This window comes from Dromaius novaehollandiae, chromosome 13, assembly GCF_036370855.1.
Source record: "Dromaius novaehollandiae isolate bDroNov1 chromosome 13, bDroNov1.hap1, whole genome shotgun sequence".
Lineage (NCBI taxonomy): Eukaryota > Metazoa > Chordata > Aves > Casuariiformes > Dromaiidae > Dromaius > Dromaius novaehollandiae.
In genome coordinates this window covers 4867160-4938011 of record NC_088110.1, presented here as the reverse complement: position 1 = coordinate 4938011, position 70852 = coordinate 4867160, and the positions used below count along the sequence as shown (strand labels likewise).

General features: G+C 38.4%; 2 protein-coding genes and 2 long non-coding RNA genes across 4 annotated transcripts in view; 2 read left to right on the top strand and 2 right to left on the bottom strand.

Annotated features, from left to right (window-relative positions):
• Positions 1–14379, bottom strand: part of LOC112984302 (uncharacterized) — a 16930-nt gene extending 2551 nt beyond the window's left edge. Inside the window, exon 1 of the long non-coding RNA XR_010391369.1 lies at positions 14304–14379. This is a non-coding gene — a long non-coding RNA (uncharacterized LOC112984302). The remainder of the gene's footprint in view (positions 1–14303) is intronic.
• Positions 14380–20908: 6529 nt separating this feature from the next.
• On the bottom strand, positions 20909–30386 carry LOC135323488 (leukotriene B4 receptor 1-like). Its single transcript, XM_064519491.1, has one exon. It carries the CDS (start codon positions 30222–30224, stop codon positions 29214–29216), a length of 1011 nt encoding a protein of 336 aa, XP_064375561.1. The 5' UTR covers positions 30225–30386; the 3' UTR covers positions 20909–29213.
• Positions 30387–48414: 18028 nt separating this feature from the next.
• PLA2G15 (phospholipase A2 group XV) lies at positions 48415–69374 on the top strand. The gene is made up of 6 exons (XM_064519490.1): positions 48415–48759; positions 57232–57388; positions 59451–59569; positions 61234–61332; positions 62446–62670; positions 65812–69374. Exons 1-6 carry the CDS (start codon positions 48618–48620, stop codon positions 66321–66323), a joined length of 1254 nt encoding a protein of 417 aa, XP_064375560.1. The 5' UTR covers positions 48415–48617; the 3' UTR covers positions 66324–69374.
• On the top strand, positions 48779–57225 carry LOC135329753 (uncharacterized). Its single transcript, XR_010391367.1, has 3 exons — positions 48779–50294; positions 51223–51268; positions 51995–57225. It is a non-coding gene; the product is annotated as an uncharacterized LOC135329753 (long non-coding RNA).
• Positions 69375–70852: the final 1478 nt, after the last annotated feature.

The window sequence follows — 70852 nt, the reverse complement described above, 5'->3', positions numbered from 1 at the left end:
AATTATATACATATAATAATGACATGTGGGAATCAGATACAAGACTTTCATAATACAAGGTGATAGACCCTGAAGAGTCCACAGAGGTATTCCAGGCAATTTTTTTTGCCTTTTCTTTCCTTTGCTTTTTCAATAGGTATTTTTGTTTATAGCCTATCCAAAATTAGGCCACTTTTAAAAGTGTTTTTAGGCAGTAAATGATCAATACACCTAAGGCAAGAGGACAAATGTACTGCTGTTGCAGTTGCATTGTTGTGCAGTTTGTCTCAATGAGGCATGAGATGGGAGAAGAAAAGGGATATTTCAACTTATTAGAGAAAACCCAAATGTCTTTTATGTTTTGAGTTGTGTCTCTGGGAAGCTAAGAGAAAAAATTAGAGTCCATAGAAACATTCAGCAGCAGGAATGCTTGCTAACAGAAACAATACATTTCATATGGATGTTTATTTGCTCAGTTTAACTTTCATCATTAATATATTAATAACCTTTCCAGCTGACTAATACAGCATCCTCTGCATGAACATGTTCTACTAATGTAGATCAGGGTAGTCAAGATATGATCCAGAAGTTGAATACAATGCACAACTTCATTCAGTTCTCCTCTGACGCACAGCCACATGGGTTTTTGTATTTTGTGTAAATTGTTACCAGCTAACGCAGTAGTACATACTAACAGTTGGCTGCCAAAAGCATTTGAAAGATCTATGCAGCCTCAGAGTAAGGAACAGGTTTCTAAACCTGCTAGGGATGAAGTTTACTTTGCAAGCACTTTTGCCAGTTGAAAACATTACTACATCCTATTTGCTTTTAAGAATTTTTATGGCAGAAAGTACAGCCTTCTCGGGTCTGCTGTCAGCACAGGGCAGGTACATGCTATCCAATTTCCTTCAAAGTCATCTGGTTTAGTTTAAACAGCCAGTAAAGGTGTTTTAGGACAATTGGGATGATTTTGCCTGTAGAGGGCTAGTGAGCATTCACAGGATCCTTTCAGTTGGCAGAACTGCTCAGTAGTAATCACCAGATGATTGGAAGTAAAAAAACAGGTTATGGCAGATGGCATATTCAATAGTCTCAGCAGCACTGCAAAGAGAGTGCTGGACTAGAGCTTAAGAAAAGCTGCTATGATCATAGTAAACTGATACATTGCTCTGCTACTTTCCATCTCACTGGGCATGGTAAGAGTACTGGCAATGTGGCTTAGGGTACTTGTGTCTGTGTATATTTTGTTTCATTTCATGATATTACAAAGGCATACTGTTAACTTCTTTTTAAGGTTGAGAACATATCTGAAACTTCAATAGTTTGAATAGGTAACAGAGAAGAGGCTCGTATGAATATCAGTGAATTTGAATTATTGCGTTCTGAAGTTGGAAAAATCTGAAGATCTGCTCAGAAAACCTTTAATCTGAGATATGCCTTTTCAAGTAAAACTATTCTGAACAGAATTTTTGAAATTAAATACTATGGTTAAGCCAGTTTGACAGCTTGCCGCTGCCAGAAGTGGGAGGTCCTCCTCCTTTCCCCACTTTTCTCTTTCCCAGTCTCACATATACCATCTCTCTTTGTACCTGCTCTGGTTCTGGTCAGACCCTAGCTGAGCCAAAGAAATGTGTTAATTCACCAGAAAAATACTTTTTTGAGTTACCAGGTTGACTCTGTTCTACACAGAGCCAATACTGCCACAGCCTGCATAAAGGGAGTGGCATACAATCAGGAGTGGGAGTAAAGAATCGCGCCCTTTCAGCAAACCATAAGACTGGCCCAAGCCATAATGCATCAACTGTCTCATTACTTCCCCAGTACAAAAAGCTGATTTTGTGTTTGTAACCAGGAGTATAAAATAGTTTTGGTAAATAATTTTTCTGGGAATTTTCAGAAGCCTCAGGGCCCCCAGTCTATCCTTTTGCTAGTTGCAGTTGTAAAACTGCTAGTTGCAGTTTTGAAAGTTGCAGTTTCACAACCTTTTTCTCTTTTGGAGGGAGGTGGGGGTTGGAAATGCTGTTTTACGTATGAGCTGTGTTAGCCAGTACTGCTGCCAAAATGAATGCTCATGAAGTTATTCCCTGTAGGGTGCTTCAATGAATATAAATAACATCAGCATAAGAGGTGACATAAGGAGCAGGCTTCCTTAAGATTTCTTAACTAAAATATGGCACATGTTTTAATCAGTCCAATACAGACCATGCCCCCATACTCGTCTAAAGATTGACCAGTTATTTGCTTCATGAATGCATGTACAGGAGACAAAGCAGTAAGGTGAGATTAAGCAGGAGGCAGCCAACTCTTCATTAGCTAATGGGCTATGGGCTCATTGCTACTTAGCACTACTTGATTTTTATTTTAAAATATTTACAGCAACTATTTTAGCCTCAGTGTAGTCTTTCAAATTACTTTTTGAATTGTACATTTTTCAATCTTTTTAAAGTGAGAACTGAGGCAGATGTAAGAGCTGGTGAAGAAGAACAGAACAGCACTATTCTTAAGTCTTCTATAGCAGCAAAATATTAGAGATGAATTGATTTTGGATGAGAATGTCAGTGTCTGTTTCCCAGGATATCACAAAAACCTGATGGCATGAAGGAACAGATCTTTTCAACATATCAGATGCATGACTGTCTGTATCTGAGTGTCCTCTTTAGGTACTTCTGAGCAGATGTATTTATAGCAGTTGTGCATAGACAAACCTTCTCAAACAATTGCTTTAAGTATAATTTTAGTATGCTACAAAGTGACTCAGGTTTTGAAGAAGGGACTCCCAACAATGTGATGGCTGGAATAGTCATTTTAGAAACATCCTGTCCCTATTTGTCAACCATGCAGCCAGCTTTTTTCTTCCCCATCCCACCTTTTAATAACAAAAGCAGCCTCAGGCCATCAGCGCTTCCCCATCACCCGTTAATCTCCAGGAAACAGCTTCTTTCCCCATTGTTGTTGCTTAACTAATGCAACATTTAACACTCCCATGAATCAGCACTGTGCTACTAGTAAGCTTCTGACCCCGGTGCTCCCTCAGCTCAACAGTACTAAAAATTTACTGATGTAAATTCCAGGATTTAGATGCCCTCTATTTCGGGAGGCCTAATTTCTTGCCTCTTCCTTTAAATTTGTCTCTAGATTCTGGTAAATGCAATTCATTTCTATGATGTAGTTCATTCTGGTTATCAGAACTGATGACATCTACACGATTTTTATTTGTCTTAGCTGGAAGATAGTATTAGATAATATTTCTGAAACTCGGGGATTCAGGCTTTGGTACAGCACCTATGATGTTTCCCTGTATGACTTCTATTAAACATCAAAATACTATAGCGATAAAGTGTTCTGTCTGTGGGACCACTGAAGTGCCAGTGAACAGAGAACAGCTTCTCTTTCTCGTAGGCACTTAACGAGGAGCTCCAGTGGATGACAGAAGCAGGAAGAGGACAAAAGGATCAAGGGATTTGCTAGGAACCCTTTCCTCATCCGTACTGTTTTTTCCAAACAGCTATTCAAAAGGCATGACTGAGGATGAAATCTCCCATTCTTTGCTTTTCTGGAGTTTAACTTGTTCCTGTGCTTACTTATTCTTTTCTTTTTTCTTTTTTCCTTTTTTTTCCCCGATTTAATCAAGGAAATGGCCTGTATGTAATAGAAATAGCACTAGTCAGCAAGATCTTGTCTTCAACTGTTAATGCTTATAACCAGCAATATAAATGACCTAGAAATCAGAAAAAGAAATCTCCCTCTTTTTTGCATCTGCTCTTGTAACTCCGCACTGGGAATCCAGGCTGTGTCAACCAGGAAGAACGTATTGGTTTCAAGCAACTGCCCTGGCAAGGTTTTCTCCAGCTGTACACGGCCTCCCCGCTCCCGGGGGCTGCGTTTCCCGAGCAGCCTCTAGCGCATCACCCGAGCACAACGCCAGGCTAGGTCTGCGTGCGCTGCAGCTGCAGCCTATGCCTGCTCACACCGCGCTCCGTGCTGCCCAGGATGCTCTGAACCACGTGCTGACCCAGGAACATGGCTGAAGGGAGACAGTAGAAAGATAGTAAATAAGCCAGTAACATTGAGCTCAGTGTCACAAGGGTTGACCTTTACTCTTGAAAAGTTTACATCCCGGCAATGACTACGGGAAATACACAGTATCAATGCAAACAAAAGCATGTACAGCAAAAGCATCAATAGTCACAGGTTATTTAATTTATCCCAAGTGCATAGTGTGAGAGGAAGGTAACTTCTGCCAGTAATATTTATCTTGGGCCTTATGTATTCATTCCCCAAAGATGCTACAAATTTTGCATACTAAATAGATGCAAGATTTCCAAAATTTCTCACATTTTAATGCAGAAACCTTCTGGGAGTTCCCCCTTCATTCACAACTGCAAAATCTACAATTTGTGATTCTATAACATCACTCTGGCAGATATAGCAATTTCTCACAGGAAAATTAGTGCACTACGGAAGTCCTTTTAGCTGATAAAAAAGTGTCACAGAAAAGCAGTTGCCAGAAAGGCAGACTTGTGAGCATATATAGTGTGATTGTAATTAGGGAATGGCAAGGAATAGGGAATGGCAAGTATAGGCACTGGGAGCGCAAGCAGTAATATGGTTAACAGCTATAGAGCTACCAATATTTTGTATAAACAAACTCTCACTGTGCTAGCAAGTGATATTGGAACTGCAGAGAAGTTAGTCTGGAAAAGGGAAGATCCTCTCTGCAGGAAAAAGAACAGCGAGCTAGTCAGCAAGCAGGGGGAAAAACCTGAGAACCCCTTAGGTCAGAAGAGCTGGCGAACTGAAGGCCAAATCTATCCTGTGCAATGATTCCATGAAGACTCACACCATTTTTGGTTGCGCAGGGAGGTGTACATTTGTGCTGAACATCTCGCAGAACGCAGTGCGTGCCGTGCTACCCAGACTCATGGACTCACGCTGGAGGAAGAGTTTACCATCACATGGCTAGAGAGAAATGTGCTGAAATTGGCATCTGGTCTACAATACTGAAGAAACTGGAGAGCCCTTCTTCAGCCATCTCTAGTTCAACATAGAATTTATTTCAGCATTGAAAAATCTTCACTAAAAAACAGCAGTCAAAATAAAGCTTCCTAATAGTGAAAGATTCCTGCTTAGGACAATAAAATTCATAAAAACAGCACTCACTGGGCAGCAGCAATGTGAGCTACCCTCCAGTTCTCCACTGATTTGGTTCAGCTTGTAAAGGCAAGCAGAATATTCTGTTTCTGTGCACAGATAACTCATGTCCACTGCAACTCTGCTGTGCAAGACGACTAACGGGTATGCTGACAGTGTCACAGAAGTTACAGACACACGTCAAATATGTCAAGCTTGTTGGGAGTGTACTAATCAGAAAGTGCTCAGATCCAACACCCCTGGCCATTAAGAGCTTTTTCTAGTGACTGCAAGAATATCAAAGGAGTGAAAACAAGAAGAAAAGTACAGAGAACACCTTGAAAATACTGTGCTATTCATGGCACACAACATCAGAATCCAGGGGCACTGAAAATCTTTCTATTTCTCCACCCAGGACTGCAGCCTTCCTCATCAACATTACATCACAGGGTTTCACCACTACATGGTTTGGTTTCGGGGCAATGGGAGAAAAGCACCACACAAATTCAGAGGCAAAGCCTGAGCTCAGACTGGCTCTACCCTCATGCGAGAGCCAAAGATGATATCAGACAAAATCGATCAGTGATCTGTGGTAAAACTTGAATTTTACATAGCGTATTTCATGAGCTTTTTTCTGTCCAAGGACTGCGAATCACAACAGTTTTGTAACACAACTACTGGCATTTCCCATTAGCAGGCAAGCCCTTGGGTAGAGGCAGAGAAGACTGAGCTGTCTGGATTTGATTTATTTATTATCTCCTCCTCCTATAGCCAGATAGTTCACGAGTCAAAACTTGTTCGTACTCACTTTTAGTTTAGGATGGTCAGTCTAATGCAAGTTGAGGTGTCTATTATCTGCTCTTTATCAGATTTTATAATGTGAGTATTGCCTTCCAATGTATTTCTGTTACTTTGTCATATTTGGAATACCACACTCATCATGTGAAATGATGTCGTATTAGCCCCTACTCACATGCTGCTATCTGTTCACAACAGCATACCCTCACCTTTCCATTGCTTTTCATTTATACAGTCCAGATGCAGAGGAAGTTCTGCAGAGCAATTACAAGGCAGACACTGTTTACAGGATCTGCCTATGCCTCGCTGAAATGCAGTCACCCCTGAAGTGCAAGTCAGGTGCCTGAAGGAAGGGAACCAGTAGCACAGACATCTTAGGATAGAAAGCAGAGAACACCTTGTCTAACTGAAATTAAAGGGGAGAATTTAGGTAGGAAATGCAATTATCATACTGGAATTTGGCCACAACACCTGGATTGCCATTCTTTTTTCAAAGCGAATCAGGGATTTTTGATGACTGCAGGCAAGAAGCATCTTTGTTTTGCCTTTTTTCAAAAAGCTGGCACTTTCATCAGCGGACTAATCCAGTATTGTCAGAAAGGTTTTTTTTCTGCAAAATAAAATTTACATGCAAATGGAAAATTAAAAATAATTTCATTGTTTTACATTAAAATACAAATTGGAAAAATAAACATATGTAATTTTATCAAAGCTGTTGGTCAAAAATCCAAAAGCCTTCTATTGTTTAGTTTTATTTTGCTTTTATGCAAAGCCAACAGTGTAGTTTTAAAGTGTTAGTCTTCAGTTTTTCTAAAGTGTGGTTTAGAAAAGTTCTATAAGAATGTTTGAGTAAAAAATTAATTTTCATTAATTTTTTTAACAAGCTTATAAGAGTTCTGATTAGCTTTAACACAGGTCAACATTTAAAGTTGGTTCACAGAGAAAGGAGCCACTGACTGATCCCCTACAGGATTCTCCCTCCATACAACATCTGGACAGCTCCTGACAGTTCCCCTTCCATTTATCAGATTGCTTCATGATTGAAAACTGCTTCAACATCAACCACTGAAATTTTTCATTGTCCAGAAAACTACTAGTATATAAAAAGATGATGTGGATATTTAAGCTAAGAACAGCTAAATCAATGATAAAAATGTAGGAAAATGCGTTCTTATACATCTTCAGCTGTTCCTCCATTGCCTTGTGCTACCTTGGGCAGATACTTATCTGGGAAAATAATAGTTAACATTGTAAAGCTAGTGCAAAGCATATCAGGATCAACTTCCAAGTCTGTTTTTTATCAGACTTTCCAGATAGGAGAAAATGAATGGAGTAATATAAACTTCAGGCCAGGGAAGGCCTTCCATTAAGGAAGAAAAAGCATCAAGGGACAGTTCAGTGATAGTCAAAGCCAAGGCCAGCCAAGACTGCTGTTGTCCTGTTCTTCCCTGCAGTCCTAGCCATTCATTCCTGCCCCTTCCAATGGGCCAGCACTGCTGCTGACCACACTCTTTGAAAGACAGCAGGCTCAAATTGAAGCTTCTCCTGTGGCTGGGGTACTTGTATCCCTCTCCTACATAAGCTCTCTAGGATCTACTAAAGCTCGTGCTTTTCCTCAATAGATTCCCTCTATCTGCAAATTATCTAACTTAACAATTAAATTTTTAGGATTTTAAACTTGAGCTGTATTTGTCTGGCAAATATGGTTCAAATTTGCCAGTGGGTTCAAACATTGTTAAGAGGTACAGGGAGACGAATGGATACACACAGACCATGTCCATGTAAAGCCTCACTTTGGAAACTAGGCTAAAGATGGGTTCTGTACTATGTAACAATAAATGAATGTCTTTCAGCCAGCATAACAGGTTCATATGAGGCCATATTCAACCAACCAAACCCACTAATTTTTCTGCAGCTCAGTGTCAAGTGTTAAGATATTCAGTTTTGTCAAATTACCAGTGATAGCCTTCTCATATGAGTTTACATACACAGGTGTCTGCTGGCAGTTAGCCTGGATAATCCAACAGGCGTTTTCTGTAGGTAGGGATGAGGAACCTAATCTCTGGCTGCTGTGAGGCTACGGACCAGCTGCCTGAGACATGGTTTTAACAAGCTGCTGTCAGGTAGTACTCTATATCTGTGCAATAAATCAGTTGATGTAAAAAGGGATCCTTTAACTGTTTCTATTGAGGTTTTGGAAGAAATGACTACTCAAAATCTTCATGTTAGTATCTTTAAACCCACTATTAAATATACTGGGACCCACATACTAATTAATGTATGTATGCAGAACTGATGTTAAATTACCAGAAGGCAGCTGACTACTCAGATGGATGCATGAGCTTGGGAAGCCGATGAAAAAACTGTCCCCAGCTATTCCCCTGGTTTCTGCTGCACAGAGGTTCAGGGGCCTATGGATCACCCCCTGAACTACTACAGTTTATGCCAAGTCATCAGCTTCAGATTGCCTTAAAACACCTTGCTATATATAAACTGCAATGAAGGAACTGATCTGAGAGCGGCTTTACTGTTCTGACTAACAAAGAAGCTAAGCTTGACGAGCATCCTGCCCCTACATCTTTTTCTAGAGCTTCGGCACAGTTGCTTGTGAAGCAGTAGCTGAACTAGAATCCAGCATACCTAAGATAAATATCATAGATTTTGTTGTTCTTTAACATACTAGGCTGTAAAATATGCAGGAATTCAGCAATTGCTGCATGAACGGCTGCAGCATCCCTGAAGAGCAGCAAGGTGGGCAGTCCAGGTGTGAACCACTGCAGCCATCCTAAGCAGTGTCCTTGCTCATGAGTCAGAGCCCTCAGACATCCTCACAGTAGAGGCAGTAGCAGATACACAGGGCTGGTGATCTCATCAACCAGCCCAAGCTAAGTTGGATCAGATCATCAAGCCAACTTCTGAGGCAAAGCTAAGAACAGAACCTGGTTGTTTTCTTCTCATTTTATGTCCATATACACCAGTTCACGTGTAAAGACTAAGGTTCAGGACAGTGAAAAAGGAAAGCTGAATTAAAGTATCTACTTGATAATTCCTCTGGCAACCTGAAACTTTAAACTCTCAAAAGTCCTAACCACTTTGTTCATTCTTTTTAGGATTCTGACTAAACTTTTTTTCAGTTAATGCCCTTAATTTTCATCCTAAATAGACATAAAAGGAAGAGTCCGCTTCACCGCTAGCCTGGCTAAAACTACTGTTGAAGCAAGCTCTTCCTGGCAGCAATTACTCACTGCAACAGACGTGTTTCTACTTTCAACTGAAGATCCACCAACCCTGCCCTAAGGGGAGAATAGCTACTCCACCTGCTAGCATGCAAATATGCTTGGTATGTTCAGTCACATTCACTGGAAGGAATGAGATCCCACTAACAAACAGATGAAGGTTTCTCATTACATTGAGACACTAACACGTTCAGGAGATCAAAACAGTGGGCCAAACGGATACTCTGTAACTGGGAAACTAAATTTGTAAGATAATACATTTCTATAAAAAATACAAGGAACCCCTAAGAAAACTATCTTTTGTGACCTTCTGAAACCCAATTTCTGCCTAAAGCTGTTAACTCTCCCTCATCCAAAAGCAAAATGCATTCTATCAACACAAGCCTGATGTTTTTAGATCATTTCATAATGTTCTAATATCTCATGAATCCAGAACCATTAAGTCATTTGAAATGCATTATTGTGCTAAGTTAAAGAACATTTCTGTTGTCATTACTGCTGTGTTCTTCATAGTTCTTGATATCCCAGGCTGGTAGCCTGCGAAACTCTCACAAGGCAGGAAGTGCTAGGAGAGTCTGCCATACAACATCTGGGAAACCAAATGATTAAATATCTGGGCTCATATGAAAATGTGGGATAAAAATGCCATCATGGAGGAAAACCGTTCAATGATCCTTTCTACAGAGAGGTATAATGAAGGTTTTCCTCTCATGTGGGCAATACAAGAGTTAACCCACTTGAAAATGCATGGTCTGGAACACCAAGATGAGCTTGTGTCTTTTTTTATTTAGTAATGTTAAATTTGACATTTTTTAAATTTGCCTTTTACCCTCAGTAATATTGCATGTGGTCTCCATTATTCTCCCTTTTTTCTCCACTAAGGTGATGGGGTACAATAATGGGGTAAGACAATATTTGCTGTGCCTGCAACTATTACTGTTTTTCATGTTATAGTATAACACAACTCTCTCCCAGCTGTGGCAAAGCTTGGTCAATGTATACATGTAACCTTCACCCCTGGAAGAACACCAGGCATCTTCGCTTTTTCATATATATATATATGTGATCCTAGCCTGGAGACCTAAATAAGAGAGTTAGTCTAAAAGATGTAAAATTGCAGTCTTCAAGGCTGAATCTGTCTATGTGGAAACGAAACATAGCCTATAACAGCCCAAGTTAGATTTAACTTCCACATCCTTTAAGCTCCATCTCTGTGCTGATGCTGAAATCAAGGGGCCAGTTCTGACAGAGACTTTTTGCAGTGAGAACACTCAATGGCAGGAATATCTACCAAAAATCTTTGGAGACATGAACCAGATTGTAATCTGCTTCCTATTTTAAGACCAACTGGCAATTTCCAATTAGAGAAACTTTCTCACTAGTGATGATTTGTTCTTATGCCTCTTACCTTTCAAACTGGTGAACTGTTATTTGTGATGACAATTAAACGCCTGCCTAAACTTGTGAGTAGAGCAGATATAAATTTGAAGGTCACTGAAAGGAAATAACCTGTAGAACTATTCCCGAAAATGTGTACTATTTGCAATTATACCAAAGAAACAGTCAGAATATATCTGGAAAAATATCAGGCAAGTAGTATCACAGTTCTGCTTCTTCTACTAGAATTACCTGACTGACCATCTTGATGTCAATTCTCTGGTCACATTTATGACTGACCACTCTTAAAGTATTTGCTGCTCTCTAGTGGCTTCCATATACCCATAGAAACAATAAGGCATAGTTCTACTTTGAAAAAATCTGAAAAGGAAAACTTATTTTTCATTGGCTTGAAGAAAGGGACTGTCTTGATATTTTGTGTTTGTACAATGCCTTGCAGCTTATCCTGCTCTCCACTCAATGGAAAAAAACAAAAATATTCAGAGTCATCTAAAAACTCAACTGATCAAAATAGCTTACCAATTATTCCTGTTGCCCCGTAAAGAGCATGATTAACAGTCATCTGCCATAAGCAACAGTAAATTCAGTGAGTCTTCTCTGAGGCAGAAAAGATAGCAGTAGCTCCTTATGGAGGTTTTGGAGAGCACATTTGCCTGAGGCTCTGATTCCAACATTTTCCTCTATAGCACACTCTAAGGAGTTCCCTGCTGCTGTTCCAGGGTTTGGTACAACAGTTTGTACAACTATTTGTGGGGCTGCATAACAAAACACATCAAGGAACTGATCTGACTTAAAAATAACCCTGAGAAAAAGGGTTATTTTTAATACAGACCATTTCCCTGATCTGCTTAACAGTATGGGCCCACAAACAGTTGTGCTATTGCCACCAAGGACCAGGCATGAGGATAGAGGTGCAAAGTCAGAAAACTGGAAACTATTGAGAGAAAAAGCTGTGCACCCATGGTCCCAGTTCCTGATTTCTGAAGCACATCTGTGGACTGACTGTGCACCATCAGCTCTTCTTTTGGCAATAACTAGACCACTACCAGCACTAGACAGACCATGTGCAAAACAAGTATGCACATTAGCCATTTATATATTACATTTTAAATTAAGTCTTTCCAAAATGTGGTTAAAAGTGGTTCTGCTAACAACTTCCTTTTTTGCTCCTACCTTATCTTTATCTATCAGTATTTCCAGTCAGATGCCAGCTTTTACTGTTTGTTTATTTGTGCCAATAACTGCCTTTCACACTATCCCTTAAACCTAGAAAACCCTGCCCAAATTAATTAGCATTCAAATTAAAATTCTCCCTCGAGACACTTTTTTACTTTGATGCTTACAATATGCTTTCAGTTGCAGCTAATAGTGGATATGAATACTGCAGGCAGGGTATTTTGATACTATAAACATTTTATTTCCAGCTTCAGAAGGTCTACTAACTAGGCAAATAACTAGACTTGTTGCTCTGTGTTCCTTCATATTTCCTCCATTAAATTAGTTTGCTGCAGTTATTACAACACACTAAATGAGATCTCTGTACGCTATATTAGTAACATGAGACAGAAAGCTGTCTGTTACTGCACCTCTTGCTTGATACTGTGGTTGTATTAAGTAATGACCTTATGTCAGAAGCAAAGTTGCCTAATTTACATTTCAGCTCATGGTAGCTCTGTGAACAATTCACCATTGTTGTTTTTTCTAAATCCACACTGATTTTTAATTAAATTTGGAAGGAAACTTGTTCTGTTTTAAAGCTGTTACTGAGATACAATAAATTTTACTTTTATCTCACTGTCTTACTTTGGAAATGGAGCTGAGGGACCCAAGCCAGCTTTCATACATCAGTCCCCACTGCATATCCCAAGGAAAAACTTCAGTCATCTGTTAAATAGGAACGGAAATGTAATAGAGCAAATTCTATCAGAGCAACTAAGCTTCACCACAATAAACTAATCTAATTCGATATAACTCTGTTCAGGAAAGAAAAAATATATAAAGTAATCACCAGTCCGTGAGTTTTAGAAGTAGGAATTCAGCTTCTAATGTATTTTCTTGTGCATACATACACACTCACACCCCAGAAAAGGGCTGCACCTCATCCTGTGAATACGTCATCTTTGCATATTTTCAGAGGAGTCTACTGATCTGCACAGTGAAATGTGTTAACAAATTAATATTCTTTAAACATCAATATGTTTATCATGATTAACAATGGAAGCATTACCTACATATGCATTGGCCCAGAAAATGTTGGCCCAGAAAACAGGATAGTTTTATGGTTTCTTAAGTCAATAATCACCTGATAAATAGGTCATTGGGAGATTCTTTGGAAGACCTGTCTCACTATGTCAGAGATATACAAGGTATATGCTTAGAGTCAATAGATTTGAAAACATCCACAGGACAACGTTTTCCAAAAACACTTTCTTTACGGTCTAGTCAGCTACCCAGGGAAAGCCACAGTTTTCAGCTAACAAACTTTATTATTGCAGTAGTAACTCTGGATTTCAACACAATGTCAAGGGGTGATTCAGAGCCGGTCACAAAGCAGATTCAATTTTAGTAAAGAAGCCTTTTCAATTTCTGCATGATGTCATGCTTTTGTGAGGACAAGAGGCAAGAAAATAGACATGTAAAATACTAAGCAGCAGAATTAATCAGCTCTGTGTCACAGTGTAGCCTCTGTTTTCAAATATTATGTGAACCTGCTTTCATTTGCAAGTGCAAGTCATGTCATTGCAGAAGGAAAACTTATGGCAAAGTTTTACAAGACACAAGCTTAACAGGACTTGCATTAGTGCCTCACTGATACAATAGCTCAAACTGATCTTTTTTGTCCCTCTTCCAATATTTTATATTGTGAGCTTCCTTCTTTTATCACTGATATGGTAAAGATGATGTAAAACAGTTGATAGTGGGAATTTGAGTGACTTAAAAGATGTGGCAAGGAAACAAGAGAGAGAAGAAACAAGATGATAGATGTAGGATAAAAAAAGTTAAAAAAGTAATGCATATGTTACAGCTGACAGGATAGATGTGCAAAGAGAACTTGTAGCTACAAAGAAAAAGTACACTGAAAATATCTGTAGAGTAGCATGATGTACATGAGAAAGATAATCTAATGGGAAAGGAGCTGACATAGAATGAAAAAGCATTGATCCCATTTCCATATTATCTATTGCTGCCCTAAGAAATCCTGAAGAGGTTACTTCGTCTACTCCATTCTCTGCCTATAAAATCAGAAAGAATATTTACGTGATAGGTGAGTTGGGAATATAAAAATCTATAAGTAGTTTAGACCTATTAAGTTCCATGCCCTGAAAATGAGATTCACACAACTGCTTCCAAACACACATTCTTGTAGAGCCAGGCCTGCCTCATATGCTATGCAGTGCTGCAGCTTCCCTTTTCTTCTCTCATCTCAGTGGAAGGTAGACTCCTCCGCTACAGTCCTGGCCTGAAACCTTTCCTACAACATCGAGTAAAGGCACCTGTGCTACATGATCTGTGGCATGAGGACCTGCCAAATGTTCATTTAAGGGGGTCTCATCTTGACAGAAAAGAGGTGAGAGGTCTGAGCTGGAAGATCAGATGCCTAAGAGCTGGAGGAAACCCTAGGCACATGGAAGCATCTTCCGAATCAACTATTTGGCTAGACTGGAAACACAGGAAAAACTCAAATTGCTGATTCATTCTTTTTGACTGTGGCTAAACAAATGAGTGAACAAGTTTGGCTTGTTAAAAAGTGTTGTCTCTTACTTTTCCTGAGGCCTTTTCCAATTTGCTAGTGATGTCTTGCTCTGTTACAACTTCCCGCATTTTTTGCTGGAAAAACAAGACTGAAAGAGAAATAAAAAAAATTATTGAAAGGAAAATGCAAATTAAACATTTTATACAGAAAGTAAGCAAATGTAGTAAACAATGCAGTCAAACAACAAACAGTATTCATAATGGAAAACATAAACAGATGTAGCCAAAACAACTGCAGAAGAATGCAAACACTGGGCAATTATATAACTAGCAGAGCAGTAATAATGAGAACAAAAGAGATATTGTTAATACAAATGATGGAGTAGGAAGAATTATAAACAAAGTCACACACTGGAAAAACATCAAAATAAGTACAGAGTGAATAGGTTCAATGCCAAACAAAAAAACCACACCAAAACCTGGAAATGTAAACAGAGTACTGAGAGGAGAAAACGTCACCTGAAAGATGAGAGATGTCACATAGAAAAGATTAACAATGGAAAAAAAAAAGATTAACAATGTCCAGAGGCTGACAGGTGGCTGAAGTCAAATTAATGGCTCTTGGAGAGAGGACATCCAGTCCTGCTCCACCTTTCCAGCTTCTTCTGCTTCTTTCTTCCACACCTTTCTTGTGTTGCCTCTGGTGCTTATCTGATCTAAAGGTCAGGCAATTAAACTCACTAACCTGGCAAAAATATTCACCTCTGGGAGGTGGGCAGGGGTAATTATCTGCTGTTTTGTGAGGCTGAATAGGCTTGCCATGCAGTCAGATGAGTTCCAGAGGTGGCTCAAGGTAAGCAGTGGGATCACATGGCCAACAGCAGAGAGACGGTTAAACAAGGGGATGGGGGAGAAGAGAGAACCCCCTTCTGGCAGCATCAAGCTGTTAATTTAGCTTATGACATCTCCTGAAGCCACAGAGAGCCAGTTTTCTAATGTAACCATCAAAGATAAATAGCTCAAGTTAGATGGTAGGAACTGTGCCACTACTATAATTTATATATATAGAAGAGGTGCTAGTAGACTTCTGTGCTTTGCAAACTGTTATCTTCAGATTCTCATGCTTTTTGTATTCACGTTATCCAAATCATCCCCCCAAAAGTTTGACTGAAGTAAAATTTTTAATGTCCTCAGTTCCCAACTCTCCTTTTCTACTTTGTTCCACAGCACTCCTTTTATATTATAGCATCCGAAGTACTGTACTTTTTCAAGAGGAAGCTAGCATTAGATTTGCACACCTGTGATTTTTATTGCAAATCTCATTAAGCTTTGGGATTTTATTTTTAGCCTTAAACCCTTAAATTATGCAATTAGATTAGAATCTCAATTTCAAATTTTAATTTCTCAATGCTGTTCATCATTTTCTTGTTTATAGAGACTTTGTTTACACATAAAAGACTACACTACATGCTTCCCATGTAGACTACCTTATTTCTTGATACATCTTCATCAGGGAAGTCTTTCTATGTATTCAGACTAAACATAGCCTAATTTAACTCTTTATTTCTATTTCTATTATCTTGATTGCTTGTGCCTATTAAATGAAGTCTGAGCAAAAGGTGAAACAAGGATTCTACTGCCTATAGGCAGAGATGTACAAACAAGCTACTGCAGGGTGAGCTAGGGTGTGAGTACACAGCACATCACATGCCCTGCAGAAACCGTCTGCAACTTGCTCTCTCCCCAAAGTTTATTACGTGCCATTATTGCAGAGAGTTGACTTTATGACACCGTTAGCCAACAGTAGCTTGTGTAAAATCTACAGAAATGCAGATCGAAATCAGAATTCAGATGTCCCTTGTACATTCAGACTCTCTTTCTGGGACTTACAACTTTTAAATATTCTTCAGTAGTAGATGCACCTTTTTTTAAAAAAAACCCTTCATGTGGTAAACCGATGAAAATTTCTGTTTTTTAATCTTTCCTTCAAAAAATTCTCTCCTCTCCTCTCAAAACCATTTTTTTTCCTAGGGAAAGGAGTTATCGTCTACACTTCTCTTGACTGCCAATATCTTTGTAGCGATAACGTAGTCAAAACTGGTCCTTGACACAGCATCTCATATTTCAAATACATACGCACATGGCAATAGACTACATATGTGAAAAAAATCTTATGAATAGCAAAATCAACATCTGGCAGAGTAAATCCATTTGGGAATATTCTTCAAAAAAAAAAAAAAATCCATGGCAGCTGTTCTCTGCTTAAGAACAGAAGGGATCCTTTCCTTCTGGAACAATCTTAGATTGTTGCATTCTGGTTCCTCTGCAAATCTACGCATTCAGCACATACCTGCTCTTCAGCTTGGGAGTGGTCATATTGAAGTCAACGAGAGTAAATAATGTACACAGCAGTTATGCAGGAACAAAGTCCTTGCACAGTTAGGGATTTTCTTTGTTTTGTAACATACATATTTGATAGACAAATGACTATGAAAAACAACTTATTTATCCTGTGAAAGTAAAGCATTATATATGCACTCTCTCTATATGACAGTGTATGTGTATACATGTATGTGTGTGTATACACACACGCACATAAACTGTTAATGTACCGTGATTGCTTCCTTGTACTTATTGAGCAAAAGGTGAAATGACAATTCATTAGCTTGATAAATCTTTGCTAAATATGTGTGATCTTCACAATATTCTAGTGAACAAATGAATAATGTATTTTATACGAAACAGAAAAGCCAGAGGCAATGAGAGAGGTGTGTTACATAAAACTGAAAGCAAAGGGAGAAAGCTGTGTGTCATCTGCAGTACCTGCCCTGTTCAACCCACAGAGCAATAGGGTAAAAGATGGAGAGCTGTGAAGGCATGCACATGTCAGCAAAACTAGTTTCCCTGGATTTTTTTTTCTTCTAAATGTAATGATTCATATTAGGAAGTCCAACTCAGAGGCAATGTTTAAACTCCTGAAGAAAGCTGTCCATGATGAATATCTGACAATGTAGATTAAGTTCAACAGGAAGTCCATTTACAGTGGAATGTTTAAGAGATGTAGCTAGCCTTCACCTTCTTAGGCTTCTCTGAAGTTGCCCCAAATTAAACTCATCTACAAAAATCTGACCTGCACTACCTTGCTCATTATCTCTAAATGGTAAATACAAAACTAACCTGACATATATTTAGAGTGATGATGTTAACACAACAAATCATGATACAGCAGATCAGATAATATTCTTTCAGAAAGTAACAAACGATCAGGGATGATAAAATAGAGGTATTTAAGACATCAATAATTTTAAAAACTAAAGCTTGCATTACAGATGAAAAAATGTTAGACTTCAAAGTGCATTTCTAATCTGTTACAAGTCTGAGTCTATAATATCGGGAGAAACTAGAACGAAAAACAGTCCTTTTGTCCTGTGGGATTCTAAGGCATCTTAAGGTAGCCTCTGGGCTCATTTTTGAAAGCGGGGATTATAAGTGATGGACACAAACAAGCACTTATTTATAATCTTCTCTGTAAAAGTCGTAAGTAAGAGCATGGAATTCAAATCTAAGCTCCAAGAGAGGTAAAAATCAAATGCCTAAAGAGAAGAAAAAGTAATTGTTCACTCTGAAGCCTGTTGTTTTTTAGTTTTCAAGATGATTTCTCCACCTAAACAAAAATAAAATATATTCTTACAGTATGTATGCAATTTATCACTCTGCAGTATATTTTCCACTATAAAGCTAATTGAGGTTTCATTGCTGTTTGTTTGAGATTGTTTTGTAATAATATATTCTTTGCTATTGTTAAAAACTTATTTAAACATTTTACAAACAAAAACTTAAATTTTTGCATTAGAAGTTCTAGTTTTAGAAGTGGGAAACTTTGCCTGTAAAGTCAATTATTTATATACTTAACTCTTTGTTCATTCTATCTATAGCTTGAGAAAATTTTAATTTGTAAATTTTAATTTATTATTTTAATGTTACTTTCTCTGTTATTCTTTCTCCATTATTAATGTAAGGGGCTTGATCCAGGAGCCCACATGCAACACCTAATAAGTTTACTTCCATACTAGTTTAAGAAGTTGACCTTACTGAAATGCTAATTTCATAAAATAAACAGCCAAGTCTTTTAATATTAGAATTTTAAATATTTTGCCTGCCTGTGTTGGTATTTTGTGTTAGAGCTATACTTAACATATGTTTCAATATTCTTAACTGATTTGAGAGGTAGAACTGGTAATGCATTATTATTCTTTTTAAACTCTTACCCTGACACTTTCTGTGTGGCCTTGGGCACCTCCCTTCACCTTCCATTTTCCTCTCTGTAAACTGAGAATAAAAACACAGACTAATACCACAGATAGCACAGCCTTTGTGAGTTGGGCAGACAGTTTTCTGCTCCCTTGTAGCTCATTAAGGCAGCATCTGTAATCCACTCTTAACTTTGGCTTGCATTTTGAGAAATGATGGAAATACTATAGAAATGTTTTGCATCAAATACAAAACTGAACTCTTTGTCCAGAATCATCAACCATCTAAAGTTTCTAGGAACATGACCTCTGCTCAGAAAAAACACAAACAAAAATCTCCTTCCGAGATACATGTGATGTTGGGAGTGGTAAAAGAAATGCCCTCTTGACCCACAGCTTATACCCTGAGGCAGCAGATTGGGTTACTTCATATCATTGCCTTAGCTTGTATAAGTGGTCATAAAATTATAACCTCTTAAAATTCCTGCCACACTTCTTGTTTCCATGAACACCTGCAGTCCTGGTTTCCATAGGCCAATAATAAATTGAGTATAGAAATATTTCTTTACTTTAACTGCTCTTCTTTTTTTTCCTCCCCCTATTTTCTTGTTGATAGAATGGAGCCTTCTTAGTTCTAACTGCTACCACTGTAAAAAGGCCATTTTTCATTTCCTGAGCTTCTTTTTATACAGGTCAAATATACAAATATACTTTACAAAAATATAATGACATTAGGTGAGTATCTTTATCACAGTTACAATCAATAACCAGGGATCAGAGATACCATCATACTTATCCTTAAACAGGAATGACTATTTCACTAGGAGTGAGCTATTTTGAATGTGGAAAACAGGAGAAGTAGTGAGAAGAGGAAGTGGTTTTGGCTAAAGCAGCAAAGGTGAAAAGTAAGGCTATGTTTATACTTTGCCTGAAAGTAGAAAACTTCACTGCTGAAACTCATCCACAATTTGGGTGTGTTTAATTTTGCCTGTAAATGTAGAAAAGAAGGGATTTCCCTGGCATGCAAAAATCAATGACAATCTGAGACATTCTGGTGCGGACCTATTCACCACTGTCTCACTATCCTCAGTCATACTGATAAGATACTGAAAAAGAGCTACAAATGAACGGGCCGGAAACCAAGCTCACCCGCACTGAGGCACCTCATCAGAGCAGGGAGGTGCAGGACAGGCCCAAGGCACCCTGGCAGCTCCCTGGCCTGGGGGGCAGAGTTCCAGCTCTTTCAGAAATGGTGTTGCCACACTATGTCACAAATATTTAGCAACTAAGTGACAGTAATAGCAGCTGAAGCATAGACAGGGACACCCTTTGTGTTATTTCCCCTAATCTAAGGAGGAGCATGTGAGAGGAAACTCTAAAACAGACCACCCTAGCAGGTCACCTCAGGCAGCTCCCTCACCTGCTGGTAAAAAAAGGCAGGAAAATGCTCTGAGATCTTAAACTGTTTCATCCCTTTGATGTTGCTTACTACAAATGGATATCAGTTGCTTAAAGCATTAAAACAACATTATTTCCCTATGAAACTGGCAGTGTGCCTAAAATTATTTGTATGTGAAGGAAGTATACAGGAACTAGAAAACTTATACTTTTTAATCAATGCAATGTGAATTTGATGCTTGGGAAATGCATCATTCTGCTTTCAAACACCTACCAAGACTTTTTTTTTTTTTTTTTTTTTTTTTTTCTGTTGTGCTCAGGACACTAAATATTTAAGCTTATTCACTTAATGGCATTCCACTAAATGAAATGAAAGATCATATCACCCATTCCCTTTCTGATAGCTGCACTGGGTTATTTAATCTTCTGGTGAGCTCTAGTGAAATTTCGGTGAGCCAAAGCACATGAACTCCACAACGCTGCCTGTGCTAACATCATTCTGATCAGAACAGGGTATGCTTTCCTAGCTCCTTCTCTTTCAGAATTTCCACATATTTCCAATACCGAAAAGGTAAATCTTAATTTTCTATATGTTTAAGTCAGAGGAAGCAAAGTATCTGCATGTGTTTCAAACACAGAGAAACTGTGACAAAAAATTAAAGACTTAAGGAAAGGAAAAGGGTAGATGTAGGAGAAACACTCCAAAGTTCCTATGAAAATTCACATGTGGATAATTACATGTTTAGAAATAACCATAGATGTTATTCTGAATAGAACAAATGTCGATCTGGATATGTCTGGCAGCTGAGTGTTGAACTTTCTTAGCAGTTTTGCCTTTACTTCTGTGAATAGCAATCAAGCATTTGTAAGTTTGGTTCGTACCGTGTACAGATGTAAAAACTGTAAGGAGAATTTGCTGCTACGTACACCATATTGACATCACCAGGCACAACAAGTTGCTTCTTCATGTGCTGAAAATCAAGTATGATGTAATTCCATTCTTGACATAAAAAGCAGTTTCAGACATTGTATGTGTGGTTTGTTGTCATTTTGACAACAGTGGAGCATCAGATGTTTTTACACAATTGCCTTTAACAAATACAGTTTGAACACAGCCAGAGAAAAACAGCTCAATTTTTTGCAAACATAGAGTTTACTTCTAAGAGCCATTTTTTTCTTGAATCTAGAAAATGAACACACTTGCAATATTTTCTAATTCTCATGTATTTTTTAAAGAAATACAATTTACATGCTACAGAAGATACAAGTGTAAAATGCAGGTGCTAAAGCAGTGGGGACCCAAAGCTGAAATCTCTTGGCCATGTCAGTAATCGTATCAGCAGGATTATTCACCTACGATCCAGTAAGTACTTTGAGCTGAGTTTCACTGTGTATGGACAAGAACTCTGTACAAAATGCGTAATGACAGGTGCTGCTATTCTCTTCCTGCATGTTTATGCCCATTTGAAAGCTATTTTATTCTTTTTCAGATGTAATACTAAATTTATATGGAACGCAAATTTCAGTCAAAAAGCAGTAATGTTGAAATCTTAGAAAGCAAAAATAACATAGTTTTTCTTTGAGAATCCTCCTTTTATACAAAGTTGCCCAGTAGAAGGCCTGTGTCTGCATAAAATGGCAACTGAGGCTTATAGGCATTATTGAACTGGCATTATCCTGTGTTTGTGCTTTGCCGTTTCCATTGATGCTGAGAATCTGTCAGGGCCCTGGGGGCACTAATAAGCTTTAATGGCCCTGAGAAGCCTCACCTGGGGCCTCCACCCTACACCTCTGCCCATAGGTCCAGGAGCTCTATTTAAGCTCAGGCCTGGGCCTCTAAGCCCTGCTTAAGCTGTGCTATAGGAGTGCTGGTCCCTGGTGTGTCTCTGCAGCATGGCTTGATCCCAGTCCTGCCTTGTCACTGTGGAGCACCCTGGCCATTGCTGGACTGAGCCTGCTTACTCTCACTAGACCTGATCTGCAGATTGACTTCCTGGCTTTACATTAGACCTGCTTTGTCACCATGAGCTTGCTGATGATCTGGACTCTCAATTGACTGTGGCTGCCCTCCTTGGCCTGTCCCACTTGCCTCACCTGGGGACTCTGGGATGAGGTATTGGCAAGTGAGGCCATTGGCCTTGTTACCATGCTCTGCCTCTAGCTCCCTGTGGGGAGCAGGCAGCTCTTCCTGTGCCCTGATGGGCTCTACATATCAACAATGAGTAAGAGGAGTATTGATAACCCATGAAGAGACAAAGTCTTGGATTTTCATGTTATGATGGCAATTGCCCAAAGAGCAAAGTAAGGCATGTAATGCTATTTTCTTCTTTAATGCAATACAATGCAACTCTTGGGATACGAGTGTTTAGGGGAAAAACTGGAGTGAAGGCCTTCAGTTCATGAATTCTTCTTACCAGAAGTGCATGTACTTCAACCAAATTTGTTTCTTCTGACTTCCTTTCATTTAAAGAAGGATTAATCAATTAGTTTAATACTATTCACCATGACAAATGTAAGAGTATTAACCTAAGCCTTGTTCATGGACACAATCTGAAAGCATTACATACAGAAACTAAACACTAAAATAGAGGAAAAAAGAATTTGGAATCAAATCTTTGATTCTGTTTTCTGCTTTACTTGTAATACTTCTCCCCTTTTTCCTTATAGGTAAAGTTTTCATGGTTTTCTTATTGTGAGCATCTTCAAGGTTGATTATTATCGCAACATATAGCCTATCATCATAATGAAATCAAGACTTTTTAATAATTTGAGAGCACCTCAGAATAACCAAGAGTGTAGAAGTCAATACCATCCTCTGGGATGAGATGTGAGCTACCCAGGTTCAAGAATCAGTATCTCCTGGTTGTGTTGAAAACTATTTGCTTTGACATAGATTTCTGAAAAACTGGCTTTTTTTGAGGAAAGTTTAAAAATTCTCAGCCAGCTTAACTTGTGTAATGTTTGAAATAAAGTAGGCTTGAGTTATTAAGAAAATAACCAAGATCACTCTAAACTGAATGGTACCTGGATGCTTAATACCCTTTAGTCTTTTTGTGAAGCTTTCTATCTTGATGAACTAAGCCTTAAAATGTGGATCATAACTGAATCTATAGTCAAAGTACTTCACCCTCTTTTTAGTGATTTCAATAGTATTAAAATTAGACCTAACTTTTGAAATGAAAGAGCCACATGGGGGCAGGAGAAGACAAGGCATGTAAAAGGATTACTGTACTAAATGGATTCTTTTCAGTTTTAACTACATAATTCTTTCCCCTTCTATAGCATAGTTGAAGATTCATGGCTAGATTTTAAAATTGTATGCAAGCAAATGTAATTGTTTAATTACAATGTTCTTAAAACAGCTAAGGTTGTTTCTAATGCCACTCAGCTAAATCCAATAGGGAATTGTACAATGAATGTTAATAGTACAATAATGGCTTAAGTTTATGTAGTATAGTTAGGATGTGGGATCTGCAGTATGTCTACAGACTATCTGTACTGCTGCACCTTACCATAATATCAGGTGTCAATGACTAAGTGTTCTTCAGAAAGCTATTTTCCCAATTTGTCACTTCTATGGTGACCCTGCCAGGTCGTTAGAAATAGTGTTTTAAAACTGTAATTCTGTTACATGAAACACTTAGCCCTTCATTTTTCTTTAATGTGCTCAATCATGAACAGGTCTGCTATTCAAAAAAAACTCAAGAAAAACAACAAAACCATAGAATTCTCACTTTAAGGTCTGCTAAGAATAGTCCAAAGTACTAATCCTCGGATCTAAGACCATTTGTGCACGTACTTCAGACACTTGTATCTAGAGCAGACTGATTTCTAGATGTTGCAATGCAGTTAGAACAGTTCTCTAGTCAGTCTCTAATGGAAATACTGATACATACTTATGTTGTATGTAGTATTAATAGCTATCCAATCACAGCCCAAATTCAAGTGCAATCAATTACTTTTGCAATCAAGATGCAGCTCAGGTAGCTGTTTTTACTAAATTCTTAGTACAGCAAACAGTGTGAAGTTTCTGACAGCTTAGGGACCATCCCGTCATAGTCCTGATCATGTCCTGCTCTTCCCGCTAACAGAGCAGCATAAGCTGCTCAGGCCCTTAGGGGGTAATGTTGGCTCTCATTGTATTTTATTGGGATTCTTTAACCTAATAATGAATAGTAGAGATCAAACTGAGGAGTTTTCAGATAAAGAGCAGTTTCAGTGATTAACTGATCTGACATAAATGCATTTATAAAAATAAGAAGCTGCTTGTCTTGGAACAGAATATATAATCTACTTCCCTGTCTGCTCTTTGTGAACTCTGCTTCCACAGTTCAACTTCCTACTTTCATTTTGAGACCGTATTTTTCTTTAGAGTGGACTTTTTTTCTCTTGCTTTTTCTCTAATCAAAAATAAATGTCCCCTAACTCTTCCTTTTTCTTCTCCATGTACATGAGGGAGAGGGAGTAATACAACAGTTGTAGCACATAAACCAGAGAAAAAAATTAATCATTGGTAATGTTCTCCGATTATGCACCTTCTAAAGTACTTATTATGGACCAGAATAGGTCAGACCCATGTCAGAATGTGGAAGGGGGGAGATACAAACATAGGAAGCACTGCTTGCTTACTCCAGTGGTGCAGTTATGGGCTTGCCTAGTTATCTGAGGGAATGATGGAGGTAGGGCATAGTGAAGAAGTTGTCTACAGACGAAAGCATTTGTAGCAGCCTCTTAAAGTATATTGAGTGTATGCCACAGAACTACTGACCTTCTGAGCCATCTTAAGTGTAGAAGCATACATAATGACCCAGTGCAGTGTTAAGTGCAGAACTAGTATGCTGACTGAAGCAGCCCTTGCTCAGAAATATATAAAGCTATTAGTTGTCTGCAGTTTTGCAAACTATCACCTGATTTTCATGTTAATTTCTAAGCAAGCTGATTGAGAATTTGCATGTTTAAGTATTCCCCATGCCACCTGGTAGGTTCCAGGATCTTTTATTCTTTTTGATCAAATTATACCTACAATTCTTTCTTTTAGTCCTGCTAAGCAATTACTAATCCTAATGGAATTCCACAACTGCACTTTCAACAGTCTTTCAAAACTGCTCTTAACACCTGTCATGCTTCTTCCTGGACAGAATTCTGCTGATTTCATTAAAGAAAAATATATTTTCTTTACTATAATCCAGTTGCCCTGTTTTTGCCTTCCTATTACCACTTACTTGTACTTTACAAAAAGGATCTTTGATTTCTCCTGTGTTATTTCTTAAACTGACTTGCCTCTAAGTATCCACAATGTTCTGCTGTTTTAATCCAGACATCTGTAATAACTCTTACCATGATGCTTACAGAAAACCTTTGAAGTCAATAGGCAGCAAAAGTCATAAGACCTGTGAGACAAATTCTGTTATTTCTTTTTATGCTTGTGTATTGGCTATACTTAAACTGAAAATAGTTTAGGTTCTCTTTGAATTCTTTTAATATAGCACATTTAAAAAGCATAAATTCCCTTTATGCAGCATGACACTACTACAATATATGTGATAAATTCTTAACATATACTCATAAAACATTTACAGCAAGTTTCAGGCTAGTAAGACTTCAGTGTTAGAAGATTACTTTTATGAAAAAAGAGAAATTCAAAATATCTGGCATCTTGGTCATCTCTCAGGACACAGTGTTCTAAGCAGTGTTGCACTGATGCCACATAATGTTCCCTGTACTTCAGTGTAATCTGAGGTGATTTGACTCAGGTGACTGACATGGCCCTGCTAGGTCAGCCTTCCTCCTTGCTGTGTCATGAGAAATAGCTGGACGCTCAAACCACAGAGGCAATTTCATACAGTGGTAAACAAGGACCAAAGAATTAGGAGGGAAAATAAGAGGAACTCAAATGAGATGAAATCTCATTTTTCTGAGATGGAATCAGAAGTATCTCAAGAGTTTCTTATTAATAAGATTACTCTCACCTCCAACTCACTGCTTTGAAACTGGCTTAAACAATCCAGAAGTGTCTGCTTTCTATCATCTTTCTTATATAGTCTATAGGATGGATATGTATTGTAGTCACCAAGAACCATCAAGTATCATAAGATGCAGTGTTCTGGACCAAAACTGTGCTAGGTGTTAGGTTGTTTTGTTAGGTTAGGGATTAGGTATTTTAGGAGATGTTATAAATATTCACTGTCCATTGGCTGAATGGACCTATTGAAATCCCTGCAGTTCTATGATAGGGCACATTAGCGTAGATGAAGCAGTTAATCTTGCTATGCTAACTGATGCATTTCTGTTAAAGAAAGAAGCAGTCAGCAGTGCCATAAGCTTATACTTCTGCATTGACTCTTATGGACCCAATTACATCACAGCTAAAACCACCTGTGTTCACAAAAATCTTAAAACAGTGGCTCTTTATCTGTCCATATCAATGTTTGTAAGAATCACTCCATTTGCTCTGTAGAAAGGCAATGTTAGTTGTTAAGGCTGCCGTTTTAGTGTCTTTCACCACTCAAACAGCCTCAGTGAACATAGTTCTTAAAGATAACAAATTTCTGAAGCTGCCTTGTAAGGCCATTAATATGAATGTAAGAGTTAGGACAGTTGTAGTGCCCCTGATGGACCACATGTGTTACAAGTACTTCAGTATCCAGCTGTGAGTAAAAAGCAGTGGAAGAAAATGTGAGGCCTAAATACTGAGGCAGAAAATGCATGCTACCTGCAGTCAAAGCACAGATGTAGAACATATCAGATATGCTGCTTTTCTGTCTGTTGATCGTGTGACAAATATTCTAATTGTTTAACCAGTTCAGTCTATGCCTCTGTACTAAATGCTGTAATTTCAGTGCAATAGCAGCTCCTGCTAGTAAATGATTCTGAATCCTGTGAATAGCAGGCTTCAATCCAGGACTGCCCTAACTAATCATCTCATTATTCCCTGGAATGTGGGAACTTCACTGGTTCCTTTTTATTATTCCCAGATGCTGTGTAAGAAGCAGCCTGAGCAGCAAAGTTCACTCATCTGTAAATGAATGATGAGTAAAACAACATGTCTGACTCACTACTCCCTGCCTATTAATGTAAAGCAGTAGCAAACCCACTGTGGTAGGCAGTATTTTACTGACTCTCTATATCTGGTCACCGAACTCTTTATAGTCTATCCTGGGTCATACCCGAGGCACTTTACATGCAGTCAGTGCTCTCAAAGGGCTTGTTGAGTAGCAAAGGGCACCAGAAGAGCTTGCCTCGTTCATGAGATGAACACACACAGATGGTTAAGGGTTTAGCCCAATTCCTAATAAGACTGATGGCAGCTAGGTATAGGATGCAGACTGACAGAAGGGAAACCTCTGGTCAGGTAGCTTGTACTAAACCTTGTTTGAGTCTTTTCCCAAACCGGTAGTTGTGAATTACTTGGTTCCTTGTGGCCTAGAACTCTAGTTCAGTTGCGTTGCTCATGTGCTTATTAAATCTTCATCTGTTCTGTGTTGTTATTGAATAGTGAGTGATTCCTATCTCAAGAATATATAGAGAAATACAACTTCCACTTTTTACGCAGTAGATAACTAAAGTTGCTGCCTTTACTGTAAGCATTGCTACATGCTATGAAATGACTATAAAAATATTCAATATACTAATAACAACTAAGGAGTCATCAGCAAGGTGAAAAAAGAGTGGTAGGTGGGTGGGGCAAAGCCTAATGGGTTTCATCTGCTTCTTACTCTTTGCTGCAAATAGAAGTTCTTGCTAAACTGCTGCCTCAAGTTTTTCTTTTATCTTGGTGAAAGAGACCTATCAATGGAAATCCCTTCATGGTGTGGCCTTTTCTGTTATTGAGAAGAAAAAATGCCCTTTTTTTCAAAACAAACAGGAATAACAAATTCATATGCTAAGTTCAGAAAAATATTCTTACATTAACAGGTAAGAATTTATCTTCCCTGTGTTTATTTTGGTTTGCAGATTAAATTAATATCGCTCAAATATCTTTGGTTGCAAACAGCTTCTGACAAGGAAGATCTAGTTAGTCTTTTGTAGTTTCTTTGTAAAGATGAGTTATGCAGCTACTTTGCAGCTGTCCAGAACACAAGGTACAGGATATTAAATATGTTTCTTAGTAATCAGTAGTTATCTTAATTTTATCATTACAAATCATTGGCTTAAAAGTAAGCAAAAGAAAGTTTAAAATATGTTAGGCACAACTGAAATAAAAAAAAACTTCAAAAGAAAAGATTTATGCATGCTATGCAGTTTTTCACAGCTTGTACATGTTCACAAAAGTAAAACAAGTTTCTTGCAAGCCCTAATCTTACTGGTTTCTTAAAGACGAAGTCCATCCTTTTTTATATATAAAGAAAAAAGGAATGCTTTTTCTTCTTCCCTTGCAAGTTGAATTTCTCATGATGTTAGGCATTTTGTACTGCTGGCATATTTTCCTTGCAAGTAAAAAATAATGCTGAGGATCTCTCTTCCCCCCACCTCCAGGGCCTGATCCAATTCCTCCACAATTTAATAGGCATCTTGGGAGCTTAACTTAAATCAAACTTTTTGAGAATAATCATAGTATGTGTATTTGATGTATCAATAGTTTAACTGCAATTTAAATATGCAATGTATTTGAGATAGAATATATCACAAAGTCTGTAGCTACATAATACATAGAATTCTTGTACCTCCCCATTTTTCCTGAAGAATCATGTCACACTTGCATTTTATTTGTTAAAGCCCTTAATATAAGAAACGTTTGTAAATGAATTTGACTGTGTAAACAACTCTCACTACTTTTAAACTTGCCTAGAGTCCTGAATAAAAATAGCTTTATGTTTTCATCTACCTGAAAGAGTTTTATGTGTAATTAATATACTTAAAAACATTCCTATCCATATCAGGAGTTTAGATACGCTTACTTAAAACTTCAGATTATATATAAGGATTTTTTTTTTAGCATTAAAAGTTTTCTTGGAGGAAAACTTAAGGTTCTAAGTATTTTTCCCAACAAAGTCTCTGTTTTCCATACATAATCCTTTTCTAGAAATCGCAGTTGTAATGGAAAGTAAAAATGTTGCAGTCCTTACGTTTTCAGCTTCTAGCTACCTTGTTGAAGTTCTCAACAGAACTGAAGCAGTGACAATACTGTGATATGGAACTGAATTAGGTTGTTGCTGTCAATCTTTTCATAACACAGAAAATGAATCCTAATGACTTTTACCTGTCTAGCTTCATCTGGAGTAGACAGGCTATTCCTTTTTTCTTTTTTGGAAACAAAACTGAGAATGTGAGGTGAAAGGACTGCTGAAGGAATGCCCCAAAATCCCATTATTTACTTGGTATACGGTCTTTGTTAAAGATTCTCTGTGCTTACTGCAGTATCTTCTTGTTTGGTTACAACAGAGTTCTTTTTCTTGTCTTCCTCTGTTACAGTCTGACTCATCTGTTCAAACAGCTTCGATATCTTGGCAAATCTCAGGTGACTCTGAAATCTTCGTGCAGCAAAGGCGTAAAGTAGAGGGTTAATACAGCTACTGATGAATACAAGTGCTCCAGAGATGTACACTCCTATGTTTAAAACTTCATCCAGTGCCAAAGACATTTCTTTGTTAGAGAGTTCTATGTGTACTGAAATAATCTCTAGGATGTTAAAGAGATGATGTGGGAGCCAGCATAAAATGAATGCTACAATCACACTGGCAATTAGCCGTTCTGATCGCCGCTTTGATTGGTAAGTCATTTTGCTTATTCTTTTTCCAACACACACGTAACAAGTGCAAATTATAAAAAAAGGAATTACAAAACCCGCAAGAGTCTCTAGCAAAAGATATGATACCTTCTGTCTATTAGAAGAGTAGTTACGACACGTGCACTGTAGTCCACCACTCATTTCTTCTGTCTCTTGAAATGGAATGACAGAAATGCCAAAAGTAATAGACAGGAACCAAATGAGGAACATGATTACAAAAATCTTTTCTTTTGTTTTATATCTTTGAATTGTGAATGGGTAAAACACAGCCATTAATCTCTCCAAGCTCAGTGCCGTAATTAGAAATATACTAGCATACATGCTACAGTAAATAATGAAAACCAGTATTTTGCAGAAGATGACTCCAAAAACCCAGGAGTCAGCAAAGGAGTAAATCCAGATTGGCAAAGTAATCAGTACAAGGATATCTGCAATGGCCAAGTTCAAGATCAGCAGGACTGAAGGAGATACTTGCTTCATTTTCGTACAAACAGTCCAGATGACAATGCAGTTTCCAGGGGTCCCAATAATAAATGACAAGCTCAGTATTACGCAGACTACTGACCTCTCAATGTTCCATGTCAAGTGGCTACTGTTTTCCTCAGTCTGACTCATCCTGGAAATTCTTCTGTTCTTTCTGGATGCTAATGTCCGCTGTGCTTTGCACTCGCTTCTTATTCTGATGGTGTAAGTGAACTACATATGAGAATATTCCTTGGACTGGAAGGTGCAGAACCACTCTGTAACCAGTATTCTGTAGATTGACACGGCATATGAGCTCACATCCTACTGTTCACTCTTACAGTCACCTAACCATATTTGGTACTTCCTGCTGTTTAGGAAGATAGTATGTATTCTTGCATGCAAAGCAAAAATAAAAATACTCTGTAGCGCCTGACTTTGCTCTTAGTTACATCTATCCTACTTCAACAGATCTTAAAGCATGGAGGTGGTGTTTCAAAAGTCTCCTTATTGTAAGAAGTTTGCTGCTTGGTTAAAGTTACTGGCCTAATCAAAAACCACAGGAAGAAAGAAACCCTTTTTATGCTATTCTACGATTGTTTGTATGAATAACTCAGTGCTTTATTTTAGGAAAGAGAAAATAATCAAAAGCATGGCAAATAAAACAGTAAGTGTCCATTGTATCTTTAATGTAAGAAATTGCAATCTAAAGCATGAAAAATTATTGCGCTTTCTGCCTTCATGTCATCTTTTTAATTCAGCAGAAAACAGCTGATCTTGATCACACTTTAGAAATACACTGGCATAAAGGAAATGAGTGTTTGTCCTACAGCGAAATTGTACTGGTATAACAGAATTGGGTGAGGGTTGCATTTCTAGTGTTCTGGGAAAGTACAGTCCTTTAGCCAAGTAACAACCATAAGAATAGTCTGGCTATAGGGTTGGGAGGAAATGCTCTGTTTCAAAGAGATACGGTATATGATCAGGTTGTCCTGCTGGTGTGCCAGCACCTGACTGTGACTTTATCGCCTAGAAAAACTGTTTTTTAGTACATTAAACTATTCGAATGCTGCATGAATTGTATGTTCCTCGCTGTCTGGCCAAAGAATATGGAAGTACTTTGTTATCCTAATGTCAAAACATGTTCTTTTAGACTCTTTATTTCTAAAAAGTTAAAGGAGGAAGTAAAGCAGCAGCACCGACAAAAATGGTCAAGGGTCAGGGAAGTGGAACTGGAAGGGTATTTTACTTAAAAAGGATCTACAGAAAAAAACAATTATGCATAGCTCTTTCTTTTTCATTTTAAAACTGTGAGTCGGGTTATTTCTTTAAACATTCAGGTAGTATTTTACAAAACTTGGCAAATGTAGTTCATTAGATTAAGTTAAGTATCTTTCACTTGAAAAAAGGATTGTGAACATCCCCCACCCTCTGCCAGGAGCTTTGTTTTTAAATCTCATTTTAAGACTATAATGAGATCAAGAACAAATCCAGAATAATTCTACTGAAGTCAAGAATTATATTTTCAAAATGCTATTTGTGTAATGGAGATTTTGATCTGGATTTCATCTGATACATGATTCCAGTTCCTTTTATTTTTAACTATGTTTAGCGCAGATTGTGTATGGGGAAAAACCCAAGCCAACTGGTTGTACGCTACAGGGAACTTCTGAAAACTGTTTGTAAATTTCCACCAGTGAAAGGAAGTGCTGGGCAATGTGTCTTCTTCTAATGAAATCACCTTTATACACAATGTTATTTCACCGCGCATAATTTTGGAAAGGGATTTTATTTATTTCTTGCCACTGCTGTATCTAGATTGAACTAAGTTACACATTTTCATTTATTTATTTTTAAAAGAAATAATCTAAAGACAGATACCCAGTATCTCAGTAACGCCTTCTGCCTCAAAAATTCACTCACAGTGACAAAGAGCAGTTATCCATGGTAATATTGATTGGAATCAATATTAGTACAGTCCTAATCCAGTGACAGGTGGATCTGGATGTACTTCTGAAGCATCTGTCCTTGTTTTTTTTTAAAAACAGGGTGTGTTTTCCCTACTTTAGTAGAAGTTTGCTTGCCAGTCTCTACCTCTGGCTGTATCTTTTATTTAAACAAGAAAATAAATGAATTTCTGCATTTCAGCAACTGCCTGGAATTTCTATTTCAAAAAAGATCCCAGACAGATGTCTGGGATGCTGAGGTTTCCCGAGTAAGACTCTGACAGCAGGCAGGTTGCTAGGATATTAGATTTAACACTAGCTAAGGACCATGTTTCTGAAGAGCTCTGTATCATTGTTAGCAACGCTATGGAAATCTCAGACCCCAAAACGTCTTTAATATTCTCTTAAAGTGTCTGACCGTTATTCCTTGAATTCACACTAGCAGGGCACATGCTTCATGGGAAATCTAACAAATACTTCCATTAGCAAAGGGAGCATGTCATATGTTCAATAACATGCTAAATACAATAGTGGCTAAACAACCCACTATCTTATTCATTCCAGTGACCACATGGGATGAGGCTCTTAAGGTATGAACATGCAGTTGGACTTCTGATCTCATTAACTCTGGTCTAATTGTATTAACAGTAGTGAAATTAGCCTGCATTTCTATGTTAAAAAACCCTAAGGTTTAAATATGTGAATTTTTTGTGTGTGCATGCATATTATATATACATGGTACATGTAGTGCATATTATATATAGTGTATATTTGGTCATTAACATGGGAAACTTTCTGTTAAATCTGTTACCTTTGGCAAATAGCTTGAAAATGTTTCAGAAGTTAAGTCTGTGCTATTTGTTAAAAAAAAATCTGAATAGAATTTGCTGTGGTTTAAGTGTTAGCAAGGTCCTTCACTCATCCTTCCAATTATTTATTTTTCTTTGTATGCATGAGGTTCCCTCTGGTGGATGGTCTCTAATTTACAACACCAGCGAGCATTTTCAGACCAATAATGTGTTTGGGCCACTGAGTTTAAATGATAATCATATTTTCAGCTTCTGCATATTTATTCTGAGGATCGGAAATTCACTGCAAGACACTGAGACTCTTTGGGTCTGGCTGTAACTTAGCTTTTCCAGGAAGCTAAAGGTAAAAGCAATAATAACATATTTATGTAGTAATATATTCTGTCAAATGTTCTAGGGAAAGACAGTTCTTCACAAGAGAAGCCATGACCTTGATGTACAGTGTATTAAACACTCCAAGATAAGCACCTATACACAAGCTGTCCTCTTTTCCTTCCCCTTCCTGCTTCCATCTCTAGAAATGCAAAGCAACTTCATCTCGCTTTCTCTGGCATGGGATGCTTTGAAAAAATACAGCATGAGCTCTGGATCACAACTGCACAGCCTCTGCTCACAGCACATACCCCCCTCCAAGCAATAAGAGCATGCCTGTGAGAATTATTAGTGTGAGCTGATGCATGGGAAATCTATACCACATACAACTTGTATGAATAGCTGTGCCTAAAAGAGAGGTTTCTTTAGCATTTTCTTCATAAAGATCCACTGGATGTTTTTTACACGTTTAATAAGTGATTATACAAGAATGAATGGCAAGTGTTGTGTATGTGCTGAAATGATGGACGCTGATGTTGGTAAGCTTGTTCATTTGCTGATGATGAAGGGAGGAAATTACTAGTGCAAACTCTTTAGTTCTTCAATTATTGAAGCAAAATGACATTTGGAGGATTCAAATTCAATTCAATAGTGCTATAAGGGACAGTGAGAAAGTGACATATTTTGCCTCTGTGATGAGAAAATTATGGCTAGTTCATTCTCAAAGCCAGGCGAACTTGGTATTGTCCGTTATTAAAAAAACAAAAAAACAACTGACCTAAATGTTGCTTTTGTGATTACTGGAGGAGTCTCATATATAAATGGAATTTCACGGTGGTGTACAAGAACTAATAATACTTTTGCTTTGTAAGTACTGCAAAGGAAAGTGCAGTGTAAAAAAAGACATGTGCCAGACAGTTCTAAGCTCTTGCAAACACTGTTTACCGTAGCAGGCCATGAGGTAGCAAGTACAAGGTAGAACACTCTCAGTCCTTTATCACCAGGGAAAATAACTTAATGAAGAGCTGCCTTGGGATCAGCTTGTGAATATACGAAGATGATGTGTACTTTGCACTATAAATAGAAAGTTTCTAGCATTCTATGCCATGTGAGTTGTTAACCACTCTTCTTCTAATAACCATATTACAAAATAATATCCCGTACCCAGCTCAGTAGGAAATAGGAATAGTTTTATACAATTGGCCAATAGAAAATATTTCCTGTTTATCCTGTTCAGGAAATCTGTATTAGACCCCTTGATAGGAGCAGCCCTTATAAAGCCAATATTGTATGTGTATCAATGCATGCTTACATATTGACACCTTTCTTACTGTAACAGAACGATCATGGACAATCAGAACATCTTGCTAGCAGTTGTGAAATTATTAAAGTATATGGTGAAATATTTTCTGTGTAAAACCAGACATACCAGGCTTATGAAAGTAGAAGTTGTAATTAAAATAGTGGAGACTTAAATTTATAGTTCTGAATACAACCAGGAATATGAATAACAATTACGTAGAGATTTTTGGAAAAACTTAAAATATATTTTCTCAACAGCGTTATGTACTGTCTTTCAGTTTCCTGCTCTTTCTAGAATAAGTTCTCAAGCAGTACATGTATAGGTTTGTTACCATTAAAGGTGAGACTTTGGCCTGTTGTTTTAAATGTCACTAACTAGCTGTCACTAACTTGCTGTTTGTATGTACGTAGACTGCTGCTATCTAAAATTTTTACCTACATAAGCACATCTGGCACCATAATTGTTACTGGGTAGATCAAACACAGTGTTTATATACCCTTCCTTTATGAGTAATACATCAGTCATGACAAATACAGCTGGGATCACTCGGTGTCAAAAGTTACTTGATGTGTTTTCTTTATTGTTTATCTAAACCTACTGCCGTTTCTACCTCTTGTTCTTCCCCTACAAAGGGTGGGATTTCATGTAAATGTTATATTACTGTAGTATCCTTGTCTCATTGTAATTCAGCAGTTTAATGAAAGAAAGTCTTTGGCAGTGCCAGCTGTTGAAAGACCTGTGACTAAAAAAAAAAAACCTGTATTGTGCTGCATATGCACTGCACTAATGATGGTAGCTGTTCCGCACGCAATCCAGGCATATACTATTTTTTACGGCATACTTCTATATAAAGGGACCTTTCCATGTAGTAACGTATTTTCAACATGAGGAGGCATTAGGGAACCATCTACTGTTCTTTCCTTGGCTAACACTGCAGACTTGTGCCTTATCAAAGCTACTCCAGGATAGTGTTAAAAACCTCTCCCTGCACATGGTGCATGGGAGTTAAAGGCTGAAGCCCACAGAATTGATCCTCTTGCATAGAAAAGTTAGATGGCTGTGACTTAAAGGTCAATGCTGTTTCTGTCTTGTAGATAATGTTATTTTCTGGATAATTGCATATTTTTAGCTCTCTTGTTTTTAGCTGTTTTGATACATGTCCATTTTCAATCTGTTATATTCCAAGCTCACTAATATAATAAGGGCAGTCTCCATGAATGAAAACAACTAGGTGTCTGATTTCATTTTCTATGCCTTGGAAGAAACAAAATTTGGAGAGTTTAACAATGAAAAGAACAACAAAAACAATAGTTCCTTCAGGGTAGTTTCCATTAGTATGTGTTTTTGTAATCGCTTTGAAAAGCAGACCAAATTGTACTCTCTCATGTTGTGATACAACTCTGCTTTGCAGATTTTAAGATCCGAGAAGCTTAAGAGCTTTATTTAATTGCTTTAGTTTGTAAGTACTTTTTCACCGCTAGCTTGGGCCCCAGTGTGACGTGAAGTCTTGGTTTTGTGGCCTTATGTCAGGAACCTGGTTAACCGCGCTGTCCGTGGAAAGACTGTACTCATTTTATGATTAACACAAGGATTTTCTCCTGCTCTGTAGCAGCTACCCTAGGTGTGTTAGCTAAAGGCACTTTGAGAGCAACACTTATGCTCTCAGTCACTTATTAATTAGCATACCTGGTATGTTGCTCTACCTGGCCAGAGAAGCCAGCGCGCTGTACTCTGCCACTGTTCAGAATGATCTTGTCCAAGCATTCCTATCCTGAAATAAAAAGCAGTCAGGATTGATTCTAAGAGGCCACACACAACTGCAGTAACAGAGGTTTACTAAATATATATAAAAAAAACATATTGTATGGAAAATGTGTAAGACTTTGCAATGATGCTTTAGGCACTGGTCATTTGCTGTGTTTCTGTAAAGTGATCTGTTGCTTCTGTATGACTTTTATGTAATGCTAGAAATGGCTGTGAATAACAATGGGTTCACCATTAAATGAAACAAGTCTATTCACCAGCAAAAAGTGCTAGCACTTATAACTGAACAATTCACTCAGTGTTATGCAGTTCTCTTTAGAACTGAGACATTTTTCCTGATTAAAATCTAAATATTTATAGATTTTAATAGAATGTAAGGCTTATAGACTATAAAGTCATTTGATCTCCTGTATTATTTCTACATTTGATTGCTGAGTGTTGAGCCGGACCAAAAAGTTCTTTTAGCCCAATATCTTGTCCCTGATGGTGGCCAAAAGCAGGTGCACAGGGAGGAACAAAACAAGCATGAATATAATTCCCTCAGATACTCTCATGCTTTTAATCAATTATTGCAGAGGGGCTTCCTGAGCCAAATATGGAGTTGTCCTTGGACAACCTCTCTGTAGACTTGGTAAGTCGAACCTACAACCCGTGTAAACTTTCAGCACCAACAACATACTGTGACAATAAGTTCAGCAGTTTTATTACATGCTCTGTGAGAAAACACCTTTTGTTTGTTAGTCTCTTGCTAGCTTCATCTGGTGCCCCCTAGTTCATGTGTTGGAAGAAACAGTGAATAGTTGATCCCTATTCATTCTTTACATACCTCTTATCTGATAAAACCCTACCATATTGCCATCTGTCAGTCATTTCCTATTTCCAGACTGAAAAGTTCTTGCATACACAGTCATTTCTTATATAGAAAACACTCCATGCTTTTCAGCATCCCTGTTGCCTTTCTCTCTTTTTCCAGTTGTTATATTCCCTTTGAGACAGTAACAGATTACAGCTCCGAAGTTCAAGGGTTCAACAGATTAAACTGCAATGTGGTACTGAAGGAGAATGAAAGAAGGCAAGTTATATTCACGTCCAAGGTCATTGTCCTCACATTCGTTGGTTCAACCCTATTGCTGTTTAAAAGGGAGGCTAGTTTGGCCATCTATATTTAAACTACTGTCCTAAATTTCCTACATATTTTTCGAAAATTTGGGGTTAATTTAGTTTAGACATAGACATAATAATTTTCGTTGTGTGGTTTTGTTTTGTTTGTTTTTTACTTAATGCCACTCTGTGCTCTAGCATTTAGAAAGACCTAGTTCCAAAGGTCACTGTGTCTGTCTGTCTTCATTTACTCCAGATGCTCCATGGCCATAGAGAGCCTCATGTCACGTATTTACCTTGTCATCCTTGCATCCCAGTTTGTCCTCTGTCTGGCAGAGCTCTGTGTCTTGGCAGCCTGTGTCCTCTACTCTGTGGTTAAACTAGTAACAGTCAAGTATCATTTGAATATGCCATTATTTGGTATTGTACCAGAGGCAGCTTTAGATTGCATGTGCTATTTTTCTTGGCAGCTTTTTGTCTTGAGTGATGTCTATCTGTGTGGGAAGGGTTTAGTCCTCAATGATTTTGAATGGTATCTCTTTAATATCAGCTCTTTACCCACACTGCAAATGATGTGTGAATACTTTTTTCATTATTGTTGTTTTTCTGCCACTTGAGCTGCTACATGTTAACCAAGTTGTGTGGTATCTGACCACAACATTACTGAAACTGTTGCTATAATTCTGCTGCCTTGGTTCCCCTCTGTACTAGCTAGACATATTTCGTATCAGTATAAGGGAATGTTCATTATGTGTGACGTATCCCAATATGCAGCCGTGTTTCTCTGTATTTTCTTTGGAGTCTCTTTACCGCTACCAAGTGAATAACAGAGTACACAGTAGGAAAAACACTGCTAGGGAAATGTTGCTCTTGGTAGACACCGCTGCTGAGTATCAGCTGCGGCTGATCAAAGTATGAAGGGTCTTCCCCTTTGTTTCCCTGATGACGGATTTAAGTTTCAAATTGCAGATCCGGACACAAACTTTATCCAAATTCTAGTTCTCTGATTCAGGTCTTGCACATTGTTAGGCTGAAGTGAAATTTAGGAGATTGGCTAGGTTATTATTTATAATGATGTAATACTAAATTCTATACAATGTTATATGGATATTAAGAAGAATGTTCCCTAAAGCATTTAAAAACAATTTAAACTGAGATTGACAAATTTATTTTGAAAAATTGGTAGATTTTTTGCATTATCTGAAAACAGTCATCTTCTGTGAGCACAACAGAAAAAATCAGTACTGTCTAGCAGCTTGCTAAAATAAGGGAATATCCAAGAAAAGACAGCAAGATAATGTGAAGTTTTGAGAGAACTTTTTTTCCCCAGCTAATCAAGACATCTTTGCAACTTATATACACTGCAAAACTATTTTCACAAGTTATGTTAGGATGAGGTCCAAGTAGAAGAGTTGAAATTCCCTCACAATGGTATGCCCTTTAACAGGAAATCATGAGACCAATTTATCTGCCATGTGAAAGCTCAGAGTTTTCTTGCTTTCAGCAGAAAATTTGTTTTTGTCATATGATAGCAGTATCCATTTTCTATCACCTCTTAGGCTTGTAACATGAGCAGCTTCACTTCCAGCTGCAACTGGAACAACACTGATAGTAAAATGATTCTCACCATGCCATAAGCTCTTCAGAGTTATTCTAGTAACATACTTGCAATGTAGTGTGGTAGCAATATTTAAAGCACTCCAAGCTGTTTTTCATATATTCGTTTAAAAAAACCTTTGTTCTATTAAATCCATTTTCTCAAAGTATTATGTCGAGGAAGTCTTTGGCAAGCTTCCCCTTTCCTTCTAACTTGTCCTGAAATGCCTTCGAAATATCATTTTCCAGTCTAAAATGTGACAGGTTAGTTCACTGCTCCCTGTTCAAACTGCCCTTCATTTGGTGTTAATCCTAGAAACACAGGGATTAAATAAGAGTGGAATCTTATTAGAATCATCACCTGCTGAAGTCATTTGTAGCTTCAGATGCTGAACAGCACTGCAAAACTCAAGCTCATGTTTTGGACTATGTATTTATGTCTGTAATCTTTCCTGTGTTGAGAGGGAATCAGTGGGAAGAGGATGGATCAGCATTCTGATGTGAAGTATCAGCACTTTGTTTTTAAGGTTTGTGCAGATAGAGAGCATTCAGAGCTATAAATTTACCTTATGTCTCTGCTGGATACCAGCCCCTGTGATCAACAACTGCGAGACACTAAGTTTTTATGAGATGTGCATAGCAGACTGTAAAATCAGGTCATTTTGTATTCTTGTTGTACTGTTTACTCAATAGTAACTATCATGATGACTACTCTGATGTAATTCCTGTGCTAGCCCTGATTTGAGTAGAAAGACTGGAATAGATGATGTTCAAAGGTCCCTTCCAAACTTAAATTTTCTATGACTACATTTTTGCATTTATATGTATGACACAGCCTGTGACGCAATGCTACTGATAATGCTGGTGCTTATACCATTTTCCCATGAATAACCCTTCCCAATTGCCTATGTCTCCCTCAGCTTTGGCAGGGAACTATGTTCTTACATGTTCAAGCAATACTGTTTTAACCTAATGTGCCCAAGGGATGGGATGGTAAGTGCCTGTGCACAACAATTTAGATGTATTTGTAGGCTATCTCTTTCCTGGAACAGTCACATCAGCCAAAAACAACAGACTGTGGGTATTTTTATTTACAGTGCACTGATAATCCAAACTCAGATTTGAACAATTAGTTTTGTTAATTTAAGGGTTTTTTTTAAATGTTAATTAAGTTCCACTAACAAAGTTTGGATCTTTTTTATTCAGCTCTTAACCATAGTCAGTTTTCCTGCTCATATCTACAATTTAACACAATTATCTGGATTTAAAGTATAGGAAATGTGTGTGTGGGGAAGTCTACGTACATTGCATCTCCACATCTAATAAGACTAAGTTTGCTTTATAGATATGTCTTTTAGTGTTATTGCATCCATGTTTCAGAACCAAAGAACCATAACATAAAATGAAAAAAAACCCCTTTACTTGTGTTTTATAACTTGATTAAAAAAAACCCTCTCTTCAGCACATTTTTGTGCACCCATGAAAGAGGAACTCTGAAATTGTCTCCTATGTGCTTAAGTAAAGTCTCTCTACAAATGTCATCAGTCAGATGTTTTTCCATTCTTTAGTGTCTGAACAACTTAGCAGTGAAAATGAGTAAATGGAACCTTAATGAGATCAGACAAACACCAACGTTCTTCTGGATAAACTACTAAATCACTAACTCGCATGAGTTTCAGTTCTTCTGGATACACTTGTGTTTCCAGAAATCCCTTTGCTTTTGTCAGTAATCTAGTAGTAGCAGTGTATGAAGTAACTAACAGCAAATTTCCTAAGCCCTGTATTTCTCAGCAACCTCCTCGACTCCCAGCCCAACTGAGACACCAAGCAAGGTGTAACACTGGATGAAATTGCTTATGAAAGAGGAGAATAATGGTCTCCTTGCCTTTTCATTATATGCTGGTTAGAATCCTGAAGTGCTGCTGTTTGACTCATGCCATGTTACGAACAAGATTTCTTTTGCTTACCCAGTATGACACTATGCTCTAGCCATTCTTACAGTCCTTCAAGAGATGTTAGCCTTACAAGAGCAGTATGCTGCATTAGCTCTTCTCTAAATCTGCTCTTATCAGTAACCTGATCTGAAAAATATGCTGCTTGCAGATGAAAACCACCTTGATACCATTCTGCCTTAGACAGTGCAGTTCCTCTGCACAGCAAAAAATGTCAGGTTCTGTCATGAACACAGCATGCGCTGGGAAGTTACTGCAACTTCTTGTGCAAGTTACCGAACTTGTGCAAGACAAGCTGTCCCTGAGGGTTCAACGTACCCAGTTTTTATCGCAACATAGATCATATTTTCAACTCTTTTTCTGATACATCCCTCCTACCTGAAATGTTATCTCCCCCTTCTACCTTCCTGCTACTCCCTTAATTCTTTTTATACTTATTCCTTATTTTGTCTGCCATCAATTTCAAAATTATTCAGTGGTCCAACTCAGAGCATCGATTTTGAGTAAATCCTAAGTAAAAAAACTAAGTAAAAAAATCCCAGCATGTTGCTTAGAATTTCTCCCTGATTTTGACAAAATTCTCTTTGACTCAGCAGGAATTCTGCAATTCAGGATCTTATGATTTCCTCTACTGTCTCAGTATGAATGAAGGACTTAGTAACTGAACAACAGAATTGTACAGATTAGACAAACTTTAAATGAACATAATGTATGAAACATCACTGAATCTTAGCATTAAAAATTATTTATACAACAGGCCTTTTTTAGAGAAAGCATAATCTTTGGGACTTGTCAGAGGACTGACATTTCTTAGCCTATTACATTAAGAGATTCAAAGATGAAGATGATAAATATGCATTATGTGTCTATTTTGTAGAGCTATTTTATAAAAGCGTTATTGTGAGTTTCCAGGACTGTAATCTCTTGGTGATCCCAAAAGCCTGCAAAATCAGTTTGGAATGTAGGCATGGCAGTTGTTTTTTTTGTGTTCTATTTGTGAATGCCAGTCGGGGGGGTTCCCCCAGGAATTAACTAGAAATAGAAGTTCTGAAGTTAATTGGCTCTCAGTGACACAAACAGTTTTGCAGAAGTCTAGAAGATTAATTTCCCCTGTTGCAGAACTTTAGTATGGAATTTTGTTGGTAGGAACACCGAAAAAAATCACTGTTTCTTTCATTTTATGTGATATGTAGGCTATAAGAGATCTGTAGATTTCCAGGAACACAAAGCAGCAATATTTATTTTTCTTCCTAAAGAAAAATATACTGTGCGACTCTCCGTAAACACGGGGAATGGGTATTTCAAGGAAAAAAGAATTTCAATTCTTAATGTAATTTTCTGAGAACTATTGTTTAAGAGTGTCTGCTACACTGGGCCAAATATTAGGATTGGGAAATCTATAATAATCATCAGCCTTAAGAGTGCCAGGAAAGTACAACGGACAGGACTGGACTATGCAATGTATTAGTAAGTTTCTCTACCACCTTCTACTTAAAACCTTCTTTTAATTTTTTTACATGTTTTCTGAATTAGGGACATATAGTCTGTTCAGCCTTAATTCCATCCAGAGGCATAATGACAGAATTATTAGTTAATTGATCACAGTCTGGTTCCTCTCACCCCCTTATTAAGAAGACCCTTGGCTTATTTCATAGGCAGCTTCTCAAACTTCTGTTCTCCTTGGTCTGTGCATGTCCTTACACCTTCTTTACTGCCGGCTGTTCAAAACTTGGGATCATGGCAAATTTCTTACTCATTAGATCCTTACAATTTACTCTGCTCTATTACATGGATGCTTTCTGAGCACTAATTGATTAACTTTATCAAAGAGCTGAGCGAGAAGAGTAATATGATCTCCATTATAAGGATTAAAGGTTTGAGCCAAGCAGAGATGACAGTGACAGGATGTGTTTATTGTGGATATTCAATCTTACATGGCTAAGCTCTGATGTTCCAGGCTGAGAGTCATTTAAGTTTGCATTTCTGCCCCTCCACCCGCTAAGTGTCCAGTTGCCCCCTTCTTTGTGGCCCTGTTCTGCGCTTCCATTTGCACTGTGTAAACAAATTCAGCCTGAAACAGGCTGAGGAACTGCAAGTCTTGTGTACTGTACTAATGCTAGTGAGGAGCAGTGCGAGGAAGTGGGTGTGAACTGCTAACGAAGCAGGGCAAAGGGAAAGAAAGGGAAAGTATCTTTGCAGGCTTGGTTCAAATGCATGTCAAATTGTGTCCTGGGACTATACAGCTGTACTTACATGCAAGTACGGCTTCAAGTTTAAAAACTGTTGTGTTCAGTCGGGGAGGCTTTTTTAAAGGTGTGGTAACCTGTCTGACAGTGGATTAAAAAAAAAAAAAAAAAAAAAACCTTTGCTAAAAATAAGAAAACAATAACCTCTTCAGGCAGATTAGAAGTGGAAAGTTCCTCTGGCTGATTTAATAAAAATGGGCTATGAATTGAACTGAATGTCTGGGATATTTATGGGAACTTCTGTATGTGAAGTCTTGCTCTGAAGAAGCATTATAAAAAAGAAAAGCCTCCCCACAATGTGCTCTAAGAGCTCCTGAGAAAAATACTTGCCTATGACTCTGTCATCCTTTTACCTCAGCTGCAGCACTTAAGTGTTATCACAAGCAGTCACACCTGTACTGAAAGTAATTACATTGTATAGGTGTGACTGACTTCAGCTGGGCCTAAAACCATTCTTGAGAGGGAAGAAGTTAGACTTGCTTTTTGCTTCCTAATTAGAGTTTTAAGGGCTGATGTTGAAAAGAAAAGAAAAAAAAAAAAGGCAAAATTAGCTTGACCTGTAGACAGTGAAGAAAGAGCATACTGGTATTGTACACTGCTATTTCAGTGCTTCTTTTTCAAAATAAAGTCATGTTTAAACAATGACCAGGATTTCTACTAAAGCAGGAAAATTTAAGGAGGGTAAATCTGTTGTGCCAAGAAGCATTAGGAATCTTTGTGGTACAAATAAAAGAATTATTAGGGGAAAAATCTTGCAGGCTTCTTTAAAAGAAACTGTCTTCTCCAATGAAACTTAAAATTGAGCAAGTGTGCTGTTCTGAACGTGAACTCTGACCAAATCTTGAGTCCTTGCGGCAAAGCGACTCTCTAGTTTCTCACTAGTGACTTAGATCGCTTTCTGGACTTGGGCATGAGTTCAAAATTGTGCGCATGGATACATCTTGTTTAAAGCTGATTACTTGGGCTGGTTTGTGATGTTTAGGGAGTGTGGGGAAAAATGTCGTAGATCGATATTACAAGTTTTCCAAAGACAAAGAGAATTTCTGGGAATTCAGGAGGAAATGTCAGATTGATGCCTGCAGGAAAAAATGAAATGGGCAGATGTTGTCTATGCCCTGAGTAACAAGAACGTGATTAAACCAAGTCACTGCAAAGTGACCACAGTTTTACGACGTTTGTGTCTATGATAATAAGTATCTTGTTTACTAAATCTTTTACCTTCTTTCCGATCTAAGGGGCTTCTATAAGGTTCCACATTCCACTGTTCTCATTTTCAAGGTTAGATTCTGGATCTCGGGGACAGTTTTTATTGGTGCAAATACTTCCTCTGAAATTCAAATGCAAAAAATAGGTTCATTGGTAAAAACTTAGGAAGTGGTAAAGTTAAAATAGTATGTTTCTGAAAGTATGGTGGATGATGACTGTGTTAACATATCCTGAAATAGTAAATTTCTGAATCAAACACAGTAACAGTGGGGAAAGTTGTGACATGGGCATCTGCCTACGCAGTGGACCTGTGCCAATACTTTGGTTTTCTTCACATCTTTCCTTGAAATTTGCCTCAGTTGCGAAGCATACACCACTATTTCTACAAACATTTATCATTGCTTAATCAGTAGACAGTACATGATAGTAGCTGCTTATTATGTTAAACATTTGTTTCACTTATTCCTTTTCCTCCTGTTGTGTGTTGTCCTTATTTGCTAAGAATATACACCTTTGGGGCAAAGCTCCTTTTCTACTACTGTGTCTAGCTCAGCACAATTGTGTTTGAGGGTATTTGAGCCAATACAAACACTACTAAATGGCAAGGATCAAAGGCAAACAGAGAATTCTGTTCAATCAAATAAAAGATGTTTAAGCAAATACTAGATTTCTGGATAGGACTGTTTCTTTTAAATAAGCAGTGTGCAAAGTCATATCCAGTTCATGTTTTTTGTCAAGTTGCCAGTGCAGCCCCTCAAGGAGTCTTAAAACAAATAGACAACGCTACTGATGTTTTAGTTTCTGGTATTTAATACAGCTTATTTCAGATACTAGTTTGGAATGAAGTAAAGAACATCTTAGAGGGCTGACTATACACACACCCCCAAAAATTCCTAGAGTGATAACAAAGTGGCCTCTGGAGTATGGATAATGATGCTTTCTCCTCACATATACAAGTGAAAAAGGGGCAGTACTGCTTTTAACAGTAGCTTCAACTGTACCAACTTCCCTTTTCATTTCAAGCAGGCTTTTAATATGAAACATGGGAAGGAAGTTGTATGTAGCATGTACTTTGTGTAACACTGAACTTACTGTCATTTTACTGGCAGCTCAGACCTGTTCTGATGTTCCTTGAAATTTCCTGGGGTAATGATTAGTAGGGTTCTAGCAGAATTCTAATTCTAGGAGATTGTAGCGGAATTCATGGTCCCTAATTGCTGTTAATCTGCAAAGTGGAGAAGGAACTAGACTGCCCATTCAACAGCAGACCAGTCAGAAATACTAAGCTATCCTTCTTCTACATTGTCGTGATTAATAGCAGGCTATCATCCACTGTAAAGCAATGCTACCGGGCTCTTCAGAGTGTCAGGGTTCCTCCTATTTGTTGGCATAAGTGACAGTGCGAGGCACTCCATGTGAAAACAGAAGTGTGCTGTGCGTATTTAAACAATCTTAGGAAGTCAAAGAGCTCAATTTACTGTGTTTTTTTCAGTGTGAATGATCCTGATGTCCCAAAACGAGGCAATGAAGGAATAACTAACATATGCTACTAGATTCGTCAACTGAAAAGACTGTTACCTAAAGGCTTGCACAGCAGAAGGAAAGAAAATTATGTGCTTAGGAGACTTTTGCTGGAGAAGAATAAGAGGGAAAGGTGTTTAGTGAAGTGTGAAGATATCCTTAGTTTTCAGACCAATGCAGAGATTTGGTAACAGAAGTATTAAGATAGGTCTGAATTAAGTACAGAAATGTCTGTGTGTGATATCACAAGAAGAAGCAATAGAGCAAGGATTATGAAAATGGCACGTATTTGATAACCAAAGACACAACTGACAGCAATCAAACTGGTAACCACCGAGGAATGTGGTGTTTATACCAAGACCAGAAGGCCTGTGCTCTGATATGCCTACTGCAGAAATGACTGATCAGCATAAGACCTGACCTCTGATACAGGAGGATGGCAGAGGTCACAGTAAATTGCATGTACCGTTCCTCTTTCTGTTAGCTCAGCAGGAAGAAAGGCAATATTCACAAAGATACTTAGAAAGGAAGGAATAAAGACTACAGGGAGTGAGCTTGCCTAAAATTTACAGATGGTAAACAAGATTGAGGGAAGAAATCACACAACTACTGTACTCCTAAAGGGCATAAAAATCAGTCCAAAACCCATTTTGTTGTTAGTCAAGGGAATCCAGGAGATGTGGCGAGAATTTGATAGCTGGCATCCCTTTACCTCATGTCGTAATGCAAGTGATCCTGAACTACTTGGACATGTGCATCTTGGTGCTTTTGAGTACAGGAGTATGAGAGAATGAGCGTAAATGACTGAAATCAGTTTTCTTTAAATATTTTCTTCCCTTTCTGTAACATCTTTCCCTGTATTTTGTAACATTTAATTCCTACACCAGGACAAATGTTGCAACCAGTTTTACAGTCAGTCATACTTGCACACCCTGTAGTTTTATTAGGAGGTCATTTTAAATCAGCACTCACATAGTGACTAAGTACCTGTCTTTGGGTTTGTTGGATGTTGTCACCTTTCCGCTTACTGTAAACATAAGAGGTGGGGCAGTTGGCTGGGCAAAGGCAATTCTAGGTGTAGACTTAGCTTTCTTGAGTGATTTGTTTTCTTGCTCTGTCTTATTTCAGAAGGAGGAAGGACGTGTCCTCCACCTTCCACGTCGACTTGCCCAGCCATCCCCATTGCACTTTCTTGAATTCTTGTCAACAACCTCTGTGTCTATTTTTCCAGATCCTGCCTTCATGCACAGATCATCTTGACGTGTGTTTCTGCACGAATGGCGTATCTTGTTGAAACCTGAGTTTGCTGAGGCAGGAACAGGTTCAATTTTGTACCTTGAAGTGTAAAAAGGTGGTTGACGCTGCAGAAATGAATGAGAAGTGTTTTTCTACTTCTAGTTGTGTCTCATGCTGATGTCTTCATTTGTGATACTGTTCATGCTGGTGTGTAAACCATTAAGGATAGGAAGGCTTCTGCAAAGTATTAGGCACATCCAGGGATATACAAAGCTGTGAAGTCCGTAAGTGACTTTGTTGCAAAGTAATCCTATCAGAAATAGCTTTAGGCTAGTATCCTTCCCTGAATGTAAAGTGCTAATACCTGGTTCAGAGGAAGGTGTGTATCCGTATCAGGAGCCATCAGGAAATGCTACCTTGCTCATTAGCACTGGTCTGTGTTACTGAGAGATGTGGTTACCCTGTTCCAAGTACCATTCTTCTCCCATTAGTTCTGCTCATTTGGTTTCTGCTTCTGTGGATGGGTATACCCTTTTTCCCTCTCCCTCCAAAACCAAACACCTAGCAAACAATGTGTACTTCAAACTGAGCAGGTAAACTCTGCTAATTGGTATTGCCAAATCATGATTGCTTACATCCCTCCAGTTTTAAAATCCTGTAATTACAAGTCTACCTGCTCTTGTTTATGTGTATTCAGGTCTAATTTCTTCTTTGAATATTGCCAAATGCGTGGCCTCAATGATCCAATGTACCAATTAGCCCTCAGATTAGAGAGGCACTGCTTGGAAGCACTTCATTGCTGGTTAGCTTTTTAATTCGGGTGCCACGTCCTTGACTTTGTACTAGGACGATTTTCAGCTCCGTATACGTTTTGTATTTTGTTTTTCCTTAAACTAAGCTTGCGGTTATTTATTGACCACATCCCTTACCCCAGTGCACCCCACTGCACTTTTAGAAATCGCCACTATCACACAACCGTGGATGCGGCCATGTGAGTCCAGACTTCCCGCCACAGCACTTCTCCTTTCTCGGCCGGGCCCTGCGCGCTAACGCGGCGGGCCGCAGCCGCCCCTACCTGCCTCACGCGCCCGGGCCCCAGGCCCCGGCTGCCGCGGCCTCCCAAAGGCGGGGCCGAGCGCCCCGCTTACAGAGGACTTCGGCAGGGCTGGGCAGAAAGCACGGCCGCCGCCGTGGGAGGCTCGCCAGGGCGGGCGGCCCGCTGACGCCGGCGAGGCCCCGGCTGACGGCCGGCCGTCGGCGCGCCCGAGGAGAGGCCGCTCGGCGCGCGGCTGAGCGTGCCTGGGCGGGAAGGGAGGCGCGGGGGCGCTCTGCGCTCAGCTGGTGAGGGCTGCGGCGGGGCGGGCGGTTGCCGGGGCGGGGCGCGGCGCGGCGCGGCGCTTTTCTGGCCGGGGCGGGCGGCGGCGCCCAGTCCGGCGGCGGCCGCGGGAGCCCTGGCGACGGGCACGGCGAGGCGAGGCGGGCAGCGGCTCCGCGCGGCGCGTGCGGCTCGGGGCGGCGGCGGCGGCTGCAGCCGCGGGCTTACGAGCTGGGGCCATGGTGCCGCCAGCCGGCGCTAGGCTCCTGCCGCGCCCGGCGCAGAGCCCCCCGCTCCGGCGCCTGCTGCTGGTGCTGCTGGCGCTCTGCCCCTGCGGCTGCCTGCCGCGCCGCCGGCCCGCGGCGCCGCCCGTCGTGCTGGGTAAGAGCCGCGGGGGAGCGGGGCGGCGGCGGCAGCCCGCGGGCGGCTCTCGCGGCCGGTGCCGCCGCTGCCGCCGAGGGCACCCGCGGGGCTGCTGGCGAGGCGGCTCCGGGCGTCCCGGGCGCGGGGCCGCGCTGGAGGCGGGAGCTTGCCTTCGCTCGCCGCTGCCTAGGGGGAGAAGGAGGCTTTTCGCGGCTTCTGGAGACGCGCTTAGCTCGTTATCGAAACCCAGCTCCGCACGTGCCAGGTTCTTACTGCAGCTGAACGCGCAGGGAAAAAGGCCAGATGGAGTCAGATGCGAAAGACGAATGATGCAGTTTTATGCTAGTTAAACTACTAAAAATGCAGGCGTACTTCACCACACGGTGCAGCAACCGAGTGGTGAATATTGCTAGCGAACAGGTTTCACTGGTTAATGCAAAGTAACTTGTGACAAATATGCACAGCACATGCTAATTAATTAAATGTTTGTTAGATGCTCTTTGTGTCTGTTGATAAGAGAGAAGACCGTTTCAGGTGAATCAGTGCTAAGTGTCTTTGGTAACTTGTTTATACCGACACAGTAATTCTTAAGCATTCCTGATGCATTTATTAAAAGCATTTGGTGCTGTTGATATAAATCATCCTGTGAGTATTTTTGGCATGTTATGTACTATAACTGTGCAAATCATGTTGATGATAAGGGGGGAAATATAAGAAAACAGAAGAATACTAGGAAAGGAATAACCAGTACCATGCTGTTCAGTTTAAGCTCCACTTAGATGTAATAGTTCAGGTTCTGCTGTTGACCTTATTAATTAATTCTGTTTCAGGCTTCTGATAGAAAAGGGCAAACTTTAAACAAGTGTTATATCTAGGTAGACCAGTGTACAAATTCAGTTTTTAACAAGTGTCCGAACTAAATAACTGAGAGGATGTAAATTTGGGAGAAGAAACTGCCAAAGCATGTCACAAAGGGCTGGACTTGAAATGTGACCGAAATATGTTGTTTTCAGTTCTGCCTCTGAAGGTTAGAAGCAGTCTTTTATCCCATCCCTCTATTCCATAACAGTGGGTTTTAGCAATAAGTGTTGGCACTCGCTCCAGTGCAAGCTGCTTCACGACAAAGGTGCTGGTGTTTTAGTTGCTGGTCCAATATTCAACGCTAACTATGAAGGAATCAAAGCAATTGGGTTAAAGGGATCTGCACTGTAGGAATACGAAGTGGCTACTGATGGATCTATTGTAAGCACAGACATTCCCTAAGAATGATTTAAAAACTGTGGTTAACTTATGCCTTGTTTTTGTATGAGAAATTCTAGTACATGCTGTGTGGCTGAGCACATGTTCATCAGTCAGTGGTTAAAAAACACGGATCTTCTGCTATTAAAACAAATTTTCAGCAAACATATAACTTGTGTGTCTTACTGTTCTGCTTAGCTTCTGCATTTTTCATTTGCTGTTTTCTGCTTCTGCTGCCCAGTCCTGACTTGTCCAGAAAGTGAAGACTCCATCTTCATAAATTATTGTTCTGTGTTGTCTGTATGTTTGAGAAGGTAGGCTCTCTTAGAGACTGATTTGCTGTAACTTACTGTTGTAAGATACCATGTTCTTGATGTATAGAAATGACTGTGTCTGTAAAAATACCCACACCAAGAGCTTAGCTTCAATTAGACATGACATAGCAAGTGAAGGTCAAACAAATAAAGGAGGGGAGAGTAAGGAGTGACTGTCGGTCACTCACCGGTTCTGTATGAAATGTTCTCTTGATTCTAGTTAACTTCTTATGACCTTTTCTTCACCATTTTTTTGTATGTGTGACATGTTAAAATAAGCTTTTTAGGAATTACTGCATGAAGATTTTGGATGTATTTAGGAGAATCATTTGGGGAGGCATTCCAAGTACTGGCTTAACATAGAGGGTGTTTGGGAGAGGGAAGAAAAACAGGTGCTGCACTGGAATCACAAATGCAGACGGTGACTGAGAGGTGTATTATATGGGGCTATACATGGATTCCAAAACCATCTTAGGCTCGTAAGATGAGGCTATAGAGCTGCTCCTCTTGTTTTATCAGCCTGCTATCCTGGCCCTCGTTTTCGTCACGTGTTCCATTTTAAATATGTGCTTATTTTGTAGTAGCTGCGTTCTCATGGCCTGTTTGGACGTTGTAACTTCTCTTTTTACTTAGGAGTTTTAAATTTTGCATTATGCTGTGCATAGCAAGCTGGCAATCTGAGAGAATAAAGAAGGAAGGAATGTTGTCCACGTAATGATCATTTCAGAAATGTTTTATACCATCATGGTCACAAGGCCCAGTGTAACTTGTTTGCAAACTTTGCCTGTAATGACCCCACTTGCAGTTGCAACCTGTACTTACCTAAGTAATGGGAGGAAATAGAGCAGTAGTTTGCAAATGTGGGACCTTGCTTATTGATGGATAATATTGTGCTGTTCCCCAGGTACTAACAAAAATATTCCTTTAGGAATCTCACAAATCTGAGAACAGATGAGCTGCCTGAATACAACCCTGTAAGTATTGGCTATAGATAGTGAGATTCTCTTCTGTGCTGGCAGCAGATCTCAAATTTGTAGAGCCCCTCACTAGCTCCAAGTGAAATGCGGTTCTGTGATACAGCTAAGCCAATTTAAGAGTTTGTTGTTGCTCCCCTTGCTTTCCTTGTGCCAGCTTTTTGGTCACTGTGTGGAGTTTTTTGTCTGCTAAACCAGGAGAAAATTAGCCTGTTGAGGAATGAAGAATTTTGTACTTCAATTAACTTAATGAAGGAGCTGGCCCAAGGAATGGGAATAGTAGCACCATTCCATTTGAATTAGAAAAATCTTTAAACTGGTCTGTGTATCATCAAATGCTGCCTCAGTAGCAGGAGCTATTTTGTCTGAAGATCATGTTTGTACATATAAAGGGAGTAACACCAAGGCCCAAACTGGCATGGGTAATAACTTCCTTTTGCGTGAAATCAGAGTACTACAACTCAATTACAGTTTTCCCCAAGATTGAAACAAAGCATCAAAAGGTATCTAAAGGGTAGTGGAACTATAGCAGAACAAATATGAGGTAAAAGTCATAACTGTACTTTCAAAGTCCTGCCTGAAGTCTTGATATCAAAGAGCCACTACCCACTAAAATGTAAGAGTATTGTTTTGGAGTTACTCCCTCAAGTGCTTTGGGGGAAGAGGTATTACTTAAGATACTGCATTGCTTTCCCACTTACTGTTTTTTTTTTTTTTTTTTTTAAGAGCTTCCTGTTAAGCCAGAACAATATATTCATACAGGAATATATCCTTTAAGAACCCGGATAACCTACTGAGTATCTTTGCTCCACTGACAGTAGCTATAAAAAAAAAAAAATCATGCTGTGCAAGTGCTTCTGGATAGCAGCTTTATGTTCACACTCAGTTACAATGTTCTTGCACTTCTCGTATCGGTTTGGTTATATATTCAAAAGATTTGCCTCTTAATGCTCTCAGTAATAAGTTCCTTTAATTTGTGGTTGTTCTTTCTACTTTGTTTTCTCATATAGTCTCTCCATAGTCACTACATATTACCTGATGTCTTATCAATTTTGGGGGCTGATAACCTGTCCTTATAAGATCAGCAGCGGATTCACTGAACTCTTTACCTTTTCGAGCTGACTCAACACAATTACTATATCAATGTTCTGATACCTTCTGCAAACAATTTGTTAGGTACTTGGCTAAAGTTTTCTAGAAAGACACCTAAATGAAGTTTGTTAATAATTGATTTACATGCAAAAGAAGCTTGTCCGTGAATTCCTGCTGACTACTAATTGAGGTATGTGTGTTTGTATGGTCAGTTAGCTAGATGTCAGCAGTGATTTAACTGTTTATGCCTCATGTGATCTGAGGTATCTAGAAGTATCATGTGAGATCGTGTTTGCTTTCCTGTTCCTAATTTTAAACAGGGGCCTCTTCTGTGGCAGTCTGTTGCTGAGTATATAAGCTGCTTTGAGGCATCCTCCTTGGAGAATTCTGTGGTCAGAATTTCAAATGAATTCCTGGAAAACTTTGTTCATTGTGAAGGAAGGCTAATTTATAGAACAAAAAAGTTGATGCTTGTTTGAGAAATTTTACCAGGAAGAAGGTTGTGATAGTTGATGTATGTCCAAGGCATGTGCCTTTCAGGTAAATGTAGTGAAAAAGGTACCAATTGATCGTCTCTCTGCCACACGAGTAAGAGACTTGTTTTTTCAGTTATATAGGTACTATTTTCTTATTTTTCCAACTGTTATGATCTTAAAGGATCGTTCCCCCTATTCATTGCTTTTGTTGATTGTTCTTTTCTTTGTTTCCTGAGAGGTGTTAACAGAAGTCACTTTTCAGGCTGCAACTTGCTTATTGTTTTCTGCTGGGAACTGTAAGCCAGTCATTAAGGTTTTAGTAGAGTGATAGGCAGGGCTGTCAATATATTTTAAAGCTAGCTATTATAATTTTCAGATTTGGAAAAGTCTGTAATGTCTTTAGACACTCCAATAAAATTTAAAATTGTGCTTTGCATAAAGTTAAATCTTAACAAAAGCACTTCTTGGGAGGAGATCTACTGGTTTTGTCAGGCCAGCTGAAGCAGAAACCACTGAAAGATATTGGAGTATTAGGAGCAAACTGAGCTCGTTAATGTATCAGAATGAGTTCTGCTGGAATTACAGTCTCTGTGAGAATATGCTAAAGCTGATTAAATCTGACAAACACTTTTTTCTGCCTAATATGAAAGTTCCATTCTCTTTCCAAAAGTCCCAGTTCAGAAGTCAGTACATGTATTATACAACTGCAAATTAGAAAAGCTGGGGTTCTGTTTGAGCTCTTTGATTGGAGATCCAGTTTTAAAGAATGCTGATCTATTTTGCAAAAGTTGACTTGCTTGTTATTTTGTAAATTTATAAGGTCAGTCTGTAGGCTTTAAAAATCAGAACCTCTTGTAATGCTTCCAGCAAAAAGGCTTAGAAACTATGGATATTGGTAGGTGATAGGATGAAGAGAGAACTTACTTGCAAATTACTTTACCTAGAAGTATTTTCCATGTATGGTCAGAGAGCAAAGGGAAATATTTTTTTCTGTCGCTTTGAAATTCCATTACAGAAGATTCAGAAAGCTATTGTTCTTCTTCCAGTGGAATTAATCTTCAGTGTGGTCTGCTGACTTTTTTCTTTTCCAACCTGTTACTTATCAAAAAGCCACTAAATAGTTCTCTAGCCAAAATGTAAATCATTAACGCTGTTAAATTATGTTGGGTGAGGATTGATGATTTTGCATGTTGTTTTCCATAATCTGAAAAATCAAAATTTACACTTCTCATTTTGTTTTCTATAGCTTCATCATGAACCCTTTTCAGTTTGCAAAATATACTTCTGAAAATAAAACATGGGCTGTGAAGTTTCAGTGACTAACAGCTTCACTGTCAATATAAAAATGTTTTATATGGCTCTGTAAATCTGAAGAACATCTTTGTGTTAATTCTCACTTTATAAACGAACAGGGATAACACCTGCACATGAGACTTTATTTTTAAACAGCAATGTCATATCTTGGTACAGGCAGAAGTTGTCCCTTAGCTTTTGCTTAGAATTATATGAAATTATCACTTCCCTATCTTTTGTTCAGTTAACCAATTTGTTCTTTGTCACTCCTTGAATAAAAATTAGTGTGTCTTTGCTTTAAATTTGATGCAGGAGCATAGCCTTTTTCCTCAAAAAAAATTGAGGTTTAAATGTTTTAACTAAATTAAACTTGTAGTTCATCTAAGATCACTCTAGTAATTCCAACTGAAACTATACAATTTACTGATTTCAGTACTGTTGTTGATAAATGTAACTTATTATTCTTCTGAGTCACTCAGCTACTTTGTTTTGCACTGGAATGGAAGACCAAATCAACCTGTTTTGTCCTTGGCAGGTCTGCTGCCGAAACTGGCCAGCCGTGAATGATTGATATAAATAGAATTACATTCCATTCTTTTTATAATTGAGAGCTCCGATACAGCAGCCAGAACAGACATGAGGCTGTTGAACAAGCTGTTGCCTTATAGTTCTATAAGCAGTAACTAAACAGCATTTTGTGAGGTTCCAAGACTGAACTGCAGTAAACTTTTTCCAGTGCATGATGCAATACTATAATCTCTCTTACTATGCTTTCCAGTACGTCAGAGTCCTTGAAATATGACCTAAAATAAACTGTGGTGAGCTACTGGGTCTTTAAATGTTTCACTTAGGCTTTTAGTGTTTTTTATTTCTGTAATCTAATGAAAGTAGGGGTAGTAAATAAAGAAATCCTGAGGTAGTATCTTCTGCGGTGGGGCAGCTGGAATAGTGGAAGGGTGCAAGAGACTAATTGTCCCAGCCTATATTTAGTCTGAAGTTGTGTCCTTTTCCAGTTCTGCAGTAAATGTTTTCCTGAAAACCTATCTGGCTTTCTAGTGAAATTAGCTGTTCCAGTAAAAGATAGTATCCCTTTCTTCAAGCCATTGCTAGGTATTGTAAAGCAGACTTACTTACTGTTCTCTCTTGCCTTCTCCAGACCTCCTTCCTCATCCTACTTTTCTCAACTTGCAAAATAAACTTATGGAGCTCTTTTCTCAGCAGTCCCTCAGGTGTTTTTCTCAGTGATGTATTCTTGAGACTTTTGCGGTGAGGAGACTATTCTGGAGAAAGAACAGTATATACATGCTTGTGTCAGAAACAGCCTAAATTCTCTGTACAGTGGAAGCTGACTGAGATTAAATGAAAAATTTTAATGAAAATAAAATGAAAAATTATATATTGATGTGTAAATCACTATCTGAGCACTGTAGAAGAAAACAGAATGAGAGTTGCATGAGTGGGATATGGTTTTGCTGTAGGGCAGTATCTCAGCTATGTCAGAGAGCTTGTCTAAGAATGCTCAACTGGCAGATGAGCAGAATAACGGGGCCCATAATTCAATAAGAAAAGAGCCATCACCATTCGTTTCTTTATATCAAAGTTTCAGAATGTTCAAAACAAACAAAAAAAACCTGCAGACAGGAAACTATTTGCAGGGTGAAAGATGGTATGTGCTCTTAGGACTGGAGTTTTGGCTCGGTGGCCCGGTAGCTGTGCATCCATTTCCATTTGTAACTAACCTTGTTCTGTTTGTGAGCGTTGTGTTCTGAGGCAGACCCAAAGTCTTTGTTCAGGCTGTACTGTAGAGCTATGCATGACTTCAGTTTGCTTTTTCACTTTTTAGTTGGAGTACAGAGCTTGCTTTACTTGACAGTATGTGGTTACCTCTTTGAACGTAGCAGAAATAATTTTTTTTGAAATATTCTCCAGAATTGGGAGCAAGTGTGTGTGTATGTATATGTACACATATATACACATACATATATACACACATGCACACTAGCTGCTTCACTTTTGCTGGAGCTAGCATTTAAAAGCAAAACAGAAAAATTTTAGCTTCAGATATGATCTGAAGTAAACTTGGCAACGTACTGTGCTTTCAGTGAGAAGTATTCTCGGTCGCTCAGCAAACTGAGCGTAGGCCTGTAGTTAAATGCTTCAAGATCAAACTTTTGACATGTAAATAGGGCACAGTTGTACATGCACAAAAAGTGGGAAAAGCTGAGGAGATGGAAAAAATAAAGCTGAAAGGTGTCCAACTCATAATATTTTCCTAATATGGAGAGACTTTTCAGTTACAGAAGTACATTTGTCTTGCTTGTTTGTGGGAGAAAATATTAAACATCATAAAAATTAGGAAGCTCCTCTGTAAACTTGCTGCTGAAAATAAGAGCCTTTCTGAGGCTTAGTTCTGCTTGGGAAGTTTACCTCCTCTCTAGCCTGTTTTTTAAAATAAATAAGTGAAAATAAAATTCCACTGAAGGAATACTGGCAACAAGCACATACCTTAATAATAGCGCACTTCAGAGAAGGTGCAAATACAAGACCCTTCCCTCCATGTATTACTGAGGTAACTGGGGGCGGGGGGGACAGTGCCAAGACCAAAACTGTTGTTACCTACCAACCTGAATGCAAAAGATACCAACCTATATTTGCATTATTATGCCATCCAACTAAATTTTGTGTAATAAAAGTGTAGCAGTAAGAGATGAAGTGAAAATGAAAAACTTGGTAGTTTGCAGGTACTGTTTAAAAAGAACAGAAACACTTACCTATTCAGTTGTAGTTGTCTGAAGAAAAAATCCTCTTTCAGAAAGATTGTTTATACTTTAGAAGACAGATAGCTTTGATAAGGTATGAGACAATCTGTTGTTGATAGTCGTGACCTAATGTGACCTGTTCCTATGCAGTCTGCTCTTTGAAGTTACTGAACTGTTGCTCTTGAATTATTTACATGGTGGTTCCCCAGCTAATCACTTTTGAAAATCCATCAAGATAAAAGGGCTACAGTATTACAGAATATTAAAGCTTGTATATTAACCTATAATTAAAAATCTGTAATGAATTTCAAATTAGTCTATATCTACTTCTTATATCTTTCAGTTCCGGGGGACTTAGGTAATCAATTGGAAGCAAAATTAGATAAGCCATCAGTAGTGCACTATCTCTGCTCTAAGAAGACGGACAGTTATTTTACACTGTGGCTCAATTTAGAATTGCTTCTGCCTGTCATCATTGATTGCTGGATTGATAATATCAGGTAAGACCAGAACTGTTGCACTTCGGAATTTTTTTTGTCTCCTTTTCTTAGGAGAAGAACATGCTTTGTTCAGAATGACAACCTTAAACTTTCTTTTCCAATTTAAGAATAGTGAGAGAAATCACTTAGCACTCTGATAGGTAGAGGCAATTTTTTTTTTTTTAAAAAAAATCACAGTTTAGCAGCTAATTCTTTTTTTTTTTTTTAATTCTCCCTCCATAATAAAATGAAAACTACTATAACTTTTCTATAGTATGTAAAGAAAGTTTAGCAGCGCCTCCTCACAAATGCCTTTTTGCCTCTGTAGGTTAGGCAGAATCCTTTTTTTATGGCTGTTTGGATGATGACACTGAACACTCAAGGAGAGCAAAATCTGAAAAATTTAAAGGCTCCTAAGAGTCAGGTCACCTATTCTAGGTACCTAATGTTTTGAATACTTGGAGCATCTTTGTGTTCACAGTGCATGAATGTGTTCAAGACTGTGGGAACATACTGACAGATATCAGCACCTTAAATTGCAATTGGAAATTCAGTAGACAAGGAATGACTGTAATCACCTGAATGGAGGTCTTGGGTAGCTTGCATTGCAGTGCTAAATATAATTTAAAGGATGTCTTTATTGAATAAAGATCTATGTAGTATAAATTCACCTAAATGCTGAAATCTTCCCCCCCCACCCCGTGTTTTGAAATCCACGTGCAGTAAGCTTTTTGAACAAATCACCACTCTTCCAGAAGGGGAGAATAGGACATAAGTGAATTTCACCGCTGTTGCTCATTTCCATTTTGAACTTTGGGTGGCTTCAAAGTAATTTTTGATCCTAGTTTTCTCTAAGTAATGCTACATCTCCTGAAAAGCTCTGCCTGTAACTTTGTGAGAACTACAAACATATAGACCCCAGTATATTTTGTAATGTAAATAGAATACCACAGGGATATGTCACTGGGTTTTTTACCTGAAAGCTTTTAGATTTACTGACCTACCCACACTAGACAATCTTTCTGTCAATGATAACATTTTATAACTGGTTTTCCTCACAGCATTATACGTATACAGTAAATATATTCCATATAGTTGATTAGTAGCAGCTTAGTGCTTTTTGCTGAAAGATTAAACAGAAATCTTCTACCAAGTAAAGCAACCAAAGAAAAAACATAAGCAGTAATTGCAGCTCTTAAATTTTTGTGTCTCACAGGAAAATAGATGTAGAGTCTTAAATTTGATGCTAGAGATTCTGCAGATTGTGTTTTTGTTGTGGTGGTGGAGTTTTTTGTTTTTGTATCTTGTGGTGGTGCCTCTGCTTTATTTAAGTCCTGCTGTTTGCCTCACAGGTTAGGGAGATTTTTGGTGCATGAAGTGTGAACATCAGCTCAGATTGTGAGACTCGGGCTGGGGTCAAAGCTTGCACTCCAGAAACTGCAGTTGTATTGATATGGTATTAACAAAAAAAAAAAAAAAAAAAAAAAAAAAAAAACCAACTCCAGGTTCTTTATATCGCAAATAGTTTTTAAAAATATGTACAGAACACTTCATGCTGGTATGGGGTCTCTTTAGGTACCTATTGTTAATAGTTAAAAAATATCAAGCACTCCATTATGCTGGTATAGGTGTTCTAGCTAAATAAAATTTCATTTGTGTTCAGGGGAATTTTGCTGATATCTGATTTTACAGTTATTTTATCTGCTACTGCCACACCTTCATTCTTATGTTCTTGACAATTTTCTCAATTTTATGCTTGACTTTGAATGCAGTGATAGAGAACTATACCAAGTAGTTTATATCTTTCTAAAGCTGAAGTCCAGCCACTGTTCTGTATGCTCAGTTTTACAGAGAAGATAAGTCTTAGATTCTGTGTGGACAGAATAAAACTAAAATACTTGTTTGCACTGTACAACCACTTAGCTGCTAGAGTACTCTTGTCGTGGCTGCCTCAGTTTTCCTCCCCGCACCAGGTGATAGCTCTTAGGTTCTTGTTAGTGCACTCAGAGAATGTAAGACCCATTTTAGCTGAGAGCTGTCATGTGGTAATATGGCATGTTTCATATTTTTGTGTCCCTGCCAGGCTGGTATATAATCGAACGAGTAAGATTACAGAACCACCAGATGGAGTGGATATCAGAGTCCCAGGCTTTGGGCAGACGTTTTCCTTGGAGTTCCTTGACCCAAGCAAAAGGAGTGTTGGTATGTACATGCTGTGCTTGAAGTGCTTCGTCACTTTAGGATTTTCTGGTGTGTCTTTCTACAACAAGCTACTGAAGTCAGATTTCAAATTACAGTTCTGTTTAGAAGTAGAACAGCAGTATTTCTTTTGAAGTAGGATAGCACGTGGCTCACTTAGCATATAACACAAACACTTAAAAGCCATTGTTTCGCCTGTCATTTGGCCTGAGAGACTGACACAGGGAAAACCTCGTGCTATTTAGTCTTGTGCCACATTACAGTTTTCTGGATGAAACTTGAGTAGGCATCTTGAGGACCCTTTTGAAAAATGAAATGGGGAGAATGGAAAATTCTGTGACTGAAGATGCATTATGTTTTGGAAAAAACAAAAACTAATCAAACATTTTGTTTCAGCTTTGTCTTGAGTAAGGGGTTCTTTGGCTTCTGGAATGAGTTAAAGGGCTTGGGAGATACAGTGACACATTCTGTAATTGCCTTTCTCTTGTCAGTAACTATATGATTACACTTGTGCTCTAAAAGATTTCTGCATTAATTGGTGTTTGATTGCAGGGTGGGCTTTTTGGGTGGAGGGTGTTTTGTCTTTTTGGTAGAACTCTTCTTTCAGAAAGTGATGACCCTGGCGACCTTTTGTGAGGAGGTGTTAGCTGTGGCTGAAGACTCAAGCGATTTAACTGTCAGTAGTGCACTGAGCTTCACTGTAGGATGGTCCCTCTTTCACTGCATGTTTTTCTTTTTTCTTTTTCTAGGGAGCAATCTCCAAAAGGGCAGTAATGCACTTCATGATCTTATAACTAGCTAACCCTTATAACTAGAACAGAGCATATTTAAATTTTGTCTCCCTTTCCTTCAGTGACTATTTGCTAGGTATTCAAGACTAACAAACTGAGTGAGGTACTATTCAAAACTTAAATATGACTGTGATATTCAGTAGGATGTTCTGATTCTTCATCTTCCCAAAATACCACTAAATGCATTTAATAGTGGTAATGCTTGAATCCTATATTTCAAACCTTGTAATGTATAGCATCTTAACACAAATGCTTGCAATCAGCCTGCAAATGTTTCCCTTTGCCATTAGAGCATTATGGTCAGTCACTTCAGTTTCAGTCCACTAACTGATGGATATAAAAATAGTTTAGCAGTAGTTTCCAGAACTTTGCCCTAGGGTACATTGCAAACATTTTTTTTCAAGAACAAATGCTGGCGAAGTCCAGGTTATTACCCTTTATGAATGTGTTGTGTCCTACCTCAAGTTAACTGGCAATCGACAAAAGCCAGAATTCTAATGTAGTAATTTCTTTGTTTTGTTTTTTTTTTGTTTGTTTGTTTTTAGTTCAAGGGTCAGACATAGTTTTGGTAAGGCAAATGTATCCCTTCTGTGTATGCCACATTTTGTTGTGGCTTGATAAATTAGCCAAGCTGGAACAAGTTTTAATAACAGCAATCTTTTGCTTTTTGAGAAAAGCGAGCGTAATTTGTTTTGCTTAATATGCAGCTTTCCAGAATGTCAGAGGTTCTTAGATTACCTTTAATGCCTGTATATATGGAATCAGAGGTAATGCATCCCGAACTTAATTTGTTTTGCCATCATTAGCCTGTCTGGTGGCTGCTTCTAATGCTAATCTTTTCACTTTTTCTGTGTCTCTCCCATCTGATATCTCCAGGCAGTTACTTTTATATGCTGGTGCAAAGTTTAGTAGACTGGGGCTACAAGCGGGATGAAGATGTAAGAGGCGCACCTTATGACTGGCGAAAGGCACCAAGTAAATAATGTTTTTTTAACTTGAATGAAATTTTCCTGACTTTCCCAGCTGGCAAATAATGCCTTGGGTCTCTTCCCCCTACCCACCTGTACAATTATACTTAAAATCTTAATCTTGACTAGCTCATGGGGCCTGGATACCCTTGGGCCCAGGGGGAAAGCTCTCTCTCCCCTTTTCCGTCTCTCTCGCTCTCTCTCTCCCCTTTTCCGTCTCTCTCGCTCTCTCTCTCTCCCCTTTTCCGTCTCTCTCGCTCTCTCTCTCTCCCCTTTTCCGTCTCTCTCGCTCTCTCTCTCTCCCCTTTTCCGTCTCTCTCGCTCTCTCTCTCCTTTTCCCTTGCTATTTAAGACTTGCTTTAAAACAAAGAAGCAAAACCCCAAACTTATGAAAATACAAACCATAAATTAATACTGGAATTTCTGAACTCTGCACTTGGAATTCCACAACCAGAGCTTTGCTAAGAGCATGACTGTTTTGTGGGGTCACACCAAGTCTAACAGAATTGCTTTCACTACATCCTGAAGAATAAGTTCTATTTTAAAGTGAGGAATGAGAGAAGATGTCCAGATTTTTCTAAGCCTCTGTTTACATGAATATTAGAACTTTGTACTCTGTATGCTTGTGATATAGCATACGTGTGTTGCTAATGCTGATGTTCTTAGCCTGTAACTCTTAAAGATGTAAAACTGAAGCATATAAACTTGGTGTCCAAGATACTCCTTGAATAAAACCAGTAATGCTGACTTTTGCTCTTTATGTGACTGTTTTAAAATTATACTCCAATTGCCATTTAAGGTTGATATGTTATTACAGAGGCTTTTGTGCGAGAAAAGTTAGCGTGCATGGGATGTTTCTCAGAAAATTTGATCTTAAAATTCAAATTTAAGATGTGAAGAATTGGAGTAATGTTTGTACCTATACTTAAATAAGTTTGACAGGAATAGGAAAAAAATGAGTTTTAAGGCATCATGCTTTTTTAGGCATATTGCCTGATGTAAGCCTGTTTGTTTTGCTTTTGAGTATTTCAAAAAATAAGCTTTTAAATAATTGCCTTGGAGGACAGCCTTCACAAATAATGATTTTGACAAGGCTTTGAAATCTGTGTGTTTACTTTAGATGAGAATGGACACTATTTCGCGGCCCTTCGCAAGATGATAGAGCTAATGTATGAACAGTATGGAAGTCCTGTTGTCTTAATTGCCCACAGTATGGGTAATATGTACACCCTCTACTTTCTCAATCATCAGACTCAGGACTGGAAGGACAAGTACATAAAGGACTACGTGTCATTAGGTGCTCCTTGGGGAGGAGTTGCTAAAACTCTCCGTGTGTTGGCTTCAGGTAGGTAATTTAAGGATTTGCATTTTGTTTTGTTAGGAGTAGATGAGACTAACTAGACTGTTAACTGTAAGACTGGAGGATTAGAGTTTGAGGTATCAAGAAGTTAAAAATATTTTTTTTCATAAATGATAGCAACTTGACGTTTCAAGGCCTATGGCCAGACTGTCATTCTTTCTGTTCATGGGAGCGGACTACATTTTTACATCCCTTAACCAGGAGCCGTTTCCCCTCTTTTGACCTCTCCCTCCCAGCCTCTTTTCAGCAGCATGTTGTGTCACCTGCTTTTTGGCCTAGTGCCTTCTATTTCTGTCACTTCTGCCTTCAGCCTGATTGCTCTCAGTTCAGTATTGCCAAGCTGACAAGGACTCCAGCACACTCACTAGTTTCCTTTGATTAAATATCACATGGCTGCTTGAGGTTAACATTAAGGGAAACTTGTAGGCAGGGTGGTTAAGTGCTGCCAGAGTTGTAATTCCGCAGACAAGGAAGGTGAATCTTTGAGATCTTGGGTGTAGTATACTGGATGTGCCCAAGACTAACAAAATTTAAATAAAGAAGCATAATGTATTTCACTGAGTAATTGCTAACTGATAGAAGAAGTTCACTTACAGCATTAGATAGTATCATGATTATTCCATGGCAATGTAGTGAGCTATTTTGTGCTTTGCTGTTTAATTCATAATGTTTTTGGCTTGTTTTTAAGTTTACTTCTAATTTGCTAGCTTTGGATATCATTATTTTCTTCCCAAGCAAAGCTGACATCAAAATAATTGGACTTCATCAAAATGTAGAGCACATACCAAGTGCCAGCCATGCGTGGACAGATCAAAAGAACTCTTTGCTTAACAAAGGCATTTGAATCTGAATAGGAATGCACAACTCAGAGTTACTGATTAAAAAACTTAAATTGGATATTTGTATTGAGTTTTAGATTGTTTATTCTATTGCAAAGGCACTGTAAAAACTGATTCCCCTTTTCCCACAGGCTTCATCTGACAAGTTTACATGCTACAGAAATGGCGGGAAGTGAGCAATTTTAAAATTGCCTTCATAAAATTCCACATAACTACACAAAATTCCACAGTCTCAAATTTCTGTTGGATTAAATTTTCCTACTTCATATCTTGTTTATCCTTAATAATGCATCTCATCCAAAGTGGCTAGTTATACAAGTGCATAATGAAGCATAGCTAAATTTCTACTAGAATGTAGTCATCTCTTAACCTGTATGACTAGTGTATTAAACACCATGTTTTAGAGCAGAGAGTTAATACCGCAGGAACCTTAAATGGACAGAACATAATATCCGAAGCCACGTTTTTAGGTTAGTACTGTGTCTTAAAAGTATTTGTGATAAGTCACCACCACCAGGCATTAACACTTGGATGGCGTTAGTCTGTCAAAGAAATTATAAAAGTAAAATTAGCAGGGTGTTAGTACACAGAAGAACTGTTGCTTCGGAGAAAAATGCTGCATTGCTGTAGGAAAAGCAATCTGTGAATGCATTCTTTCTGCTCCCATTCCTATTTAAAATATGTTAATGGCTAGGAACTCTATGTTAAATCCACAGTTGCTTTATCAAAGGGGCAAATAACGCACCAAAGAACAGGCAGAATTCTTCTCCCCCACCCCTTTTTAGAAAGTTTCCTTTTTTTAAATCGTCTTCACAAGGCGATACTTGCAACATTTCCACATAGTCCTCTTAAAAAGGCATTAAAGACTGTGCTTTAGGATATTGCTGAACCAGCAGTGCCACCTTATGGAACTTTCAAAATGCACAGTTCAGTGCTATTTCAAGAATACAGATTTCAGTCTCATTATTCCCCTTTTTATAGTGTGGTTGACCTAGATAACTACATGCTGTAACTGCCTGGACTTAATATAGGAAAACTTGATTCAAGGTTCAGCTGGCAAAAGAACTGAGGAGTGATATTAGTGCTAGCCATTGTGATGATGGAAAATAGGTCTTATTGGACCTATGAGTCACTGTGAAAATGAAATCAGATCTGTCTCCGAGCTCTTATCTGCTCATCAGAAAAAGAAGAAATTCCTTCCTAGTAATCAGTATCTGTCATGTATTAAGCAGCTTTTAATTTTGTGGAGAAAAAAGAACAAAGGTTACAATTTGAGGAAAGATACGTACAGATTGTAACTTAGTCATGTTGAGCTGCCAAGAAATAAGCTGTCTCATTTTTTGATGTGTACAAACATCTGAGGTTTTTGAAAAGTGTCTTGGTCAAACACTAGTTCTGTGCTAAGTCTAAACTGGGGAAAGCATAACAATTTTGTGGTTTACTGGGGATCAGATAAGACAATTGAAGGCTTTTTTTGGTCTCAAACTCTAGATCTATATTATATTAAGAAAATACAATGTCTTGGAAAAGGTTGGCCAGCTGAAGGTAACTCTTCCCAAGTAAAGTAGTTATCAACTGGTATTGAAGAATTGTTGATTCTAGCAGAGCTGTCCATTTCCAACCACAGCTGCTGGAAAATATTAGTGATGTATGTTCAGAAAACCCGTGTTCTGAGTATTTTAGTACTAAGTTAAATGCCAAGTGGATGGGAAGATACTGTAATCAGTGGTTTTTCATATTCTCCCATCTCTTCTTTTATTTAAGTGCTATACATGGAGATTGAATTGAACGTTGAGTGCAGCACTTTTAGTTGATAACATAAGCAGAGACAGTAATACTTGCTTTGTTTATGCTTCCTTTTGTGACAAGTTATCCTTTAAGATAATTACAAAACAACCTGCCATTTCTTTTCAATAGTAAGTACCTTCTGGTAGGTTTTCATACAAAGGGAGAGCATAAACTGATAAAATGCTGTCTGTGCTCGGCTACTACAGCAAATATTTTGTGCTTTGAAGAGGATCATATTGGAAAGGCAGCAGTGTTCTTGGTTTGTCATTCACTTATTTGTATTTTATAATTTGTATATTATCATAAGTTTGTTTGCAGAAGTTAAATATCAAGACAGAATCAAATGAGAAAACGGTCTTCCCAAATTGTCACTGCAAGCAAAGGGAATGAGCAGTTTTTCTTTTATTCATCTTATCACTGTGAATGGCATTCATTGCTGCTGAGTGTACGACAAATGCATTGCTTTGTCTCTAATGAAATTCTGACTTATCTTTTTAAGGTGACAACAACAGAATACCTGTCATCAGTTCAGTCAAGATTCGAGACCAACAGAGATCAGCTGTTTCCACAAATTGGATGCTCCCTTACAACTACACATGGCCTTCAGATAAGGTCTTTGTAAGCACACCTACAACCAACTACACTCTGCGGGATTATCAAAAATTCTACAGGGACATCGACTTTGAGGATGGCTGGCTCATGAGGCAAGACACTGAACCCTTGGTATACCAGATGACACCACCTGGTGTGCGCATTCACTGTCTTTTTGGTACTGGCGTAGAAACACCCGATTCCTTCCATTATGAAAGCTTTCCTGATAAAGAGCCCAAGATCCTTTACAGTGACGGGGATGGTACAGTAAACTTACAGAGTGCCTTGCAATGTCAAAAATGGGTGGACATGCAAAAACAGGAAGTGGTGATATTTGAGCTTTCAGGAAATGAGCATATTCAAATGCTATCTAATGATACTACTATCTCCTATGTGAAAAAGCTGCTTTTTGATTTGTGACACCCTGCGTTGACAGTTATCTTCCTCACCTATGATGCCTTTCCTTAAATTAGGGAAAATGCCTTTTGATCCCTTGATATTTAGGTAGCTGAATTATTTATTTGTTTTTGTGTTTTTTCTTCTGTGTTCAAGAAGTTGTTTGGTGTCCTAAACGATAATTTGTCTCTGATTTGTGTTCATGATGCATTGTGGTATTTTCACATTGTGAAAATTTGGTCAAATATGTATTTTGGTACCTCTGGTGTTGTATCCAGTATTCATACACAGACTTTCATTTGGAGACTGCAGCCCCTTGCACATACTATGTGATTTTCTTTTGTGTGGGCTTTGAAGGGTTTGGAGGGGGAGGGCTGGGAAGGATTGCAATTTCAGTTGCCCCTGAATCAAGGGAAAGATATTAAGAATTTGGAAAGCAGAGTAAACTTAGCTTAGTTTGTAAGAGTGCAGATCTACTAAGTATCTTAGGCAAGAGGTTTGTTACTGCATTACTTTTTGTCACATCCAGTCTTCCTGTTGCTAAATCTTTTGGGAAAGGGGAAAGATGTGTGAATTACTTGAAGCTTATTAGGTATCTTTTTCTAAAAAAACAAAAACAAAAAAAAATTAGAGAAAGTTGTTTGCTCTTCAAATTCTAGAGCCTGATGACTTAAAATTTATAGTCTGAAGACTGCTCACCTTGTGCTTTACTTATCAATGGGGAAAAGAAGCTGAGCAGTGGATGGTGCTTGTAACAATCAAAGCTGTGTGGAGTGGCATATCAGTCAGAACTAATAGAATCAAATACTGGCAGACAATACATACAGTGCAGAATTTTTTCATTTCTGGGTGGAAAATGTCTCCTGTAGTGAAAATGATAATGGATAGCAGGCATTCATTGAAAGCAAATTTCCTGAAAGGGGGGCTAGGGGGAACCAATGTAATACAGTATGAAGCATAAACTTGTTCTTGGCCAAATTCTCTGATCCAGTTTCTGACCAAGCAGTGGTTGGATCAACATTGCTGAAAAGAACCTTAAAATTTTAAGACTAAAATACACTCCCCATGGATTACAAACTTTGTTATTACTGTCTCAAGAAGTTGGGGATATACAGTTCCTTAAATGTTTAGATAGTTGTATAGCATACAGCTCTGTTTAATTGCTACAATATTGTTTTACTCAGTGTTAAAAAGCATTACAGATTTGAACTCCAGAGAAATGGTAGCTTAAATGAGCTTGGTATTTACAACCTTGATTACAGAAATCCTCTTGGAGAAATAATTTCACTGAAAGATTCCCTTTTGCTTACATTAAAATCAGTTGCCCAGTTAGACTACACTTAGTTTTCTGAAAAAGCCACTACAGCTGCTTTCCAAATGCTGGATCCTCCTGCAAAAATTTTATTTTAACGCTTTCAGAAACTCATCAGAAATATTGATGTTACATTACTGAGGAAATTGAAGCTGTCTAAGGGATAAATTTTAACTTTATTTTTGTAGCACACACAAAATGTTTGCTGCCATTAAATGTAAAAATGTTGCAATGACAATAGGCTCGAATTCTTGTTACTGTAGAATGCAAACATTTTGGCACAGGGTAGGTCTAAGGCTTCAAGTTTTAATTCAGAAACGATTTGTAAATTCAGAACAACTGAAACTAGGGTTGTGGATAAGCTAAAAGTATTCTGAGGTTTTAACTTTCTTTTTATGTAGCTTCATTATCCTTGTATATTCCCTATTACTTTTGGTGAATGTTTATCTTGTAATCAGTTGTCCAGGAACCTGCAGTTCCACAGCTATATTGCCCAGACTTCTTCAGACGTAGTACTGAGTTGTCCCAAGCTACTTGTAAATGGTAACTGCTGAAATGAAATAACACACACAAAACAGTTTTTTAGCTGACTGTTCTATTTGGTGCAGGGCTGTTGGTTGGATAAACTTCAGACTTGTGTTCCAAAGCTGCTCAAGGATAAAGCTCTTCCTGTGGTCTGACTCTGAATAAATTGCTACATTACTGGTTTACAGTAGAAAGAAATTACAGAAAATACAGCTTTTCAGTCTCTATTTCTTGCTTAAGTAGAATGCCTGTTAATAAACACTTGGATGAGTGGAGCTGGAGGCTGTATCACAGGTCACTAATGTGGGCATCGAGGGCTGAAAAAAGAACATGGGCTAACAGTTCTTAACCTGAGCTGGAGAATGTTTTGAAGCTTCATTTAGATCCTTACATGTTCAGTTGGTGCATTCTTTCAGTCTCATATCAAGCTCACTGTAAAGTGAATGCAGCAAGTAATCTGTATCATTCTAGTCACTGAAGTGGAACTACTTTGCTCAGCCTTTGAGAAGGCCCTATTCACTAAGGTTTGTTTCTCTACGTTTGAAAGCAAGAATATTTAGCATTACTGTTACAGGCCTGCTAGAGCCACGCGTGCTTGAACATCCTAGGGTCTTGTGGAGGGAGAGAGGGAGAAGTCTCAAGAAATGCATCTTTCTAGAAAGAGAAGAATGTGGCACTTAGTAGGAGTAACTCAGGTGCTTTGCCACACTTCACAGCTGAAATGTTTAAATTTACTGACATGTCTTCATTATACCTGAAATATATGGAGCATGTCTTTCTCTTTCCTGAACTTTTACATAGTTTTGTTTTTCCAGGATGTTTTCAGAAACCAAAAATAGTCTTGAGGACCAAATGTGTTTATTTTTGACAAAATGTAAAGAGAATGCTGAAGGGGCTTCAGCTGTTGCTGTAATACTGCTGAAGAGGTTCAGAGTCACTATGTGATTCTGTTAAAAGCAGAAGGCTTCAAAAATTAGCAATAATTGCAAAGGACTTGCAGACCAAAGGAAGGAATGTTTAGTATTAAGGTAGTTCTTGGAGCACAGTGTGTTCAAGGCCCTCTTAAATTCAGGGAATGTTTGGCTATGACTTTGCTGCTCTACACTTTAACAGTATTTTGTACAGAACATAATCCGAGACCTAGCATTTTATATGCCACTTTTGTGTATGAATGAGTTCAACAGATTTTGCATATTTTATTGTCTTTGATAACATAATAAAGTTGATCTAATACTGTCTCCTGTTGTGAATAACCTGTGCTGTCTCACCTCTCAGACAGATGAAATGTCAACTTGTTGCTTGTTTTTTTTTTTAATCTCAAGCCTTCCTGAGGTGACTCATTTTCTCACAGTAATTGTTCTTTAGTTCATCTTCCAAATACACCTGCTTTCTTCAAATTTTTTTTTTAATTTTTCCTTTTAGTACAGCTGGAGCTTCATGCCAATTGTTCTTGGCTTTATGGAGATGTGGGAATATTCGATTCCTTGTGTTTGCTTCTTTCCCGCTCAGCTCCTGTGCAAAAAAAATATGCAGTTTTCGGGATGCCCCATGTTTCTGTTCAGGCAATTGTTTTGAAATTAGTCCCTCAAACTGAAATATCCTAGATGCTTGTCATTGCCTTTATGCTGTTTGTTTCCACAAACCCATGCAAGTTGATCATACAGTTTCATGGTCTAATGAAACCATGGAAGCGAAGGCTTGAAGGCTTAGGGAAGGGGAAGCTGATAATGGGGTCTGGCTAGAGGATTCCAAGCCAGGTGAAAGATGGGGACCTGTGTTACATTAGAATACTGATGTCTAGCAACAGCAGAGGTGGTTGGTGTTGGGCAGCTTTTAGACTACAAAGTTACTGTTACATGCTGCCTGATGCTATTTTGCTATGCTGCTATCTTAAATGCGTTCTTTAATGATGGGATTATAGTCTTGAGCAGATGCGTTGTTGAATTTTATTTTGCTTGATAAATTACAGATTTCCTCCAAGTTCTGCTGTAATAGTTTCCTTTGGTTTAAGACTGATTTACTTTGTAGTCATTCAGATGCACAAATGAGAGTTAAATATTTAGTTCCAAGATAATATTCTTTGGGTAAAACCAAAATGCAATATGAGCCCAAGAAATGGAAGAAATTCACATGAAATGTTTTGCTCTAAATATTGGTGTTAAATTTGTTTGCCTTTATGGTTTGTCTGTATGTGTGGCGTGTGTGGAAGTTGCTTGCTAGCTTTTTGTTCTAAACTGTGCACTGTCTGAGCTTCTGCATAGACTCTCTCAATACTGAACTCTCTTTCTTACCTCGTGTAACAGGTGATCACTGATTTTGCATGAAATAGTTTAGCAAGGTATTCTCAGTTCAAACTTTGGGAGTTGGTTCTCAAATAGCTGAAGTTTAAGCTGTCCCCTCCAAGTAGATCAGGAAGCAAATTGTGATGTCAAGCTGACAGATAAGTATAGCAAGCTAAAATAAGATGAACAGCAGTAACACTAAATGTGAGATGTCCTTAGGGAAATTTGAGAAAAGAGAATACCCACAGGCTACATTTAGCAGTTTTCACTGGAGTCATAATCCTGTCTGCTGGTAACTTGCTGCATGGTCTTGAGCAGAACTTGACCGTCAGTTTTCCTTTTTCCTACCTTCTGTTCATTTCAGGGCTACATTAAATTTAATCAATGTTTCTACAATGCTTTTCAAGTAGTATATCTGTCTAAACATTCAAAAA

Bases quoted from the DNA above. Each gene is read 5' to 3' on its own strand.
- PLA2G15 (XM_064519490.1), top strand. From the start codon at position 48,618: ATGGTGCCGCCAGCCGGCGCTAGGCTCCTGCCGCGCCCGGCGCAGAGC. The intron at 57,389-59,450 runs GTAAGACCAGAA...TGTCCCTGCCAG, and splicing joins TGCTGGATTGATAATATCAG to GCTGGTATATAATCGAACGA. The intron at 61,333-62,445 runs GTAAATAATGTT...TGTTTACTTTAG, and splicing joins TGACTGGCGAAAGGCACCAA to ATGAGAATGGACACTATTTC.
- LOC135323488 (XM_064519491.1), bottom strand. From the start codon at position 30,224: ATGAGTCAGACTGAGGAAAACAGTAGCCACTTGACATGGAACATTGAG.